This window comes from Eupeodes corollae, chromosome 1, assembly GCF_945859685.1.
Source record: "Eupeodes corollae chromosome 1, idEupCoro1.1, whole genome shotgun sequence".
Classification (NCBI taxonomy): domain Eukaryota; kingdom Metazoa; phylum Arthropoda; class Insecta; order Diptera; family Syrphidae; genus Eupeodes; species Eupeodes corollae.
Window position 1 is genome coordinate 14,744,078 of NC_079147.1, and position 72,089 is coordinate 14,816,166.

A 72,089-nucleotide genomic window follows, 5' to 3' on the forward strand; every position below is an offset into this window, starting at 1 on the left:
ACGGTAACGGTCCAAGAGAATTGTTAATTTTTGTACTTGACTCTCGTGTGACCCAAAATCATGATAATGATTTCCGTTTGACTAAAAAACTATATAATGACAACTTTATGAACTTGAGCTTACGTATTAAAAGGTAATAAAGATAATGCAACTATCAATTAAATTGTGTATATCTGCGTCTGGATTTAGAGGCTCGTACATAGTTGCAAAACAAAATATGTTCTGGATATTCGTTACATTTTTTTAAAAGCTTGCTACTATTGAGCAAAAGGATGACCTTTATACATTTAAAGGAGGTTGAGCTATACACTTGAAAATATACGGACAAAATTAAATAATTATATGTAACACGAGGTAGGTATCGAAATTGTGTTACTATCCATAACGATGTATGTACATTGTACACTGTACAGTGTACACGTGTATTACTTAGAACTTCTTGCACTAACGTCTTTTTTTTATGACTTTGAAAAATATCTGAGTTTTTTCTGTCTAAGTATTCAAGGTATTTTAAATACCAATTTAATAATATGAATTTTGTTTTTGAATCTGTGAATTTATCTAAAAGAAATAAATATATTTTTATTTAGTTATAACTTTTACTAAATTGCTTATCGAAAATTGTACATTGAAGGCTTTTGACCCAATGCATAACCTTAAACTTAAATATTATTTGATAAAGGATTAGATAAAGGCATGTTAGGGCGAAGTATGATATTTATTTATAATTTCTTAAAATTAATATAAGAACGAAATTAAGTACACCGATGCCTAGGATGTTCAAATGGTAGACATGTGCATTCAAGAGGACACAAGCGTCCACAGGTTTTTCTCAAAACCCACCTCTGTCTATCAACTCCTACTCTCACCTCCCCGCGGTGAACATCGGGTGCCTAGTACCTCAACTGGAGATTGGGTTCCAACCCCAGTGGAAAGTTGTTGGGGGCAGCAAACGAGAGAGGGGGGGAGAGGTGTTTCCACTAAGGCACCTCTCCTTATCCAGGCGGCAGCGGACGAATTCTCGAGATAGAATCAACGGTGGCGTCTACAGTTCCAGTAAGGTCGAACTACTTAGTGAACACCTTATAGGGCTTCTTCGACATATTCGGAGCCCAGGCCTGTAAGGAGCGGTTTATCCGGCTCCCCTTCCTTGGAGTTATACTAAGGATCTGGCCCTCCAGGTTGGGGGTTGTGCCGTCGGGGTGACTTCCTGGCCACGTAAAAATACCTTTAGTCTCGAAGCACCAACAAGCCTCGGATACGGACGGATTTACTGTTGACAACCCACGCAAACGAAATAAGGACAACGAACTTCGGATATGTACGTGGAATGTTAGGTCCCTTAACAGACCACGTGCAGCCGAACAATTAGCGGAAGCCCTAAACTGCTGCAAGGCAGATATTACAGCCATCCAAGAAGTGCGATGGGATGGACCGGGCAAACGCAAACTAAAAGACTGCGATATCTACTACGGCGACTGCTACCGAGAACAAAGACAGCGTCTATTTGGGTGTGGATTTGTTGTTGGAACTAGGCTCAGGCAAAAAGTCTTGAGTTTCAACTGTGTGAGCGAGCGCATCACGACAATCCGCATCAAGGCTAAATTCGCCAACATAAGCCTAATATGCGCGCATGCCCCAACAGAGGAGAAAGATGAAGACACCAAAGATATGTTCTTCGAGCTCTTGGACAAGACATATGAGCAGTGCCCTGGCTATGACATTAAAATTGTCTTAGGAGATTTTAATGCCAAGCTAGGAAGAGAAGACATCTTTGGTGGCATAATCGGGAGATACAGCCTGCACGACACCACCTCCGACAACGGATTCAGGCTGGTCGATTTCGCTGCGGGGCGAGACGTTCTGGTAGCTAGTACGCAGTTCACGCATCTTAATATCCACAAGGGGACATGGAAATCTCCTGATCAATCAACCGTCAACCAGATTGACCACATTGCGATCGACGCACGACACTTCTCCAGTATCCAGGATATCCGAACATTCCGAGAGGCCAACATTGACTCGGACCACTACCTCGTTGTAGCCAAGGTACGGCTACGAATATCCCGATCCAAGCCAAAACAAGGAGGTACTGTGAGAAGATTCGACGTTAGACGGCTACAATCGCAAGAGACTGCCATGTCCTTTTCCGATCGAGTCTCTAGTAACCTCCTAAGGAGTCCTATGCTTCCTGCATTAAGCATTGAAAACCAGTGGCAACATTGCCTTGCAGCCATCAGAGATGCCGCCTCTGAAGTGCTAGGTTTCACACGGCCACCACAGCGAAACCCCTGGTTTGACGACGAATGCCGGCAAGCGCACGCAGCGAAACAAGAGGCATACAAAACGGCGCTGCACAAAAGGACTAGAGCTGCTCGCGAGCTCTACGAGCAGAAGAGGAGAGAGGAACACCGGCTTCTTAGACGGAAAAAAAGAGAGCATGAGAAGCGCGCGATCGAGGAGATAGAGGGATGTCACAACAGGAATGAGGTTCGTAAATTTTACCAAAAGGTAAAAAAAACCTCCCAAGGGTACCAGCCACGAACCGAAGCCTGTAAAGACGATCAAGGGAACATCGTAGTAGAACCACAGTCGATGCTGAGAATATGGAAAGATCACTTCTCCAAATTATATAACGGCGATGACGAACCGAACTCCGCTGTAAGGGAGATAGAACCACTCAACCTCGGCGATGCAGATCAACAATTCCGCCTACCCGACCTTGACGAAGTGAAGATAGCTATATCTAAACTTAAGTCAAACAAAGCTGCTGGAGCTGACGGCATCACCGCCGAACTATTCAAAGCAGCAGGCGATGACTTGGTAGGGAGCATGCACCAACTCATCTGCAAAATTTGGTCGGAAGAAAGCATGCCCGATGAGTGGAACCTCAGCATAGTGTGCCCGATACATAAGAAAGGAGACCCTCTAAACTGCACCAACTACAGAGGCATCAGTCTCCTTAACATTGCGTATAAGATCCTCTCTGCCGTATTATGTGAACGTCTGAAGCCATTCGTCAACAACCTAATTGGTCCTTATCAGTGTGGCTTCAGACCAGGAAAGTCCACTATCGACCAAATATTCACACTACGGCAGATCTTGGAAAAAACCCAGGAGCTTCAAATCGATACCCACCATCTCTTTATCGATTTTAAAGCCGCGTATGACAGCATCTATAGGGAAGAGCTCTACCGAGCAATGTCTAGTTTTGGCATCCCTGTCAAACTTATCCGTTTGTGCAGAATGACGATGGAGAATGCACGCTGCTCTATCAAGGTCGGAAAAGATCTTACCGATGCATTTGATGTCAAAAAAGGTTTTAGACAAGGCGATGCACTGTCATGCGACTTCTTCAACATCGTTCTGGAAAGAATTGTGCAAAACTCAACCGTAAACACTAGAGGCACAATCTTCCAAAGATCCATCCAATTACTCGGATACGCAGATGATATTGACATAATTGGAAGATCAAAGCGTGATGTCAGTGGAGCGTTTTTGAGCATTGCGAAGGAAGCGAAGAAGATGGGTTTAGTGGTCAATGAGGGCAAGACCAAGTATATGCTGTCATCAAAAAAGGACACTGAACGACGACGTCTTGGACAAAACGTCACTATGGACAGCTATAACTTTGAGGTAGTTAAGGACTTTGTCTACCTAGGCACCGCTATTAATGCAGACAACGACACCAGCGCTGAAATCAAACGAAGAATAACTCTTGCAAATCGCTGCTTCTTTGGACTTAGAAGGCAATTGAGAAGTAAAGTCCTCTCTCGAGCATGTAAAATCACCATCTATAAGGCACTCATCATCCCGGTTCTCATTTATGGCGCTGAGGCCTGGACCCTGTCAAAGAAAGATGAGAGCGTCTTAGGATGCTTCGAGAGAAAAATTCTTCGGGCGATTTTTGGTCCCGTACGCATAGATGGAGAATGGAGAAGAAGATATAACGACGAGCTGTACGGGCTGTACAGCGACACTGACCTAGTTAGCAGAATCAAAGTCCAACGGCTTAGATGGCTAGGTCATGTAGAGCGGATGGACATCAACGCTCCAGCCTGGAAGGTCTTCGAATCCAATCCCGAGGGACGGCGCAGTAGAGGAAGACCGCGACTCAGGTGGCGCACCCAGGTGGGAGAGGACCTCAACCAACTTGGCGTGCGAAACTGGAGACAGCTAGCTAGGGACCGAGCTGGCTGGAGACGCTTGTTGGTTGAGGCCCAGGTCCGCCCCGGACTGTAGCGCCACCTTAAGTAAGATGCCTAGGACTATAATATATACACTACCTAGTCCCCTCTAATTCTCCTCAAAATCGAAAGATTTCTGGGTCTCGCTTTTTTCTTGTCAGTTCCATCGATAGTCTCGTCTTGTCCACGTCTATTTTTATGATTTGAATAATCAATGAGGTAAGTTAGAAGATGTATAGACGTTTGACAGTTTATGAGTTGACATTTTGTTACAAATGTAATCCCGATCACAGTCATCCTTTATGGAATTCGAGAGGTTTTGCCATCCTGAAATGTAATTCGAAAACTATATTTTATATTCCGTAACAAATAAGTGCTTAGATCATGGCACAGGCAGGAGTTGAACCCAAAATATCTGGCTTGACATTTCTACGGACTAACTATCTCGCAACGGGTACTACTATTTCTTTTTTTTTGGTACAAAATATGGGACACCGACATAGTTCAAAATTTTCAAAAACAAAATCCCCAGGATTTAAATCATCATTCACATAATCCACAAACAAAATCGCCAAACTTTAAAAGCCGCCGTAAATGATTGTTGGCATTTTCTTATGTTTGGCAGCAAACATAAGTTCTTAGATACGCTCGAAATATAGTGCATCGTTACCAAAAGATTTTGGTTTTGTAGATTCTAAATTTGGAGATTTTGGTTTTGGGGATTTTGGTTTTTGAGATTTCATATTTAAGAATTTTTGCTAGGGTACACAAACACAACCCACCAAATATAACGGGTTGTCCCTTTTGCGGGTTCAAAAGTATAGGTTTGGAATTCGACATCTGTCAAATTAAGTTGTTAAAACAATTTAGTTTTTCAGTTGAAAGTCTGACATTTACGAAAATGTATTGCTTAACTATAGCATAACGCATACAAATTGTTAAAACTTACTACAAAAATGGTGATATTGCCTTAGCCACATCTCGTCCAATTACGCAGTCTGTTGGCAAAATTGTGAAGAAATTTGAAAAGGCCGAAAATATCGGTGCTGTAAGTGAAAGTGTTGCCGGAGACCCGAGTGTCTCGATTCCTTATCGTTCTCAGGAATGAGGACTGTCTTACGGTACATTATGGCGTATTTTGAATTTGGATCTACACCTACATCCATATAAAGTCCAGCTTACACAATAACTGAAGCCAGCTGACCATTCACAACGTTGTATATATACGTCGAATGGGTACTTAAACCATAGGCGGTGGACGGTAATTTTTCGAACAAAATTTTCTTCAGAGACAAACAAAATTATCGTGTTTGGGGTTCTGAAAATCCTCAAGTAATTGAAAAGATGATATTACATTCACAAAAAGTCGATATTTGGTGCGCTTTTTGATCCGAAGGAGTGATTTGACCTTAAAAATTAGGTGACGCAACAGTACATGAAGAACGAAGGCCTTGTTGTCAGAGATGGAAGGGACCTATATTTTATATGCCGAATCCGAACGGCTAATTTGAGAAAGAACTTTTTCATGACAAGAATTAATCTTGGAGGATTTGTCAATTCCTCGAAAGAGGCATTACCCGTGAAAAAAAGTTAGGTGGCACAGTCTGTTATCGAACCAACAGTGATTTGACTTTACTTTTTCAAAAACAACGATGAAATAATTGTCACCGTCAATTTGGAACTTTATAGATTCTTAAAAAGAAACAATGTCTTATTATTCAATTTATATTTATTTATATCTGATTTATTGAAAGATGAATTAGAGGAGTTAAAAAAATATTTTCATGAAAAATTACTGCCGCAAAATTTAAGCAAAATGAAACTTTTGCTCAAAAATAAAAAGGCCCATAAGCAGCGTGAAGTAGAGTAAACCCAAGGATGTTTAGTAGAAAACAGGTGTCGACGTTTTAAAGACGACTCAAGAGACAACGATCGAGATACACGAACCTGCAAAGATAAGCAGGGAAATACTATAGTGGAGACGCAGTTGATGCTAGCAATTTGGAAGGTTAATTTTGACTAGCTGCTTAATGGCGATGAAGCCCTCGATCCCGCCAACGAGCAGCCCCTACGAATCCATTTGATTGATCTGGAAGTCCACTCACCAGACCTGAAAGAGATCAGAGTTGTCATCACCGGACTGAAGTTGAACAAAGCTTGCGGTGATAATGGTTTACAGGGGGAGCTTTTCAAGAACACGTGAGCTGATCTGCTAAGAAGCATGCACCAACTCATAACCTAAATCTGATGGGAAGAAAGCATGCCCGACGAGTGGAATTTAAGGACTTCTGAATTATCATCAGCATCTTAATTTTAAACATCGTCTACAAGATCTAGAGGAAAGTTCTACGTACTACATATGGACCAGTTTGTGTTAAAAGGCAAAATAATATCTGGCGGCTAAGATATACATTAACGAACTATACGATCCGTACAGCGATTTGCTACTGGTAAAAAAACTACGTTGTCAAGTATTAGGATGGCTTGAACATATAGAGCGAATGAACATCGAAGCTCCAGACCGTAGGGTATTAAGCGCTAAGCCTTAGCGAACCAGAAGCAAAGACAGACTTAACCTCCAGTGGAGGGATTAAGTTGAGGCCGACATACGCCACGCCGGCCGGCTGGCTTGGAATTCGAAACTGGAGATCAAATAAGCTGGAGAGATCTTTTACTTGAGGCTCAGGAGCAAGATGCACTGTAGCGTCAAATAAAGTAAAAAGTAAGTAAATACCGCAGTTGTTGACTACCGCAGTTGTCATATTGACTACCGCAATTGTCATATTGACTACCGCAGTTGCCGTATTGAATACCACAATAGTCACTACGACAACCGTAGTTTCAATTTCTTTCAACCAAAGTTGTAATATTGACTACTGCAGTTGTTATATTGACTACCGTAGTTTTCATATTGACTACTGCAGTTGTTGTATTGACTACCAAATTAGTCAATATGAAAACCGTAGTTTCAATTTCCTTCAACCAAAATTGTCGCATTAACTACTAAAGTTTGTAATTGTAAAAAAAATCGGATTCCAAAATTGACAACCGAAAATTGTTCTATTTACTATCGCGGTTATCGGCTGAAAATTGACTACCAAATAGTCATATTGACTACCAAATAGTCATATTGACCACCAAAATGGTCAATATAATGACTGTTTTCGTTCTGTGTAGTGGGTGCCGGGCGGTAATGATCACCACTGTTATCTTGCACGTTTTCAAGATGGGGATCAGCTAAGGTCAGGTTGAATTGCTGAAGTTTCCTACTCCTTAATAGTAGCAAGCCTTAGCAATCCAATTTGACCATAGATACGGGGTCCCTTATTTCAGTGGTGGTGTGAGCGACTTACATTATCCGTGCCGAAGAATGAAAGGCTGGGGGGCAAACCAGTCGCAAACGAGCTCATTCGGATGCCTTGGCAGGGTCCGTCTTATTTTCTGCCTTACCCCTCTGCCGGGGCTGACCTTTTTTTTTCCGACCTACTCGTGGGAGCAACACACAACAAACTTAAACAAAATGGACGAACTAGACATGACAAACAAAGAACCATCCACAGACTTGGAGGATGAACTCTTGGAATCCAGCCAGGAGACCCTGAAGTAGAAGCTCAGTAGAGCTGGTAGTTCCAGCACTTGTGAGCAACCCAAAACCGCAGGAAGTATAGGCAGTGTTCCTAAACCGTATACAAAACCGAAACCTCGAGTAGCAGTGCCACTCGATTAACCAAAAAACCATCGGAAGGCGCTCTTCTTAGGAACCGCTTTAAAACGGCCTCTCACATTCTTGCTAAGATGAATACAACAACCAGTTGATGAATACAACAACCTTCTGGACAGCCGAGTAAAGGCCGTTAAGCGAAACAGATCTCAGGTAGTGATCTGCCCGTCTCAGAAAAAGAGCAAGCTTGACGACCAGACAAAGCCAGGAAAAGCACCATCTTCTGGAGCAGCGCTACTGCGTACTCTTAGTAAGGTTGTCAGGGTTGACCTCCAAGTCGTAGTTGTGAAGACTCTCCACAAACAGCAAAGGTCTGCTGAACGTGTGGAAATCTATTGAGGGCAAGCTCTCTGAGATGGTGTTTTCATACACTATATCAAACAGAGAGGGCCCCTACCCTAGTTTGACTCTGGCGAGGATGCTCAGGGGGTATAGGGTAATTAAGTGTGTGGACAGGTATCTATTGATTTCCTTAGTGAAAGCATTGCTAAGGTTAGCAATGACTGGAAGGGCTTGAAGCTCAAGCTTATCCCAGCTAAGGACATCCCTAGACAACCGAAGGCTCGCATTTGGTTGCCGCTCATGAGCAGAAATCCAATCGGACAGGACCATTTCCACGGTCTTCAAAGGCAAAATCCACTGGTACCCATGCACGATTGGGCTTAAGTTAAGGCAGAAAAACCGCAGAAGACCAGCGCCTCGTACCTTCTGAGGATTAGTGATGAGAGTCTAGGGGCTCTCGAAAAGGCCGAGTAAAAACTCAGTTTTGGCATAAGGAATGCCAAATTTAAAATTCTGCAGAGTCAGGGAACAGACACCGACAAAGCTGATGACAACGTCAAAGTTGACGATGTTATAAGGGGAGTAGAGATCCCCAGTGAGTTGCCGGGCCCCAGCTCTGCAGCCAAAAATAATTAAAAAACGCGCTGAAGGTTATCCAGAAGCACTCTAAATGTGCTTCAGATAATCTGAGAGTTTTCCTTAGGGAAGAAAATTTCGACATTAGCGTTATCCAAGAACCGTTGATAAATGGCCTCAAGGTGCGAGGCCTCCAAGACAACCAATACGACCTCTTTTATTAAACCGCAGATCAAGACCAAGGTACTCCCAGAACTTGTATTTTAGCTAAGAAACATTTAAAAGGTATTTTATGTCCAAATTTTAGCACTCCCGATCTGACAGTTGTCAGATTTGGTGATAAGAATACACAGGGTTTGCTGTTGGCCTCTTTTTACTCTGCCCATAATACACCATCACCTCCCGAGGAGGTGTGCGAAATCATAACCGAAGCTAAAATCAAAAAGCAAACCTTCTGATCAGAGGCGACGCAAATGCTCGGTATACCCTTTGGGGATGTTCTTAGATCAACGAACGAGGTGAGTTACTTTTTGATTTTATTATTGAACATAATATGACCATTTGTAACAGAGGCAATACTCCCACTTTCGTCTTTCCCAGCTCGGAAAATTATGATGGATGGGAGAATGTGCTTGATGTTACTTTAGTAAACAACCGGAATTTATTAGCAGAGAATTGGAGAGTTTCCCCTTTGAATTCGTGTTCAGATCACAAGTGGATTCTTTTTCAAATTAATTTCGAGTCGAAAAACCCTCCGCCTTATAGAAATCCCAAAAGAACTGACTGGAAGAAATTCAGTCAAATTGCTTATTCCAAACTAAGCAACTTACCGAATCTCACTGAATCGATAGGAGACTCTGAATCAAAGGTGAAAACCTTTGAAACTTCTATATGTAAATCTTTAAGAGTCTCTTGCTCAGTTAAATATTGCCGTAAAACCCTTCCTTCTTGGTCGAATGAAGAACTATCAAGTCTTAGGAAAATGACGAGGACAATTTTCAATATCTGCCACAAACATAAGTTTTACCAACCGTATAAAGACTCTCTTAAAATTTACAAGCAATCCCTGTCAAAAGACAAGGCTGGATGGAATATTGTCAATCAATCGAAGACATAAAGGACTCCGCAAGGCTCAGCAAAGTTTTATCGAAGGAACATTGTAATCCTTCATTTCTAAAAAAGCCTAATGGAACCTGGACAGCCTCTCCAGCCGAATCTCTTGAGCCACTGATGAAGACGCACTTTCCGCGTTGCGAGAGTGATAACCTCGAACCGCTTGAAACCACAGAGCAACGTCGCTCATGTGGAGCAAGTCAATTCCGTTATAACAAGAGAAAATATTTTGTGGGCCATCAATACTTTTTCTCCATATAAATCCCCAGGCATGGATGGCATACTGCCAGTTATGCTTCAAAAGTTGCATGATGTGGCAGCTCCATGGCTTGAACAAATTTTCAAGGATGCCTCCTTCTCAAACATGTGCCCATGTCCTGGAGACAGGTCAAAGTAGTTTTTATCCCGAAAGTGGGTAGGCGAGGTCATGAATCCGCGAAGGATTTCAGACCAATAAGCTTAACATCTTTTGTGCTTAAAACCTTGGAACGCATTCTTGATTACCATATTAGAGAAATCCTAGTTGGACGACCTCTGCAAAGACTGCCCTCCATGAGGGGAAAAATATGACTTATGGCATCGTAATACCTAACCTCTGTTAAATTTGTTTGCTTTTCGAATGTGCATGTTCCAAAAAATAGCCGAGAAATTATGGTCAACCTAATGTTTGCTTAGCTTTAGCCCATAGTTAAGCTTAAAATATTGTACGAGTGCTGGCCTTAGTTACTTTACTAATTTTAACGACTTGTGATTTGCGAAAAGGAAGTTCCTCTTTAAGACACTTAATCGTTGCTTTGGATTACTCTGAAACTAAAAACCAATTTATTAAAGCAATGTTATATTTTACAGGTTTTGTTAAACGCTTTGTCCATCATTGATGATATCTTTAACAAAATGGCGGCTATCAACTGTAAATGTTTTCAACTCACTATATTATTAGGTTCTAAATTGCTAAGGATAATTGGATGACCCATTAGAGGGCCACAGGAATATATTTTATAGCAAATACTCTTACACATCTACTCGTATAAGCTAGTGCTATAAATTCATAGGAATATTTTTCTAATTTCGATGCTTTGATAGCAAAGTCCCTCTCTATGTTCTTTTTATCGATGTTATGATGAGGCTCATTAAGGCCTAATATATGACATTTCCAGCAATATAAAACGGATTAAGTTCAAATAATATAGTTTATTTATTGCAATTACCAAACACTGTTGTTGGTATATCGTAAAAATTTGATTAAAATCGTAAATTTGACTTGATCACCAAAATCTGGTCAATTTTCCCCAATTACCAGCTCCATAAAGTCTATTACATAAATCTACAGTGACTATCACGCTTTCTTTTTTTGATTGCCTTATGTAAGCAACAGCAGCAGGCACACTTTTATATCAACGGTCATATAAGAATATCCCTGTAGCCACATAAATACTCATCGTATCTATCATCGAACGTAACGCATATAAACATCAACCTCCTGGGGTGTGTTTGGGAAGCAATTAAGCTATATTTCCGCCTAATGGAGTGGTGATTGCGTCCATGTCCAATGTCCATCTCCATTTCCATGTGCTGTGTTGTTTTGATGCTTTTTGTTGTGGAACCGCGAATGTCTATAATGTGTATCGTGCGTCTCGGGCGATGTATAAAGACCCATCCTCGCTCAGCGGGAAGTCCTCGCCCCTGTGGGAAGGCACTTATAGCGTGGGTTGATATCCAAATGTATTTAGGTTTGATTATTGTTTTATATGAATAAAAATTGCTTTAGTCGATTCGATAATATTCCTTATTGTCAGTTGCTCTCTGCCACCGCGCCGCCGCCGCCAAAGCCTATTTAAGAGTTATTTAGTTTACCCTGCACTATTGGAACATATAAGCTTGGATTTGGTATTGCTCAGCGCTGTTTCCTGCTGCTTTATACCGTCTCAACAAATACAATTATTCCCTGTTTGAATTTAATGCTCCCCAACTATGAATAATTTGATTCCATTCCTCAAGGACCTTGAAGTGTTATTGAGTTAAATTCTGTCCACTGACATACCCCCGCGAAATGGGTATAGAAACACCTTTTGTTTGTTAGCAAAAAACTTTTGTTGGATTTATTGCTTAAAACCGATATAGGTTGTGTTAGCCATTCACTGAAATGACTCCATGCCATAGAGCTGGTTGACATATAGCAACTGTCATCGAAAGACAAGTTATACAAGTTTAACTGAAAATTAAACCGAATCCACAATTGAAATTGACACATTACAACGTCAAACTTCAGCGAGCGTTACTACACATAATTGAGTTCGAACTAAGAGAGAGAAGAGGTGCAGTGCAGTGCAGCCAGTATAGGCGATTTCTCAATGTGTCCCAGAAGATGTCCCAATATAATGGATTCAGTAATTTTTCCTCCATACCGACACCGACACCATCATCGTCATCATCGTCATCATCGCGAAAAGCGCAAAATTTATACACTCTAAGAAATTTTTGTTGAAAATTACTACAATTATTGTATGCAACTGGTCCGTTACAATAATTGTAGTAATTTTCAACACGAATTTTCGATGTTTTTTATTCAACATTTGGTTGGAAAAAGCAATGTTCAATTTTCAACACACTAAAAAGTAAACATTTTCTTAGGTCGTATATCGTAGATCATAAATCAAAGGTCGTAGGTTTTTTTAAGCAATAACTGCTGAATAGTAAACACATTTATATAAAATTTACTCCGGATTTAGTTGAAAAATCAACAAATAATGTCCAATTTTCTTCAAAAATAAGAAAATGTCGTACCTTTTTCAACAAATATGTTAAAAAATAAACAATATCTGTAGAAAATTAGGCTTTTATTTTTTAATATTCAACTCATGATGCTGACATTTCAACAAAAAAATCTTAATTTTTTAACAAATTAACTTAATTTTCAACATTATTGCGCTCAAATGCAGTTGGTTTTTCAAATTTTTAATTAATAAAAAATCAACATTATCTCTTTAATATTTAACATAAAACTTTAATATCAATCATAATTAAATGAGAAATCTACCTTAAAATGATTAGAATTCAACATAATTGTTGAAAGATAAGCATATTCTAAAATTGATTCCCAAAAGTTTGCATATATTTAATCATCTGTAGTTGATTTTTTAACACATTAACCCTATTTTTCAACACAAATGCCTAAAATTAAAATAAAAACCTGAATATTCAACATAAATAAGATGTTTTATTCAGCAAAAAAAAATGGAAATTCTGGAAAATTAAACAAATTTATTCAAAGCCACATTTAGTATTCAACATAAACGTTTAACACATGTGAAACAAAAATTGAATTTCTTATTGGATATTAAACAAAATTTATTGACAAAAAACTGCATTTAATATAGTAGTTCTGAACTAAAATGCTATTTTTTAAATAATATTTTGTCAAAATCCAAATAATTTTTTTGGAAATTCACAATTTTCTTTACATATTTAAATGATTATTTTGAATACTAAACATGTCTGTAAATTTCTGTAAAAGCAAGCTTATTTAATTGGAATATTCAGGTTTTCATTGTTTTTGAGCCTTTGTATTTGAAAATAGAGTTTGTAATAAAAAATCTATAGCTACAGTTATTTAAATATAAGCCTTTTTGGGAACACATTCTAGTAATTGCTAGTATCTTTCAAATTATATGTTGAGTTCTTACCATTTATACGGGTTGAGTTCCTATCAAAATCAAATTGTTCTCATATACGCAAACTTCTTGATAACCGTTTGGCATAATCCTTACATTGAAAAGAAAAAAGAACAAGTTAAAGCAATTGAACAACTTTTCTCCGCTGAATTTGAATACATACCATTAGAAATCCTGGAAAATTAAACTTCATTTTTAGAAACAATCATCCCACAAAATTAAATTTAATTCTTCACAACTATCAAAAAAAAAAAAGAAAGATTAAATATGTATATTTAAGTAATATATTTTTTATTTTGTTTTCAATATTTCCTTAATATCTTATAATAAATAACTTAATAATAATTAATCCATATCTGTAAATAAAAGAAAAAATAAATGAAATGGTTAATGTCAATGAAAATCAAAATAAAATTTACATTAGGATGGCTATACCTAAGGGTATTTAGTTAAAAAATCTTAATAAGAATAACGAAGATGCGACTTACACTTTAGTTTTGGTTTAGCTTTCGGATAAGGGTGTTGATTTTTGTCAAATTCGTCGCATTCTTTTTTGGTCCATGAGGCTTTTCGGATTAGTTGTTTAAGATAAACCGAACTAAAAAATCTAATCTTTGCGACACTTCGTTGGGTATTCTATATTAAAATCATAAAAATACCCAATGGTTTGGGCCAGGACATCACATACGAAATGTCTGGGAAGGAGAGTATAAAATAATAAAATTGTTAGCAACAATAATAAATAATAACAAAGAGAAAAAATGAAGATAAAAGGCTGATAACTTTCTAATAGAAAATGGAAAACTATTTTTACTTGTTTAAAAAGAGTTTAAACTTTTTTTAAGAACTTATAACTTGGTACTAGTAATACAATACTGTAGTAACTCAAAATAATTTCTTACAAATGAATGAATGAATGATTCAAAACTATCGAATAAATGAATACTACTATCTATAATTTGATAGTTTTATTCGATTGTTCTCAACACTACTCAGTAGGATATATTTCAAATAAGAATTAATTCAAATATGCATACCAACTACAGCAATTCATGGCGCAGATACTGGAGATTTTAAATCGTCTAACACTGTTCCAATGTGTAAAAGAAAATTTAAGAATTAGTAAAACAAATTAGGGTTTTGTATACTGGTTGCTTACCGGAAACGTTTGTATAAGAAAATCTAGATTTTCTTTAAAATGGTGGATAATACAATTTAGAATCTCCATTTCTTGATGGCCTTCTAAAGCTGCTTCTCCTCCTGTCATAAAACAGTATGCATACATATATTTTAAAGAGAAATGTCAATTATTGTAGAAAATTAAACAGAACTTAGAAATATTAAACTATTGTGCTGATAATTGGACATAAAATTATTATTTTTCATAAAAAAGGCTTAATTTTCAAATGCATAATAATTCCGAATAACTGTTTCAAAAACGAAGACTTAATTTTTTTTCAACGCAAATGTTTAGTTTTCAACGCAAATGTTTAATTTTCAACACAAATATTTGATAATTCCGAAAATTGTTTAAAAATTGAACCCTTCATATTTTCCCTCGCAAAAAAGAACAAAAATGTTTGATTTTCAACCAATGTTTAATTTTAATTCTCAACACAAATTTATAATAATTTGGAATAACAATTTGATAATGAAGGCAAAATGCACTTCATTTTGTTTTCAGCAGCAAAATTTTTTGTATGCATAATTGAGAAAAAAACTATTTATTTGATATTGAAAAAGAAATTCCATGGTAATAACAACAATACGAAATTATACAAAGTGGTTGTTGCGTTTATCGTGGAAATAAGTGATACTAGTAAATAAAAACTAAATAATATTTAAGAAATTTTACTTACCAGAGAGATTTTATAGTTTTTTTTATTATTTTGCACTTTGATTTTTATTTAACTTTGATTTTTTGATTTTAACAATAGAGAATAATTCAAGACGCGCACTGCACAAAATACACTTTATGACTGGTTTGTTTAAATGGTTTTGGTTACTTGTACACGAAAGAGAAAAAAGAACAAAAGAAAGAAATGCACACTGTTTTCGCACAAGTAATGATGAGAATTCAACAAGTAATATTGAAAGGGAAATCGTATCCCGTAGAGGAGTGTGATGAGTGCTGATGACTATTTGCCTCCTCGCTCTTTTTTCAACAAATGATTACGACATTATAAGAAAGAGAAAATTGTATTCAGCAAAAAATGTTTAATTATTGAAAATACGATGTACAGATATTTGTTTGGGATATAAATATTATATCGTATTTTCTATAATTAAACTATCGAATTGTTTTTGATATATTTTTTCGCTCTAAATAATATATTCTATTGAAAATTCAACATGATTACGAGATTATGAAAACGATCAAATTAAATTAAACAAAAACTGCTGAAAGAGAGAAAAACGTTATCTGAAAAATAAGATCTGGGTTGTTGAATTTTTGTATTCTCTCCTTTTTTTCAGATATTTGTTTAGTATTGAACAAACGTATAAGATATTTAAGCAGGAATGTTTTATTTTCAGACAAATCTGTTGAATAAGAGAAAAAAATGATTTCTCGTAAAAAAATACGGTGTTGCAAATTCATCACCGCTCTTAATTTTAAGCAATCTATTGATTTCCCAACAAAAAGATTTGAATTTTCAACAGCGATGCTTTATTTTCACCAAAAAATGTTTAAATATGTTGAAAATTAAACAAAAATTCAACATTTGATTAATTTTCAAAAGAAAAATGCTTATTTTTCAGCAAATGTTGAAAATTACTACAATTTCATTTGGTTACTACAATAATTGGAGCAAAATTCAACCGGTGTTGAAAAACTTTAAACACGTATTGTAGTAAAATTACTATTTTTTCTTAGAGTGTACGAATCATTTAGTTTCTTGAGCAAGCAGCAGCTTCAAGCAGCAAGCATCCAGCAGCAGCAACAAAGACTTGAGACTCAAGACATACATAATGCAATTGTTCGAATACGAGAAGCAAAATGAACAAAGAGAATGATTGACCTTAGCTTAAGCCAAAGGCTGCTGTCAGATTGATGTCTCAATCTGTACACATACACGGGGAGCCGCAGGAGTGCACCCCTGGACCAATATTGGTTTCCTTATCCAGCAGCTTCGCTGCGCCGCCAATTCCATGGACAAACTTTCAGTGCGGAAAATATTGTTAACGATTTTTCATTAAATTTATACAACACTGATGGTGAAGTCCGCTCGGGACGTTGTGTTCTGTTCATTCGACCCTGGCTCATATAGGTGAACAAAAGAACAACAACGATGGTGCGATGCGGTGCGATGGCGCAGCGGTTAGTGGCAGGAGACGTGATGTAGCACTCTTTGAGGTGTCATGAATTATTCCACCAAGTTGTTACTTTTTGTTTCGTATTTTATTTTTTCTTGTGATGGAAGCGCGATGCATCAGGGTTGCGCGTTGGGGCCATAAAAAGGCGAGAAAATTGAATTCCTTTAGACGCCAGCACTTAACTTAAGTTCGAGAAAAATTGCCACAAAAAACATAAAATAAAAAGCAAATCTATTATAAAAGAAAAGAAGAAAACCTCTCAGGAACAGAAAGACAATCCAAGCGATGACAGCTGATTACAAAGTGAAGCTGGAATGAGAAATGAAATAATCGAGATGCATCAAAACAAAAGATACATTTGTTTTCTTTTTGTTTGGATTTGATTTTTAATGAGATTGAAATGAATATTTTAATTTTAATTTTTTTTTTTGTTTCTTTTTTTTTTTCTTTTGCAATGAATTTACAAAACGGTATCAATGGGAAACATTTAAAGATATGTTACTCAGCTAATTATTATATTGTTACTATTTACTTAGCAAGAAAGTTGTGATATTTTAAATGGTGTGTCATGTAGTGACATTTTAACTTTAATTTTAAACGGATGTATCCGCCGAAATCAAAAATCAGAAATAGAATGTCAGTGATCAAAAAATAAACATCTACGGAATAAGCAGTTGAAGCAAAAATATGGATTTATTTTGAAATTACTACGTATACTTCTAGTTAAATTAGTTTGGAAAAACCACAAACATTTTATTTTATTTAAATATCAAATTTTAAATGGCTAAGCCTTGTTTAAATAAATTTACACAGAAAAATAAGTTTAAAGAAAACTTAAACAACTTCCTAGATTTTTCATACTTTTAATTTCTTTTAAGATTTTAATAAGCGGTTTAAGAACTTTGATATTTTTTTTCGAACTATAATATCTATGTTTCTCATATATATCAAATCAACACAATTTAGAGCCATTTAAACAGGGTAAGAAAAACTTTGTGTGTCATAGTCGTGCATCTTATTTTTATAATATTTATTTGCAATATTTCTGTAACACATAATAAAACAAATATGATACAAAGTTTGAGAAAGGAAAATTTTGTACGTAAGCATAGCTTCCAATTTATCTTTTTTTTTTAACAAAACTGTAGATTAGGCTTTTATAGAACTGTCCCCAGTATGAAATCTGACAGGACTTTTACTAGTCTTGTGGCGGAGTGCCTAAATTGCTCTCGGTTTCGTCTCGGTCTCAGTCTCGCTTTATTTATAGTCAGTTGTTTTTTCGGTAGTCTTGTCTCGTCTCGACTAAAAGTCAGTTTTAAGGATTTGAATAATTTTATTTGGCTGTCGCAAATAAAACAATAAATTGCACACGTTACAATAAAAAAATTAAGAATGGAAAATATCCTATCAGATGTTATTATTATCAAAAATATCCAAATTGATTTTATTGAACGTCAGGGCATTCAAATTCCAAAACTTATATATTTTCTATGGACCTTGATATTACACGAAAATAACTTTATGTCTAAATAAGTAATCAAATAAATATAAAATTATTGAAATAATATAATTTATGTACCTATGTCCAAAGTTATTTTTACAAAATGTTGGTTTGTCAATTCGGATCGTGGATTCTAAGAGGGTTTCTCCAGAGCATTTTATTCTATAAATAACAAAACTAGTAGCCGTGTTGCTTAATAAAACTTTTTAATTCAAACAAAATTACAACTTGTGCACGCTGCGTATTTCTTGAGAGCGTAAATGATTCTATGGGACAAATCTTCTTTCGCACTCGTGTAGTTGCAAGAGTAATGAGAGACCTTGACATACACAAATCCGCTGGCACGGATAGTATTCCCCCTATTGTTCTGAAGAGGTGTTCTTCAACGCTGGCAAAACCACTGCTTAAGCTTTTCCATCTGTCCTATTCTACAGGACTTTTCCCGAGTGCATTGAAAACTGCATTTTTCCAGCCTGTCCCTAAAAAAGGTGAATCATCCTCCCCATCTAACTTTCGTCCAATAGCACTCACATCTCTTCTTTGCAAGGTCATGGAAACGCTGATTAATTTTCAACTTAAGAAATATCTTGAAGAACGGAAGCTTCTTAATGATAGGCAGTATGGCTTTCGTAGCAATAGGTCCACTTGTGATCTCATAGTTTATCTCACCGAACAGTGGAACAAATCTTTACATCGTTTTGGAGAAAGTAAGATTATTGCACTTGATATTTCAAAAGCATTTGATAGAGTTTGGCACTAAGCTCTCTTACCAAAAATGTGTGCTTTTGGTATAGAAGAATCTCTTCTTCGTTGGGTTAGAAATTACCTTTCGGAAGGTTCAATTCAAGTAGTGTTGGACGGGTTCAAATCTGATATTCTCAAAATAAACGCTGGTGTGCCACAGGGATCCGTTTTGTCTCCGACGCTCTTCCTTATTTTCATAAATGATCTTTCGTCTGAAACTTCTTACCCCCTAAATTGTTTCGCTGATGACAGTACCATCAGCTTTTCATATTCGTTTTCAGATTCTCATCCTTGTCCTTCGGATGTGGCACTTCAACGGCAGCGTATGGTAAGCTCATTAAATTCTGATCTCGACAGCATTGTACAATGGGGAATCAAAAACCGTGTAGAATTTAATGCTTCGAAAACTCAATGCTGTCTCCTGTCGTTAAAGCGTTTCCCACCCCCGATGACGCTATCCATGAGCGGCACTTGCATCCGGGAAACTAATCAACTTTCAGTACTCGGTATAAATATCACAGATCACCTCTTATGGAATTATCAAATATTCTATATTGCAAAAAATGCTGGTAGGTGCTTAGGATTTCTCCGACGGTAATTCATTCATTTAAAATAGTTGATAAAATCTGTCAATATGACGGGAAGCTTATATTTTGTATTTAGAACGCCCACATCCACCGAAGGAGTTCTTGAGCGCAGAACCGGAGTCGTGTGATCACTGTGCACAAAGGAAACACTGTATTTACAAAACATTTATTTGTGTTGCGAATGTTTGGCATTTCTGGAAAAAATAATAAATAACTTACATAGCTTGCAAGTATTATTTTTACAATGGATAATTATATAGTATGCATAACATATAACATATAAAAACTATGTAATACCCAACCCAAGAAACGGGAAGAGACATTTATTAGAGTTTTCGCAATTTAACTTTTACCCTATAATCTAGCTATTGAAGTTATTCGAACAGAGCGTTTCACAAAGTTTAGTATTTGTTTTAAATTTTCTAATATAGATAAGATTAAATTTGTATTTTATTAGTTAAAGTCATCGTCGCTTTATTTTACTAAGTTCTGAGTAGTTACCCAAAACTTAAATTACTTACCCGTTGAAACTTTCTGTTATTAAATACTTCGTTACACATCTATCCTTTTTAAGATTTTTTGTGTTAGGTAACTACTTGTTAGTTATTCCTATTCTCCAGTGTTATAAGGGTTTTGACAAATGAAAATTAAGAAAAAACTGCACAATCGCTCATTGTGTAGCCATTGTCACGTTAATTTACATAATTTTAGTAATAATTGGTTAAAAATGTATTATGCATTATTTCTGTGGTGGTGAAAATTTCGACCGGAATAAAATATAATACGAAATGAGAATTAAAACAGGAATTCTTCCAAGAATTCCTTCAAGTTTTTTCTCATTTGAAATACACGATTTCTTCTTGGTTTCATATTGCTTAAAAAAAACATCGAATTCATCCATTTTGATTAAAAAAGGAAATATAGAAACATCGCTGCTTTAAGGATAGCTGTTACACTGTGAAGCCGTTGCAACAGATTTCACGTATTCGTAGATACTACGAAATGACATTTCGTTCGGACATAATATTTTATGGATGTAAATAGCAGAGCAAATCATTTGTTTGAAGCCAATTAATTTTTCAAATTTGTCATTTAATTCAATTCTTTCATCACTTTTTCAATTCATCTTCTACAATAACAAATTTTTTAATATATTTTAATATTACAAAGCATGGCAATTTGACGTCTGCCGTAGGGAAAATACAATTATAAAAATTCAATGAAAAAGCATGATTTAGAAATTCATCGAGGAAATTTATAATAAGCAACCTGTGATTTGAAGTTTGGTAAATCAATGTTTCAAAACATTTTGTATTTACAAATCAAAGAAAGTTTTATAAACTGGATTTTTCGTTCAGTCGAAACAAAACTATGAAATAGTAAAAAAGATCCTTTTTTTAAAGTGCAAAGGAGTAGTGTTAACTCCTTGCTTTAAAATATGTTCAAATTAATATATCGGTATTTCTTTTCGTGTGAAACTTATTAAATAAGAGGTTTCCAACCATCGACACCATACAAAATATTGATGAGTTTCTCTAAGCCAGACTCCGTATAAATGCAATAATTAGGGGTGTTCTTAGAAAGATTGAAAATTTGCTTATTTTCTTGATATTTTAAATGTTCATAAACGTATTTTTCACTATCATAGCAAAAGCAGCTATTCAAAGTCGCGTTGAAGACTTTAAGTTTGGAAACTGTACCACTGAAGTTCTTACTAAAAAAATTAAACAAATGCTGATTAAAGCAACTTTTGTCATCTTTCGTTTTTTCTTTAGCATGTGTATGAACATTTATGTTATATGTAAGTACATAAACAAGTTTTTTTAACTCACCCACAACTTGGATAATATCTTCACCAGAAGTCCAGTTGCGACGATAACCTATAGATCTGTTGCTTGATCCAAATTCCATAATTTTACACTTGGAGCTATTTATTTTGGAATCCCAATAATTAGCACAGTACTTTTGTAACATATTGATTTGAAGATGTAGAGCATTGTTTTTCAACCTTTTACATGAAACGTACCCTTTAGCACCAAGAAATATTTCGCGACTTCGATAGCTCGAACTTCGATAACTCGGATTTTGTTTAATTAAAATAATGTGTCTTAAGAGCTTTTCTTTCATACATTTTAACTTTGACAAACTCGAACTTTTTTTCTTGTTTATCTAGAATAAAAGTCTTCAAGGGAGAGATGAAAATGTCATCTGAAATTTATACCTGCTATGAAAATGGTGTTCGAAAAGTTTAAAGGAGAAATGTGTCATTACTTCTCAATGGAAGATATATCGAAGAATATTGGGCCAAGGTGGATCTTGAATCCGTTTTTAAATGCAGCTGTTAATGAGGCAAAATTGTCAATTAAGCTCAAGGAAAGTCTGCTGGATCTATCTGCCGATGGAATGCTGTAATTGGAATTTAAGTCTTTCAATTTGGATACCTTTTGGGTTGAAAGGAAATAAGAATATCCTGGATTAACATTACAGACTTGAAATTAATTTCTGAAAAACAAGCGCAACCCTCGCATTAAGAATCACTTTTTGGTAATTTGATACAAATGTTTAAGATGCATTATATCTCATAGGTTATTTTTATTTTTGTTTATTTCCTTTAATTATAATTTTTCTTAATAAATATTTTTTAGCTTTATTGGTTTATTTAATTGCAGTATTTTCTTAATCTTTTGGAATTCCTCGTAAGAATATTCACATCCCTCTAAAAAGGGGGTCGCGACCAACACGTTGTAAACCACAGCTGTAGAGTAAACAAGTTATCTGATATAATAACGATAACGATAATTCTTTCTGGGATGTGATTTTCAACATCATTAATACATAAGGAAAATAACAAAGGACTTAAAACACAGCCTTGCGGAACGCCTGTTTGACGTGATATCTTTCGATTTGTTTGAATCATCTTAGACAAATGCAATATTGTTCTCAAACATCTTCTCAATTTTATGAAGTTGGTTATATCTACAATAATTTTCTATTGACTGTGTGGACGCCAGCTTAGAAACTGATCACATTGTTTTTATTTGTTTAACCCAATTCGTTTGCCTTACTTAATTTAATTTTAAGAACTATTTTCTAAATAAGTTTGAAAAAGTAATATCATTAAAGAGTTTTGTCTGATCTTGATATGAATAACAAAATATATAAATATTGTTATTATAAATACATTTTCATGAAGTGTCCTAATATGTTCTTATTCTAAGGACACGTTAACTTCAATTATTAACAGTTTTTTCAGTGTAAACATTTTGTGTACGACTAAGGTATTAAGTAATTAAAACCTTAATATTTGCTTTATTTTTTGAATGTATGAAATGTCTTGACTATAAAAACATCCCATATAAGGCTGTTTCCGAACAATGAAATAAAAATGGCTACTTGTTGCAAAACATCAGTTATACCGTTAAAATGGTTCAGTTTCAATATATGACTTTAATAGACGAAATATTAGTAATTGCTCAACTGAAGTACCTACTATTTGCTACAATTCAGTAAATGTATCTGGCTATAATTAATGTACTATAAAACAATTCTATGAAAATCGAAATCTATCGAAATCCAAATCATTTTCTTAAAACCAATACCGTTGCCGTGGCCGTCGGCAAAACCAATCTTCCATTATCTTTTGTCATATTCAAATAAAACGATAGCTTTTTAATTTTTCTTTAAAAATGAATGTTTTATAATTTGCTTTTTTTTCTCAAGAATTTCCATTTTTTTGTTTTTTTAAATGTTTTTGTTTTGTTTTAAATATAATATAGTTTAAAATAATATTTACAATTAGTTTTAATATTTTTTGTTTATCTTTTTTTTGTCAAAGGTTACAATAATACAATAATAAATCTTATAACATTTACGTTTTATCTCTCCGTATACGTCTATAATATATAATATATATATTGATGTATGTATTTACATAAATTTATTAATTAAACTTTTCGCGCTTAAGTCAATATTAAGTACAAAAAATTCATATTTTTTTTTTAAATTTTCTTTTCAAGTTTGTTTTTGTTTTCCTTTAATTTAAATTTTATCAATTTATAGAAACAAAATTATATAAAAGACGAAATAAATAATTTTAATTTTGAATAGATTTCTTTAACTTTCTTTTATTTATTTTTATAAATGTTTGTTTTTTAATATTTATGTACAAAAAATAAAATACAATTGATATTTTTTACATTATTGCTGATAGAATTTTTAATTTTATTTTTTTTTTAAGGTTTTATTGTTTGAATTTTATTTAATTTTTAATACAACCACGTGGTGATAATAATACAAATTATATACTTTTTCATCTTTTTGCCTCTAAGATCCGATCAATATTTACAGTGTTCTTTTATTGCAGTTTTGTTTTTTTTTTTTTAATTTTTACTAGTTTTTGACTTTAATTGCTTTAAGGTTGTAGCAATCGAGGAGGAAATATATATTTGTTTAGTTATTTTCATTTAATAATACTACATACATTATTTTCTTTAGTTTTTCTCTTCTATATATAATTATTAATTTTAATTTTTTAATTTAACTGGACATTTGTGTGTAACTTAAAATTAATGTTTTCAATTGTTTTTTTTTTTTAATTTTAATCTTTTTTATTTACAAAATGCTCTAGCATCACAGCAATTTTGGGGTTGAGGGGTAATAATTTTGGATGATGATTATGATGATGTTGATGATAATTATTATTATTATTATTATTATTGCTCTATCCTAAATGCATCAAATTTGGATGAAAATAACCCATATAAAGTTGAGCTCCAGGTGCACCACGTCCCAATGCGGCCATTTTGATTTTTTCAATTTCAGCTTCTTGCAGACGTTTCGCCTTGGCACGTCGATTTTGGAACCAGATTTTCACTTGGGTTTCGGTCAGCCTTAATGATGAGGAGAATTCAGCACGTTCAGCAATGCTAAGATATTGTTTTTCACGGAACTTCTTTTCCAACGATAGCAATTGTTGGGTGGTGAATGGTGTTCGGGGTTTACGATTTGGTTTGTGCTTGCGTAGATTGCATTTAATTCTTGGTGGTTCATTGTTTTCTGAAAGAAATTAATGAAAAAAATGATTAGTATATTGTTTTTAATGATTGTTTTCAAAGAAAAGAGAAATAAAATATAATATTAAAAGTGCTATTGAGAGTGTATGAATACGATCCACAAGATTTTTAAAAGGCAAATTAGGCTTTTAGAACCCAACTAAGATACGAAAATGTAAGGTCATGTATTGATTCTTCAAAGAGAAGTCATATTTGGAATGCAATTTAATCCTTCACCCATTTCTGAGCTTAAAGATTCACAGTAGCTCTTAAAAGAGTTCAACCCTCTTGTAAACAAATTTTAATTGAATGAAATGAACAACGAATCAAACTCGATTTGAATGTAGGTTTATGGTCTTTAACAAATGACAGATGTGAAACCTCGCCCTAATAGCCTCATTAGAAGCACTTCTTATAGCTATATAAAAATAATTCCCCTAAAACTCTGATGATGATGAACTATAAATTGAAGTAGCATTCCAAATATTTTGTATTCTTCTTTTCATAAATCTCTCAAATATCTTTTTCCCGTCGGTGAAACACAAAAATTCTTTAAAATGTTTACACACAAAACATCACATCACTTTTCAATATAGATACATAGATACTCCATGAATTAAATGCCACAAATCGTGAATTAAAATTTATGTTGACTTTCCGCCTTTTTTCCTCCGAATGGCATTTATTTTGTTGTTGAACGGAACCGAACCCAAAAGACATCACATCAGGAAAACCCAGGCAGCAGGCACACACAATATTCACTCTCTGTCCCTTATTTTAGATGGAAAATCCAAGAAAAAAAAGTTATAGATACTTATTCAAAATACATTCCACTATTAATAGGGTCGTTCGTTTAATGTGATGCCCTAACCAAATGTGTATATATTTATATGAGTATCTACAAAATATACAGCTATGCGGTGGCATGGACTATTAACTCGACTAAATGAAGTGAAAAGTGTTAATTGAACGCGAAGCAACATAAATTAATGAAACGAATTCTAAATGACATCCACAAAGATGTTCTTCAAAAAGGAAGATATCCAAACTCGATTGAGGGTATATAAGAAACGATCCTCAGAAAAAGATTTAAATTGTAGAAATAACTATACGCCAATTGAGTGACAATATACAAGCTACAACTATGGTAAATTGCATTTTAAAGATTCGAAATTCAACATACAACCTATCAATACCACAACATGGCAGCAAATCAATCAACACCTTTTTTGCTTGAGATACAAAAACATCGCAAATGGCACATCGCACTGCAGACAAAAATTTGTTTAAGATACATTTTTGTTTTTGCTATAGAGACTTAAGATAAATGGTTTATAGAGTAAAGTTTTTTTGTTCTGCGCTCAAGATGATAAAGAAAATAAAAAAAAAACCTCAGACAGTAGAAACCACAAAGTGACAAAGAATTAAACCATTTCCAACAATAATTATCTAAGTGGCCAATAAATTCGCTGTCTAAACTATTTGTCAGACATTAAAGAAAAAGGCACAGCGAGCGCCGCGCACCGTCGCAAATCTTTCTTTTTTTTCTTTCAAAATAAAAAAGAACTCGCAAAAAAGTAATAGCTTTATCCATAAGATACATGTGACTATCTGAGAGTGTTCTCTCTCTTGTATCTGCGGGACCTGTTCAGCTCTAACCGCAACGCTAACAGAAAAAAAACTTCTACAAGTACAAACTCTTTAGCTTTTCCTTAAACAAAACGACTCAGATACTAGAGGAACACACAAAAAGATACATTTATAAGCAAAATGTATCTATTTCGAGATTTAAAATGTAATTTAAGGGATTTTTAGGTCTTTTGTTCGGAAATTTTTCGCATTTATCGTGATGCCAATGCTGATGCCGTAGCGCTACGAGCAAAATGAAAAGATACAAGATATCATGTCACACCAAAAGTGCGGTGGTATTTTAAGTGATTTTTAAATAGGGTCAGACGAGATCATCCACATTCAAACATTCTTTTCCTCTTTTAATTTTCTCTTATATAAAAATAAATAGCTCGCTATCAGAGGAAAAACAAACTGACGAGTGATTTATATTTTGTTTTTATTTACCAACAAAAAAAAAAACAATTAAATCAAGTACAAAGTACTCGTACTCGTAATGTTACTTGTTTTCTTATACATGTATCTATGGAGTAAAATTTAATTTCAAACTTGACGTAGTGTTGAGAAAATTTAATTAAATGCATCATTTCAAGTATTTTAAAATATATTCATGCTAAAGATACATTTTTCTCAACAACCCCTTAATCAACTGCAAATGAAAATTGTATATTTTTTTGTTAAAAAGGAACAATGACAATTTTCTTGGTAAAATATTGCATTTACCGCATTATTAACCCAACAATTAATGTGCCATCAAATTGACATTTTTAAAAAAATCTTCTCTCTCCTCTGTCTCGAGTAATCCAGGGACATATTTTCTCAAGATACAAGATATACAAGATCTTCTGGTAGATCATCATCATCATTATTATTATCATCTTCAGCAGCAGAAGCAGCAGCAGTGAGCTAAGCTATATCTTCTTCTTCTACCTATAGACTTATCTCAGGGTGGATTTAAGTTAAGGCCAAAACCGAACACAGAAACAAATATCGAAACAAATTAGCATACGAAATTCATTCATAAAGCGAAATGAAAATGTTCGACATGGTATTATGAGGTTGCTGGCTGCTGTGTTGTAGATGCAGCTGATTGCCATGATTTCTTGGAATCATTTACCACATCATCATCCGGCAATCTCTTCCTTCCAATTCGACTTCAATTCAATCTTTCTCTCTCTATCTGTATCTTGAAATCATCACTGGGGACTGATGTGGGGTATACATTCGTATCCGTATCTTTTTGGGCCCATTTTTGTAATTAGTACAACATGGCTCTGGAAGTTACGTTTGTATCTGCTTTTTTTCAATTTAATTTTATTTAAAACAATTTAAAATAACAACCGGTTTTTTTGTTTAAAGGTTTTTCTCAATTTTTATACCATACGGTTTTGAATTTCATTGTGGGTTATTCGATTAAAAAACAAAAACAAAAAAAAAAACAATAAAATTGGATGACAGTTTTTTGGGTTCGGGATGCCACACGATTTTTAGTTGTTGTCATTTTGATATTAAAGTTGACTTAAACGACATCATGTTAATAGTTGGGATTCAAGAGATAACGACGATAAGGTCGTTTGTAATCGATCCTGGTGTGATGAGAATTTCAGATAAGCAACCAAAGACACATATCTACCTGCTTCGCCGCTCCGGCAAAGAACGAAATTATACGTTTACCATATATTGAAATGTGGAAGGTGTTGGATGATATGGGTTAAATGAGTCTATTTATGAGACACATTATTATATTTAAACTTCCGATGCAAAAATCGATGAATTCAAATTGCTAATAATAAGAAGTTGTTCGTTTGTTTTATTTTTTATTATTTTTAAATGTTATCTGAAGAAAAAATATCGAATACCTCTTCTAAAATAATCTATCTTATTGACTTTTGCTTTGATTTTAAGGTTGAAAAAGAGAACAAGATACATTGTTTATAGATTCCATGGGAAACTATCGAAACCTTTAGATAGGGTGATCAATTTATATAGCAAAACCAAATTGATATAAATCTTTCTTGCGGGCCATAAAGTTTTTGTGAATATCGGATTTTATAGCCTTTTTTCTCTTATCAAATCAAAAAATAAAGATTTATAGAGATTGTTTATTCATTTTATGCATGTGGAACGTGATTTTACTATTGAATTTGACATTGATTTTAATATTGGGGAATCATTTGAGGTAAAACCGTGCAATAATATTTACTTAAGTGTTTTAGTGAAACAAATAGTTGTGTGTGGAACGCATTCATATTTTTACCTCCAATATGAAGGCAAGTACACAGCTTCATAACTTCATCTCAATTTTGAACATTCATAAAACGATTCAAACAAATCCGATGCAAAAAGCCGATAGCAATAATTAGGATTTTTAATTTTACAATCCACATGATCTAATATGAATAAAAGACTTGTGGATTGTTATTTATAAATCATGTTCAGGCAATTTCATCTCTCTCTCTTATTTTGTCATAATCTTGAAATAAAAATACTCTAGAGATATAGTTCCAAGAACGTGTGGAAGGTATTGGTACAAATTATTCTCGTTTTTTCTTCTATTCCATTTATTTCAATTGATTGTTTATTCAATTTACTTCCTGAGCATTAAATTCCACAGCGTATTCCCGATGACAAGTTCAATTCACCATAAAAAGTAAAAACCCATCTTCCACACCATCATCATCATCAGAGATACATTCCCACCTGTCAACTTATCTTACAAACGCGCAAATACAACAAAAAAATGCTCTTTCTGATGATCGGACGTCAGATTGACATTTAGTTTTCGATTTTTCATCACTCCAAATCCAAAAAAAAATCCTTTTTTATTTCTCTCTCGTCTCAAATCACACCATAAACTCTATGCCTTCCCATCATACTCGTACCTTGCCTTTGCCTCAGTCTTACGTTTTAAGATGAGATACTTTTTATCCATTTTAAGACTTTATTTTGTGCGAACTTTTTTTTTGTGTGTTTAGTATTTAGTTTGTTGATAGATACACTCCTTTTTGGTATATGTACTTATGTATGTCTGTGTGTATTTGTGAGGTTTTTGAATGCAGTCACACAAGGTGAATTCGTGTTTTAGTAATTTTTATTGCAAAATTAATTGATCATTTGTTACTAATTGCTTGGTATAGGTTTCGCATTTTACCATAATTGTCTTTTGCGGTCGTCGTTGTCGTCGGTCGGTTGGGTTTGCTTAGGTTGGTACATAGTCTCGTATATATATATCTATCTTCAAGATACACATTTTTATCTATTACTGCCCAACAGGGGATCACTCTGTGATGGTTGTGGCCAAAAGATATCTAAAACGCGTATAAGATTGGACTAAAGGCGACGACGAAAACGATGTCTACGACGCGACGACTATCGAACGCTCTGAAGACCCGACTTGGTTAATTCAAGTTCTACTTTAACAGGCCTTTAAATACATGTCCTTTTATTTTGTATTTCTTTACATTTATTTACCTTTTTTTTCGTACCTATATTGAATTTATCAAACTGCGCGTGTTGATTTCATTGATTTAACGAATTCCCTCGATCGTTGTTGGAAATTAAATGCGAAATGGAGAGTGGATTTTGTTGTTTTATATTTTGAGTTTATTTTATATTCGAATCATTTTAGCTTCTTTACCCCCCATGATCCAGCAATTAGTCTGAGCACGTACATTTTGTATAAAGTTAAAGGTGCCTCTTTGATACGTCGCTCGTCGTCGTTTACTCGTCGCTCGTAGGTTTAAGAGATACCTGGAGGCATGTAGCACCATCGATTAGTAATTATTCGCTTTGCTATCTACAACTATGGTTCGCACATTTAATACACCACTCTGGATATCTTTTGGATTTAGATTCAGCTCTCGATGGGGGATTTCACAATAAAAGAAAAACGAAGACAGCAAGTTTTCATTTTGTATAGAAATTTTAATTAGAGCCAAATTTGTCACTTATGGCAACAATCACAGCTGGACTTGCAGTTTTATGTGTGCGTAGATATGTAATTTAATTCGATTTCAAGTCATCGCATCGTTTAAATTAAGTCTCTATGTTGTTTAAGTTGTTGTTCGTTTTATTTTATATTGTATGTGAAAATTCCTGTTTTGTATTTTTTTTATTATACATCGTTTAATTAATTGAGTTATGTTAGCAGATCAAATGTATCTACATGTTTTGGAGTTTAAGCCAAAATAAGAAGTTAACAAAGAAGAGAAAATGAAAGAAGTAAATAAGTACTTAATGTCCTGGGAGTCCAAAGAAAATAACACAAAAGGTGCAATCAATTGCCATTGGGTAGTTTCAAATCTCAACGTATTTTTATTCACTGGTGGTAAGAATTTTTATAGAAAACATGTTTTGGGAGGTCTTTAAGCTTAGAATATTGTTTTTGTAAAAAAAATGTTAAAAAAGTTATTTTCAGTGGAGAAATATTAGTGTGGAACGTATGTGAAGAAATATCAATATTCTAGTTATTATTATTTCTGTGGTATTACTTTCTCTTTTAAAATTTAATACAAAAAAATGAAATTATTTGTTTATAGGAACAATAATTTAAATTCTAGAATATCTGTAAAATAAGCATCCACAATTAATGTGGAACATATTTATGAAGGCTTATAGTAGATATTTCTATAATAACATTTAATTTCTGTTAGTTGTTTTTATGAAGCCAACTTAACAATTTGTTTATAGAATAATAACATTAATTAAAAAATATTATTTCTATGAAAAAACAAGTGTTTAACGTATTCGTTTAAAACGCATTTTTGTTATTTGTTTGATTTAATTTGGAGTGATAATAGTGAAATCACATAGAACTATGTAAATTAACTTTAGAATCGTCAAATCAATTGTGGAACGTTACTTAATTTGTGAAACACACTGTCAAAAGAACCCCTTTTAGCTATTTGATTTACGAAAAGTATAAAGGCAAATCAAATAGTGGACAAATACTATTTGTCAACAATATACTAATCCATACTTCCTTAAGTCATTAAATCTCATCACAAAATTCTTCATCATCCATAGAGCCAGACAACCAAAAAAGAAGAAGGTAGATATAAAGCAGTAAAATATCAAATAATTTGTGGAACCTAATTAGGTTTTCGCACATTCAACGATTCCCACAGCGCAAATCGACCACACCTCAATAATGACGATGTTCATGGTAGATGCGGTTGGCAGTCCGCAATGTCCATATACATTTTTTTCTCACATTTCAATAATTTATATGATTTGATTTCTATGGAGATACTAATTAAATATATACAACTCCCGCCACCGCCGCCGGATATCTACACTACAAAAAAATATATAAATTGAATTTGATTATCATCGCAGCGTCATGTCACCGCGCATTTCACTTGTGGTGGTTCTTTTTATTAACTCGCCCATAACACTCTATAAAAAAGGAAAAAAGATACAGTGGAAAGTTGAAGAAGATAATAAAATGAATAAACTTAATTGATATATCAAAAGATATGGAAGTCACAATAAAATTCGAGTGACATATGGATTTCAAATTAGCATCTTTCTTTTTTTTTTGGTCAGTCCACCCGTTTTCATGTTCACGACGTTCAGTCATATAATATACCTAATTGTATAGTGGGACGGTATATACAGCAACGTACTGGAAGCTCTTAAAAAAGAAGATACAACGCGCAACTAAATTCAGGTAGAAATATAATAAAGTAAAAGATACAAACAACCAATTGGTTAACAAGAATGTCGAGATAAATTACAATTTAAATGTTCGATATATACTTTTTTTTTTAATGTGGACTTGTTTATAAGGAGCATCACCTTTTGGCTTTTTAAAAAAAAATAAGAAAATGTAGCACAAAGAGTTGTGGTATCTTTATTTTTTCTTGTTGGTGTTCATTCTAGAATAGTAAACAAAGATAAAAATGTATCTTGAGACAAAAACCGGTAGTTAATGAGCTCTCTATAGAGCATCAGGCAACCCTTTTGTCACATCTGTGTTTATATTTATTTATTTCTTTTTTTGTTGTTGTTGTTGGTTTGTTTTCTGATGGAAGTCGTTATTGTCCTCAACCAAATGTCACATCCAAATTAAAATTCCCTATAAAATTAAATCGGTAATCTAATAAATTTCAAAACTCACAATAAAGAAAACAAATATGGAAAGGAGGACCAACATATTCACAATATAATAATGATCAAGGATTAACGAACTATAATACAAAAGGATTGTGGAATGTATCTTCAAGAGGGATATGCGCTTCTGTTTGAAATATAAATTTTGAGTTGAAATATATTTTCCTGTGCGATTTGTAACTTAAGATAAGACAATTCAATAAATATAATATAACACAAGAGGGAAGAGGCGTTTTTGAGAGAAACTCTCTGGATATGGGATCTGATCATCTGATGATGTGGATCTTAATCGCACGAGGGTAATAAAAACGTTTTACTTAATTAATTTTGATATGTATCTTTTGACAGTGATTTTTTTGTTGTCGTATTCTTTTGTTTGTTATCTTAGTTGTTGGCATCATCGTGGGTCGTCTACACTTCCTACTATCTTATGCCTATATATGCCTACAACAAAGAAAACAGGAGTCTGAAGCCATCAACACTTCTTGACTATTGCACTCCATGGGAACTGCTGTGTTTTATTTCTTGATCTATAGGTAATCAATATCTTTATATGGTTGTTGTAGTTACAGAGATACTTCTGACTTTGGACATTTAAGTCAGGATTTTATTGATTTTTAATTAGGAACACATTCTTCGAAGCCTTTATTGGGTTTTGACAAAAAGATATGAGGTTACAGTCACAAAAAGTAACTTGTGTGAGCAAATCACTGTGAACAAATCATTGACTTATGAAATTTCATAAAATTAGCAAATAATTGTGTTCAATGAACAACTTCATTAAGCCAAAAAAGTAGATGGATATCAGTTAAATTTGAATGAACAAAAGTAATGTAATTTTCATAAGATCAGCGAATCATGTTGTTACTTTAATGAACAACTTCATTGACAAAAAAATAAGTTCATCAACAAAATTTTAATCAACATAAATTTGATATGATTTTCGACATTTTGGTGCGCATTAGATGCTGACATTTATTTATGTGTGCACTGAATAAATTATACATAAGATCCCTCGAATTTAATTTAAAAAATGATTCTTTAACCCAATAAATTGATGTAAATGTCATCGAAAATGGTATTTATGTGCATTTCGTTAGATGATTTCACTTTTGTTTGTCTCTCACACCTGGGTTAACGCATCTTTCTTTAAAATGGTATACAAATCTTTTATTTATGCGCATAATATTTTAAAATTTAATTTAATTTAATTTCTATGTGAACAAGAAAAAACAAAATAAACATCCCACACACGCCATTCATTCAAAAGGGGAAAAATATTATTCAGGCCTCATTAGGAATTATGATATATGAGTTCTCATTCATCAAAAATGTTAAATACCTTTTTATATATAATACTGTTGTTGCTTTGGTAGATTTTTGTCGTTTAATGGAGACACAGATGTTGGGTTTTTTGTTGAATTTTTAATCTCAAAAATTGATAATGAAGAAAGAGAGAAATTGGGATTTCCTATAAGATGCTTTAATCAAAAGCTTGATTCTAGAAGTCATGTGTTTAAAATGTAGGTAACTAAACCAGCTTTGTAAACAAAAAATAATAATCAAATAAATTTGTATCGTAGGTACCTATAAAAATTTAAATGCAAACAATGCTTAATCATTCAATAGGAGCAAAATTTAAAAATTAGATACACATATTTTTATTCGACACCTATTTTCCACATCAGTGATTTAAGAACTATTACTAATCAATTATTACAACAAAGAAGGTCGCTATTGTGTCAAAGAAATTGTATTAAATAAATATTATCATGCGAACAAGTGTTTTATTAAAGAAAAAATAATTTAATTAATTTACACTTCAATTTGATTTTATAAAGAAAGATTTGAAAAGGAAACAGCTGACCAAATTGTGATTGCTCTCATTGGAAAACCCATTACAATGACAAGATTGTGCAATGTGTATATAAGTTCAAGAAATTCATAGACAATTTTACCATAAACTTCGAAGAATCACAACAAATTTAGAAGGTTACAGTTGACTTTGTATTTTAAAGGAGAAACGAGACTTTCTGATAAATTTACGATCCACACGCTAAATGCATATTTAATTACTAACCAATGTCAATTATACAAACATTAAACAATGACAAGATGTTGAATGTTAAGTTAAGTCAAAAGAAAAATTAATTAACACTTACAGAGTTTTAAAAAAAAACCTATACAAGACGCAGATGTCATAATCATGCAGCAGAAACTCAAATAAATAACCAACTTTAAATTAGGAAATTAATGTTTGAATACGAAAATCGAATGAAGCTTACAAAATATCCTTCTTTATAAAAAAAGAATTAAAGTATGGATTTTTAAAAACAAATTAAATGCATGCTTTGTACAAATAAATACTCATTTTCTATTATCCACACACCTTCCTAAACTTTCCTCGGACGATTTTTGCGTGAATCACTCTTTCCATTTGAAAACAGAAAGAAACAAAGTCTGATGACTACAATCAATTAACAAATCGACAAATTGACGTCCATACTTAATAATTCCACAAAAAAAAAAAAAACTAAAATTAGCATGTCATGATGTTTCCTGGGTACAACAGAGAAAAAAATAAACTTACGATCCACACGCTAATGCTTGCACTTAACAATGTCAATTCTTCAAAATTATTGATACATTGACAACATGTTGACTACTTATTTAAGATAAAACTAAAAAATACTAATTAGTATCGTTTCTAATGATAAATATAACCTCGCTTAGCAAGGGCATATAATTAAAATAACAAAGACAACAAAGAACATCAATTTATCTACATCACCACAGTATCTCAAAAATATCGTACCCCTAAGGTATGAATTTAAAATTCGTGGATTAAAATATAAAATCTTTATTAATTGCTAATCAATAGAATATAAAATGAATTTAGGTCTCTGCCTTTGACAAGAAAAAAATTAGTCAAAAATGCCAATTTAAATAAATTTCACACACACCTACAATTATACAGAATATAAATCGCAATGTCTCTACCTTACCTATTAAAACCTTTAAAACAGGTAAAGTTAATTTTTATTTTTGTTTAAGAATATATGTTAATTTAATGCAAATAAATTACTGCTGTTGAACATTAATCATTCGCTTGAACAAATAAACGAACAAATGTGTGGAATAAATAATTCAACCTAAAAATAATAAAACAAAACCAGCAAAAATAAGGTGCGAATGTATCAAAAACAAAGCATCTAGCAGATAAGCCACGATATACTTAGACACCTCTAACGTATACCGTACCATAGGTAAAATTAACTCCCGCTCTGTGCGTTCCACAAAACCTTAAACGAGCCCATTAGTTGGTCGGTCGGTTTGAAAATAGCGTGCAAAATGCATATTATGAGGTTAATAGCAAAGCAAGTACCTATAACTATATAAAAATATTGCACGCTATAACTTTAACTACCATCGACACACCTAAAAATTTTTCGCAAAACCGCAACCGCAAACATTCTCTCCGTATAAATATATATATAATAGACTAATTCATATAATGTATGTTTGTATACATTAAGTTAAACAATTCGTAATTAATTTCTCTTTTATTTTTTGTGTATAACTTTTTATACCTTTGCACCTCATAAAGGTTCAATGTTATTTGTGTGAGTGATGTTTGTTTGTAAGTCTGTGTAAATTTATAATTCAGGGAGGTTAACAAATTAGCGATTAGAATTAAATAAAAATATACAACAAAAACACAGTGTAAAATCATTAGTTGTTGTGATTATCTGCTGTTGATTGTTGTTTTTTAGAACGCTGAATAACAATTGAAGTGCGGCGCTAACTAATAAACTTTCCGAGATGTTGAATTATTATCTCTTAACACTGTTAAAGTGCGATATGTGATTATACACTTAAGTTTTCATCAAAAGAGTTATAAGAGATACATTCCTATTGGATAGATTTTACAGTAATAGTAATTTTAACAAGCACTTTTAGTATACTTACATATGTATATGTATAGGTATGGGGTGCAATTTTAATAAAATAACAATAAATTTTAACAATTTAACATTTTTTCAATGTGTCCAACCTGAGAGAAGGGTTGCCAGGGACTGAATTCGTTTAAAGAAAGAAAACTTTCATATATTTCCTTTTTTTTTTAAGAAAATCAGGGATACGTTCCACAAACATTTGTATGATTTTTCATTCACTCTACGTTATTGAAACTTGGGAATAATTTGTTAAAATTAAAGCTTAAAAGAAATTTGACAAAGATAGTTTGTTCGATTAACAAATTGTGTAAAATAATGGCTGTGGATTGTATTAATTTTATATTTCATGTTCTTTTCTAAGTTTCTTTTCAAAATGACATGGTAACCCTTTCAGTTTTGTTGTCGATTCTCTTTGGACTCTAAGAACAGAGCAATAGATAACTTCGCGGCAGTAATGTTGATTAAAACTACGAAATTGTTCTCATTTTAAACATCAGTAAACATCATATAGATACTCCATTCGTATAAATCCCTTGCTTCATGCCGGGCGAACATCCATCGCTACGATCGCGTCGTGCGTTGAAATCGTCGTTCTGTATGACTTGATTTTAGAGCAATTTGTATCATAAAATTGTATATTTATATTATTTATGTAGTAGCTACAGCTCGTCATATTTTATACAACAATGAATTAAGTGTGTGTTTGGGTTTATGTTATTATAGTAGAGGCTTGTGGGCAGTGAGCCTTTGCATCAGATTATTATTAATAATTTATTTTGTTTTTATTCTATTACTATCTTTTTCTTTTTTGTTACAAAGAGAACATAAACACGCATTAGAAACGCCGATTAAATGGTTGAGATTAAAATGAATAATGTTCACTTAGTGAGAGTGAATAAATTGACTTTATCCATAAGATACGATCCACAAGCCAGATAAACAGTATAAAGAGACTGTTTTTACTTTATTTTGATCTAATATATTACATGTACTGTTGTTCATATTAAATGTAAGCTTTAAAGGGTGATTCATAGGTACATATATTTATATGTTAAGGTTGATAGAAAAGAGGAAGTAATATTTTATTAGACAAGTAAATTGTTGTTAGTTCATGACTTTACTTTTTTTTATTGAGTTATTGTTTCATTAATATTTTTTTTTGAATTGAAATTTTACAACATTCATTTAGTTGCTGATTTATTTTCAACTAGAGCGTGTTTTCAAATTAATCAACAAGGTATATGACTTAACATTCATAGGAGGGTTCGAGTTTTTCTTATCTGTGATGTTCAAAATCCAATTTGTTGCCATAAAATTGTTTGAATTTTATAATCTTTGTGTTTCTAGTTTGATTTAGATTTTTCTGAAAAATAATATCATCCTAAAGGTGAATTAAGTCAATAGAAAAACAAATTTTACGAAATTGTCAACAAGATACTTTATAAACTAAAAACCCCTTAAAATAATGAAAAAAACAATGATATGACAGAAAAATATGTTGTATGAAATGACAAAATCAAGATGATGATGCGTAGAGCTATGATGACTTTTGATTTGTTGTTAAATAGATATTTGTTTAAAGTCTAAGACCCTTCTCAAAACTAACACAATCGTTTCCCTCTAAAACAGTTTAAATATAGAATGACATTTATTAGATCCTTGTTCCACAGAACCTGAAATTCTTCTTCATTTAGCTTTCAAGCTTCCAAATTTCTATAGATACCTAATGACATTTTGTTCTTCATTAATTTTCAATTATAAAACATTCAATTCATATCTTTAAAAGTGTAATGTACCATTAATCCACTTAATTTATCCTTCAACCACACATATATCTACAAAATATCAGTTAAGGTACATCATTAATCATGTCAAATTCGTCTGACATTTTATATCCCCTTTTTTACAGGGAGAGAGAGAGTCTATCAATTCTGTATAAATAAGTATATAAAAAGGTTACCACCTTAACGATTATTTATCCATTCATCCCTTCGATATTTAAAGACCACAAAAAAGAGATAATTACCATCAATTCAATAAACGAGAGTAAAGATAGGAACAGGGATTTTTTCAAATGAAAAAAAAAGGTAAAGAATGAGGAGAGAGCAAAACAACTGCCGGCAGCAACCCTTGAGATAATTTCAACAAAAAGAAAAAAAAAAACAGCCACTGGTTGTTGTTTAAAAGATATTTATTTATTGTCAAACGACCCTATGCCGATTCTTCTTTTTGATCAAGGACCTAACCTACATCTATAGCTACATCACGCATTTAATTAGGTATACACTTCTGTATATTTTGAGTGGCGATTGTGTGTCGCAAAACATTTAAATGATTATTATCACAAGTAGGTAGTTATTTAGAATAAGATACGATCCACAAAAGAAATTAGATATGAGATTTTTTGTATTTGTCAATTTTTTAACTTAATTAAGCGAAACAACGTTTGACCTATTCATATCATCAGCTACTGTCTACCTTCTGTAGTCCAAAGTATCTTAAAGTGGCTTCTATCTTAAAGACATCCGCATACAAAAAGTGTAATCTATGACATCGATCTGGACGTGTGGTCTGAACCTTTCTGAATTCGGTTTTATATGGCTTGAGTAAATAGCTTCTAACACCTGATGATGAAATGGACGACCTTGTTTTGCATTAAGGTACATTATACTCCTTGACAAGGCGCACCTGTTTTTGTGTGCTGTGTCTTGCCGCCACCGCTGCCGTTCTCGTCGTCGTCGCTGTCGATGTCAATGTCGATAAAAAATGTTCAGAAAAGTCTTCAATTATTTTACATATCTCGCACTAAGCTTAGATTAATGTCAATTGTTAATTGTTAAAAATCCTTTTCTTGTTTGGTAAGAACTTTTAGAAAATCTTAAATATTTCACCATTCATTAAATTTGTCAACTCCCAACACAAGATACAAGAAAAAATCAACCAAACAAATTTAATGTGAATCCGTTTTTAGTTCGTCGCATCGTGTCGTTAGCGCGGTTCCCATGGATTCCACCAATTCATTTAGCTACAACATATCAATCCGCCAAGCTTATAACCAAGACCAAACCCATACGATCCACACCGACCGACGACAACCGCGCTATAGGAATAAGAACAAGTGTGGCATGTCATCCGTCGCATCCATCGCATCCGCGTCGCGGTCGTTGGATCGTTGGATCGTTTTCGTTGGCGTTCGTGTAGTTTGTAGTTTCTTTTATTAGGTAGAAGATAAAAATTTCAATTTTATTATAATGTCAATGTATCTGGTGGTGTTAATGTTATTTAGCTGCTCTGGAGAGCCTGCAGTGTTATAGATTATGGGAAATCGCCGTCCGTTCGCCCAATCCCCCTCACAATGAAACTAAAATGTTAAATGTGATGAAATTTGAGAACACAATATGTTATTGCTTCTGATGTTGGTTCTTTGACTTGACTTGACTTTGACTGTGATGTCAGCACAAAAAGAACAATAAAACGAAACACAAAAAAAAAAACAATGAAACACGAAACAAATTGTTTATCTAACATTCTTCTAAAGGTCGTCTAATTAGTTGTGGAAATGTATCTCATGATGATCAAGAGTATCTTTGGGTCTATTAGCTTTCAAAACATATAAAAGGTGGGTGTAATATGGTTATCAGCTATAGAGCTATGAACTATAAAGAAAAGTTAACTCTTGACTGACTTAAGGTACACAATCGAATTAATCAAATGCAAATATTTATATAAGAAAAAGGTTTATTGTTGGTAGTTGAACAGGCCTTCTGTTTCCTGTTTGTGCTACTACTGCTGCTCTGGCCCTTTCTCTAGCTAAGGTTCTGTGTTTTGTAGGGTATATGGTGTGTTTTTTTTGTTTCTCCATATTATAGAAAATACTTCAACACTTTGGTGACAAATTTCCAACTGCGGGAAACCTTAACGAATTCTGTTTTTGAGTCTTAAGTTGTCAGTCAAATTCCTGAAAAATATCCCACCCTAACTGGAGTCGGATGGACAAACAAAAAGCACAAAATGGTGAAAATTCGATAATATCCTTTAAGATACAAGAACAAATCCTTTTCAACAAGAGAATAGGAATACATTTTCACAAAACCCCTTCTTTCTTTTGCTCCTCGTGGTCGTAGTCGTGGTCGTCGACGTCGTTATGGTCGGTCTTATGGTTAAGTATATGGCGAAGCCTTTGATGAAAGGCACAAAACCACGAGCTAGGAGGTTTGTGGACTCTTTAAATGCCAAAGACCGTGACAAAGTGTTTATGCTAACAAAAACTAGTGCGAAATGGCTGATGATATTTTATGCTAAAATAATGAAGACCAAGACCAAGAGGTTATACGGGCTTATATAGGTTCATATGGAGTTTAAAGTGAGTTAAGAATAAAAACTAAGTGGTGACTTTTAGTAAGTGCGATTGTGTCGTAATAAATTGTTGATATGGAGATTCTTGAAGGTTGGAAGTTACTAAATAATTGTCAAGAATGTTTACTAATAAGAGAGAAAATTGTTAGAATTTCTTCATTGTTAGATTTCGTGTGGATCGTATTTTGTTTATTTTTTGGTTTTTTAGTTTATGTTCTATAGTTTGACGACAGAATTCTAATAGGAATGATTTTTGAGAAAGATGGTAACCTGAACAATTATCTTTCAACTAATATAAATGTGGATCGTAGTTTTCTAGACCATATTAACTCACATGAAACTGATTTCAAACACAAAAAAGAATTTAAATACGAATAGACTCTTGATTTTAAGACTTTGGTTCTTATTTTAAATGTCTATCTTTTCTTAAACTCTTGTGGAATGTATTTTAAAATGTTTCTACGATATAATTTAATTTATGTTTTTTGATTTCACTCAAATTATTTCATTCAGAAGAACAAAAACCCATGTATACAAAATTATACTTCCCATCATAACTCAAATTTCTTTGCAAAGATGGGTGTCATAAAAATGATTAATTAAATGAAACACTTAATAATTTATTGTTATCGTGTGATAAATTTCAAAATAAAAAGCTGGTCATAATAATTAAGCAGTTATATATTTTTGTTTACGTTGATATGTCAAAGCAATAATAATTCAACAGTTAATCTTGATGACAATAGAAGTTTACAAAAGTCTGATTTGTTATTTTATACGGTATCACATATTTGTAAAAGTTTAACTTTATTATTTTCTACTTTATTTAATCACTTTAAATTCATTTAAAAGAAGTTTTAATTCATAAAATCCAAATTGATGAGAATAAATTAATTAATAAAAGAGATTATGAGAAGATTAAATTGTTAAAAAAAAAGGATTTAATTCGAAAAGAATTTAATTCTTTTATTGGTTTGAGAATTATTAGAAACGTGTATTTTGTTAATAGATGACGTTTTGATTCAAATTCATGTTTTTGATACTGAAGAAAATAAAAACCTGACCATTAAAAGATAGTATCGACTTTTTATTTCAATGTAGCATTTTTGTATATTGTCTAAAGTCCTTAAGATTCCACATTTTGGACAAAAAAAACCACTACTTAAAAATATTGAAACTAAGAATATTAAAACACATGGCTGCGACTAATTAGCCGGCGTTTCAAAGCAAATAATTGAATCAATTTGTTATGATTTCTTATCGAAAAAAATCTCATTAAGATATTCAAGTATTTTCCATAAAAAACTACGTGTGGAACATATGTCTATTTAAAATAGCATTTGTGTAAACTAACTAAAATTAATTATTAACCTATATTTTTTGAAAACAATTTTAAGTGTTTATATTGAAACAAAGCTCGCTATTAACACACAAAAATGTACTTAACAAAAACTAATTAATTAATGGCCTTAAGAGTAAAGAAAAACAACTTTTTCATATACAACTTGAAAAAATATATATTGTGTTTTATTGGAAGCTTAAGTGTAGACATAACGGTAAACATGAAAAAAATTATGTTCATTTTTAGAAATCTTATTTCAACATCTACCGGTTGACATATATATTGTTACAAAATTCGTCCTCTAACATAAAAAAGATACTTGTGGAACCTATTCGAATTCATATGAAAAAAATCACAATTCGACTATGATTTATGAAAATTCTAGCTGTGAAAACAATCCACATACATTATGGCTGAAACCATCATAAACTTCACCGCACTCTGAATATCTTTACTTATTAAACCGAAAAAATATTTAAATTGAAAACTTGATTGGTTTAGCAGGCGGACAAGCAATGTCGGTCGTCTACCCGTCGGGGTTTTCATTAATTTTTGTTCATGATTATGGTTGCTGCTGGTCTGGTCTGGTTTGATGATGGCTGGGGTATAGAGGTATCTCTTTAGACTTAATAAGTCTTGACAACAAAAAAAAATTAAGCCATCACCATCAACACAGACAACGCGTTGATTGTTTTTAATAAATTGGATCCAATAGAAGACAATTACGTTATAGGTTGGTTAGTTTTTCTTTTATTTCGGATACATTTTTTTTAAGTGAGGGTGCGAGAGATATGACAACATAAATAATCCAAATCAACACTAATTGAATGTAGGCGGTTAATTGGGCCAAAATGAGACAAATAACAATGACCGACCATAATTTAAAACGATTTATATCGTTTGTGGAAGCTAAGTTTCCGCACAAAAACACACTCTACAAAGCACTTTGAATTTTGTTTAAGTTTTTTAAAGACAAATTAAAAATATCAAATAAATAATGATGCTTACCTCCACCAGGTCCAAAACTTTGTCCCGGAAATAATCCAGGCGGTCCAAATGGTGGCATTTGTCTCGCACCCGGCCATGGAACTCCACCAACAATACCACCCCAAGCTGCCGCCAGCGCACTGAATGTCGGTGTCGGCCGAATTGGAACATGTCCCGCCGCTAATGCCGCCGCCGATGGTGACAGAATATGCGGGGACGATTGCATAGAATTGGGCATTTCGGGGGATTTACTGCTGTCGAGGCCCGGCGTTGATCGGCTGTCGTTATTCATGTCCTCGATATCAATGTCTTCTTCCTCCTGATTCGAATCATAGTCCACTTCCGATTCGGCGGAACTGTGGGGCGTATGACGTTCGTTTTTCGTCATTATCGTCGTCGTCGTCGTCAGACTGCTGTGATTGCTCTCCTGATGGTGATGCAACGATGACACGGGCGATGAGGCTGAATTATTGTTGTGGTTATGATGATTGTGGTTGATATTGATGTTGATGTTGGGCAGGTGATTTGATGATGAGTTATTGTTGTTGTTGTTATTGCAATTTTGGAGGTGCTGTTGGTGCATGGCGGCAATGTGTTGCAAGTGATGCGGATGCAGCAGCATTGGCGGATGATGTGACGCAGGCGGTGATATTGACGTCGTCGAGGCGGCCGAATGTGGCGAGGTTGTTGTTGCAGTGGTAACAGCGGTTGAGGAGGAAAGATTTGTAGGCAGCATCATGTCAATGGGTTCTGTGGGACTCCGTGGCCTGGTGTCGGCCAGCAGAGATGCCACGCTAAAGTTACTCAATCTCGAGCTAGACTTGTGCATTTGCTGATGGTGCGATGTTGGGGGAACCGTCGGGCTCGTCATTGTTGTACGTACACCAGTCACAGTCATTCCTGATAATTTTATCATATAGGGTTGAATTTTTCAATTAAATAAAAATAACCAAAACAAAAATCACAATAATTTTAACACACACACACACACGAAATGGTCAAGGAATTTTTTGAAGGATTTTTATGTGAGTTTAAATCGGAATATTCATTTGGAACAAATGATATGTTGGAAGAATCTCTGATTGTGTCACTTCACTGTATCTTTTATCTATAAAGGATTATCCTTGTATCCTTGGTGCATCTAGGAGGAGGTTTGTTTCACTGGCACATTTTTTCACACTCGGCTCTTGATCGTATCTCAAGACGTGTAAGCAGTTGAAAATCTTTCTTAATTTTTTTGTTTTTTCTTTGTGGAACATAAACACGACAAGAGTTTTGTTTTTATTTTTCTCAAATTAGGCTTTTTTTGTATCTTGAATTCTCTGTCCACAAAAGACGCAAAAATTTTTAACAAGGAACACACGTCCAAATGAGATCACGACTGGTCTACAACTGAAGCACATGAGTTAAGATCGACGTTGATTCACTGGTGCGATGGTGTCATGTAGTGGGTATGTTCACATAGATACTCACATCTACATTCACATTCACCCTCAAGTCAGCTCAGCTTAGCTCGCAGTTCAGTGTTACGTTCAAACAATGCGGTGGAACCTGTTTTTTTCTTCATTGCTTTGAATTTGAGTTGAAAAATCCACACCCTTTCCAACCGGCTTGTGCGACTTGTGCTACCCCAATAGCTCGGCAATAAGGACCAATAAAATGCGGTCCGACTTTTTTCTCTCTTTTATCTTGCTCTAACTGTTCTCATCTTTTCTGTTAACGGTGTGTTGTTGTTGTTTTTTGTTTTTCTTTTGCTGGGTACGCCTATTGGATTTCAGTTGTGTATCTTTTAGATACTTACATTTGAGGGGAAACCTGGAGTGGCGTTGTTTTTGGTTCGTTGGTGAAAAATCGGCGTTGGTGAGATTCGAAGTATATAGATTGGGTGTCTCTTTTTGGCCAAGGGGAATTTTGGAGACAGTAGAAAGAGGTTTTTCGATATGGCAGACTTTAGATACTTTTTGTTTTTTTTTTTTTTTTAAGCAGTTGCAGTGTGATAGCTGATGGTAGAGTTATTATCTCTTTCCCACTTGAACGGATCTGAGAACTGTAGGCGAGGTGGTGAAGCCAGTCACACATTCAGAATTGGTTTTGTATTTATTTTTGAAAATATGAAGATAATTGGCAATCGAATAATAAGCAATGGGGACGTCCTGTCTAGGCAGAGTCTTCTTTCTCCCTTCAGATACTTTTTTTCAGTTTCAGCTTCTGTTTCTTTTTTGTGTTGTTTTGTTGTTGTTGTTGTTTTTGGATTTTTATTTTTAGTTCTCAATTGAGTTTTTATTCGAGAGTGTTGTACTTTTTATTGTGTGTTGTTGGTGTTTTTGGGTGCTTAATCGTTTGCTCGTTTACTCGTTTTACCCCTTTTTTATTTTTAATTTGGTTTTGTAGATACTTTGTGTTGTTGTTGTTGTTGCTGCTGTTGCAGAAAAGTATCTATGATAGATAAATACCTACCTACACCGACCCACCAAAAGCGAGTGCTGGCTGGATGGAGGAGCTAATAGAAATGTTTATTGTGTTTTTGTAATGGCTGTTCATTTTGTATCTATCTAGCCACCTATAGCTATGTATCTTCTCATAGACAGATAGATACTTTTTATTTTGTTAATTCCTTATGAAGGGGTAAATTTTGGCTGAATTTTATAAAATAATTATTATATTGTTGGAGTAATTTTGCAGTGATGAGATGGTGTTTCGGGGGATTTCTGCTGCCTTTTCGTGTTTGTTTTTCCTGCCTGTGAAAATGTGTGGTCATACTGAAAAGCGACTAAGGAAAAAAAGAAGATGGAGAAAATTAATTCATTTTGTTGTTTGAAAGAGATTTTAATCGCAGAGGAAATTATGTTTTTCGTTATTATTATTATTATTTTTTGTTTGTTTGTTAATTTTCGTTGGGAAAAAGAAAGGGGAGGGTTTTTTTTGTTGTATTTGCACCTGAACTGAAATGTATGTAAGTCGGTGGGTAGGTGGAATGGAAGGTGGGTGCAAAGATAGGATACCCGCAAAAAGGGGTGGTGAAGCTTGAATTTCTGTTATTATTTTTGGGTGTGTTAGTTGATTCAGCGTAGGTATATTTTTGTATTTAATTGGTATAGGTATAGGTAAGTAGACAAGGGTGACTCAAGTTAAATATCTAAATGCAAATAAGTAGGTATAAATTGAAGCCAATTTGTAAAATTGAAACGTGATTGTAATCCGCATGCTAATTGCTTATTTTTCTAGCGAGTTTATATATGTTTGTGTATTTACATACTACAACTGCAAAGAAAAAGATATTTCAAGTGTTTTTAGACAAAAAATCTTGTATTTTGAGATAGTTTTGTAAATAATTTCGTGTAAGTTCTTAAACATACAATTACCTACACATATTGATATTTCATTGGGAAGTTCCCGACAAATGTTGTAAAATATGGTTTTTGATCTGTACCGCATTTGTTTATTTTTTTTTTAAGATAGACTTCAAGGTGAAAAGAAATAAGGCAATAAAGTAGAGCTTCTGTTTTTTTTGCTTTTTGCTGTATATTTTGAAATATCTATTAATTCTAATAATTCTAATTTAGGTACCTACCTTTATGGTTTATAATATAACGAAGTAATGTTTTATTTTTAAAATGTTTTTGTTTGTTGAAATGTGAAATGTATAGGTAAATACAAATCAATAAACGTGAACAAATTCAAGTTGTTGGGAAATAGAACTAAGCTAATATGCACATATGCATGTTTTTAAATTCCAAAAAAATAGGTATATTAACATCAAATTAGCTTTGATACTATAGACTAATAAATATAAATGTACGCGTGTAATTGTTCTTATGGAAAACAATTTGTTTATCTACCGTCTACGAATTTATTTTATATTTTTAGGTTAAAACAAACTTAAAATGTCTTATATATGACTTAGTCTTTAGTCAAACTAAAAGTTTAAATTTCGACTTATTCTACCTAAAAAAAATTAAGTTAAAACAATCATATACGGTTTACGTACTTTTGTTGCATTCAAATTCTGGTCTCCTAATTTGTAATTGGTATATTACATTAGTTCCATCTCCTTATATGAAAATATACATATCTAAGTGGATGTTTGAAATGGCCGACTACGAGCTACCGACTAGTTACGTGAGAAAGAGACTTACGCCGGATTTGTATGTGTGTAAGTTTTAGTTATTAGTTTTTTGATATCTGTTGTCCAGCAAGGCATGTTATTAACTAATTTCCCTGCACAATGTTGGATCCAGGGTTGGTCGTAGGGGTTATGACCCCCCCTTGGAAGATAATTTGTTTGCTTTTTCCTATTAATTCCCTTCAATTCAAAACTAATCGTTTTGCCTTAATGAATATGACCTCCATTTTACTCGACTAAGAACGTAATAAGAATCGTCATTTCAGCCTTTTCCAAAAACGCAGCACAAATTCATCAACATTTGACCTACTTTCGATCCAGGGGGGGTCATATGAGCCATAAAGCTTATACAGTTAAGTTCCATAAGTAAAGATTTCATCTATAGATTTATTAATAGTTAAACGACATTCACCAAAAAGTGGTTTGCTGTCAAAAACAACTAAAATTTTTGTTTCCACACAATTTAGAATTTGAAAAAAAAACTTTAGTAATGCTTCAAATTATTTTCATGAAAACTGTTTCTAAGAAAAACAGCAAATATTCATGTTCTTAAGCAGAAACCTTGAATAAGAGATCATCAATTTTATATTAAGCTAGCCTTCAATTTTATTATTAAATTTGTTTGACACACGTTAATAGTGAACATGGAAGTGATTTTTTCTTGCGACGTATAAAAACTATATGGTATGTTTTGCATTAGTTAACAATTTCGAACCAGAGCTTTAAACCAAATATGACATTATGACGGTGAAGAAGTCGAAAAACGTGAGTACCCCCGATTCCGTCCGCCTGTCTTTCCTGGCTCCTACAGTGCAAACAGTTGTGTTGATTGAAATTAAGGTTTTCAGCCGATTAGCGTAAGGCGTTTTTTTTCATTTTATTAATTCAAAAATAACAGCTGTCCTCATACAAATTTTTCGGTTAAAACATGTGATTTTTCTAAAACTTTCAATAAATTTTGTTTTCTTAATTTGGCTTCTTTCTACAAGAAAAACATATTTTGGTATTACTCCAGAAGGTAGCCCTCAAAAACCTTTATTTTGTTTTTAAATTTTCTCAAGAACTAATGGACCGATTTCTGTGCGAGCTCTTTTTGGTGATCAAATGATCAAATTGATGATGTTTTTTTATGATTTACATTTTTTTTTATTTTTAAAAAAATATTAATTTTGTTTGACGAAATTTAGATGTAATGTACATTACATGTATTTATAAGCTCTTTATTTAGTGCTTACCAAAACTATTTTTAAGACAAAATTTAAAATTTAAAATGATTTTCGAAAAAAAATAAGTAAATCTAGATATTTTAAAAATAAAATCGCATTAAAATTTTTGAGAAAAACTTATTTTGCAGGTTCATTTTTAAATCTAGGAAATATTTTTAAACAGACTTTTTGGAAGAAATTATCAAGTTCTAGCGACCCAGTCCTGCATTTTATTTATTGAAAAATTATTTTTCTGTTGAATACAAAGGATCTTAAAAGATTTTGAACAATTAAATAAATCTACTTTTGAAGTTAATTTGCTTTGGATGCTATAAAACTAATATTTAAACACGAATTTCAATAATATAAATTTCAACAATTTTCTTAATGTGCCTTCTTTTAGAACTAAAATACAATAGTTCAAAAGTGTTTTGGTGCGTTAGAAATCGTGCTAGACAAGAGTAAAAGAAAACAATTGGGTCAAAAACCAAAAAATCTTGCACCTACAACAATCCTTAAGTGTGCCTAATCAGGGAATATTTTATTAATATGACTGTCTACCCGTCGTCGCCGCCTTAGCGCAAAATTTTTGGAACAAAATGTGCCACGTAAAAAGCTTAAGTGGTTCCTATACCCTCAATGTTATTGTTCAGTATTTGATATTGCATAATATTATTGAGCGTCTAGGGTTAGTATTGAAAGGTTGTGCAATATTATTGAAGGAAATCAGAACCCTTTTCATATTTATGAACAATATAAAATATTGAATCGCCTTCAATTTTTGTTTATTTAATTTTGAAATTTTAAGGGTTGAATGAATATTTTTGTGGAATGTATCGAAGCGTTTGCGGCTCTGCCGACCTAACAGTTTGGGTTTGGGTTGTAGGTAGCGATGACAGACGTATGGGCAGAATCGGGGAACCTCAGCTGCTCTACGATCGTAATGTCATGTTTGATTAAAATGCCGAGTACGAAAGCTTTTACGAATGCAATACTTGCCATATAGTTCCATAAATTAGCTTTCAACTAAATTATTGGATACAATCATGAATCTTCTGGTTCGCCTAGCTAATAACGCTGAGCAATATTTTGCACAATAAAATTGAGCGTCTGGGCCACACCACCACATTTTTACTGCTTTTTAGTTTGACAAGTAAGATAATACTAAAAACAGTCCATTATATTTACATATATATATATTTTAAAGAACGTGTCGTTGGACTGTAATAGTTGGAAGGAATCATTTTTCCAAAAATAAAATATTGTTTTTTTGTTGCAATTTATTTCAAAAGCCAGAAAATTTTCAAGATTACCTGAAAAATTTAATATTTTTTCCTAGGAAAATGAAACAAAATTTAATATGAAGAATTTTTTGTGTTTTTTGACGTATTTTCTTCTGATATAATTTTCATTAGGTTTTTGTTACTATTATTTATATTCTGATTATGAACAGATTGGAGGAGATGATAAAATACAAATTCTAAAAAAATTACACAAATATTTTAATCAAAAAGAAGTCAACAAAATTTACAAATTAAAGAGAGACAAATTTGTACTTCTTGAATTTCAGGAAAAAGGTGTATTAAAAACAAAACTAATACAACTTAAGTTGGAAAGAAACTTTAGTGTGACACTCACAAATTTTACGTTTCACTCAAGTTTGCGAGAGATATAAAGTTTTTATATCAAATTAATTGATACCAAACGTTCATATTACCATGTTTTACTTCTGATGTTTTTGGAACGTTTATATTTTTGAAATTAATGCTTAAGCAACATCCAAGGCACATTCACTTCAAAAAGTAAATGTATTTAATTTATAAATATCTTGAAAGTGTTTGTATTTAAAAGATAATTAATTTAATTTATGTGCGCCAAAAAAAAAGATTGAATTAAAGACGTGTTTCAGGAATTTAAAGGCAACTTAATTTCAAATTGGTCATCTCTTATTTAAGATTTCTTCTTGAAAACTTGAATAAAGTAATTTTAATCATTACTTAATTTTTGTTTAATTTTAATTGTGAATTATTACAAAGATCTTTGTTGTTTTTGACAGACAAACCCCTTTTTTGGTGAAAATATTTAAAATATCTGTAAATTAAATCTTTGCTTATACAACAAAACCGTATGAGCTTTATGGCTTATATGATGACCTTAGTGGATCGTGGTGAGACTGGAATAGAAATTTTGTCTTTAAATATTTAAACTTCAAACCGGTTCTTTCAAGGGTTTTTTACCTTTGAGAATACCATAAAAAATGTTATAATATAATTCTTTACTTTGAACATTTAACTAAAAGATTGAAAATGTTTCTAATATGCACGTCTTATGAGGTTCCTTAATTCAGAACGTGCACATTTATTATTTAATTGTGGAAAGATTCCAATACAATGTGTAATTTAACTTTGAGGACAAAATTTCATCGCATATTAATTTTAAGCATAAAATGTAAAAACATAACAAAACTCTTACAATTCTTACAAAACTGATATTCATATGAAAAATTCGAATTTGTGGCCGTAATTTTTATAGTAATAATAATTATAATAAATTAGTTTTATTTAAATTTAAAACAAATGGTCTCTTTTAACTGTTTATGACATTTTAGATAAAGAAATGACTTATATTGAGCACTTTTTTAAATTGACTTTTAATTTAAGGATCGGCCAAAAAAGTCTTAATCTAACAAAAGAGATCTTAAAAGTATACAAACTTTCTTGGCTGAAAATTAAAGTCAGGAATGTAAAATAAAAATTACGATTTCTTAATCGAATTTCTTGAAAACGAAAATAAATATAATTCAGAAGCTCATTTGTGGTGAATTTCTGAAGAATCTCAAAGAATCAATAATAATTCCAATCCCAAATGAGGCGAGTTCTAATTTATGTGAAAAACTTAGGCCTATCAATATGATGCCAATGCTGTGAACAAATTGTGGAAAAGTGCACTTATGATCAATTTTATACATTTTTTGAGAGAAACAATCTGCTTGTAGAAAACAAATCCGGCTTTCTTCCGAGACATTCATATGAAGCATCGTTAAACTGGGTGATTATGACTTTTAAACAGCTTGTTTATGATGGATATTTTATAGTTGCGCTATTTTAAGATTTTCAAAGAGCGTTCGAAACAATCGACAGAATTATAATAGTTGCAAAATTGGAGAAATATGGTGTGCATGTCAAAAAACCTGAGTGTTTCAAAACAAATTTAAAAAATAGATCCCAGAAAACTTGTGTCAATGGTGAACTATACAGTGCAAAATTAACAATCTTTGGGGTACTACAAAGAACAACTTTGGGTCCTTTATTATTTATTAAATTATTGTAAAATTCCATTTTTTGCTGATGAAGCTTTATTGTATGAGAGTGATAAATATATAAAGATTTAAACGAAGAAATGATAAAGACTGATTTGGCTTATCTATGCAAATGGTTAAGTGCTAACAAGTTAAACACTAGTGTGACCAAAACTAAGTGTATGGTCATTGACAGTGATTATTGAATTAACCTTGAAATTGGTAACTCCAAACTTGAACACGTTGATAAAATAAAATACTTGTTAATGAAATTGGACAGTAAATTAAACTTTTAAAGTCATAGTCAATATGCGATAGGTAAAATATCAAAGAAAAAAATTGGCTTTCTTAAAAGAATTAGGTGAAATTTAACAACAATATGTCCTGTCAATATTTACAATACGATAGTTAAACCTCATTTTGACTTCTGTTCAACTATTTTGTCCCTAGGAACCAATGATGAAATCAAACGTCTTCAGATTCTGCTGAATAAAGCGATGTGAACTATTATAAGAATCGGTTTTCGAACATCTACAGTCCGGATGCTGTCCTGCCTAAAATGGCTATCTGTGAAGCAGTGCATTATACAGAATTTTTGGTGTTTTTTTTTTAAATGAAATATAAAGTATCTTACATCTAACGTGCAATATGTACAAGATGCCCAGCTTAAATTTTTGAGAAATTATTGTAACTTTAGATTCAAAATGTATAGAGATTTCAGAATACAAAATATGATGATTCATAAAGGTTTAAAAATGTTTAATAAACTTTCAAGTAACATCAAAATTGACACAAATTTAAAAAGATACAAAAATTAATTACTTAAACGCATTCGAAGAACTGTAACTTTATAGTGTACATATTTAAACAGGCAATATATTTTAATTATTTATTCTTAAAACTAAGTTATAATGCAATTGTTAGTACAAAAAACATACTAAATAAATGTATACCACTACTACTACTACTACATATTTATCACAGTTTTTTATTATAAAAATCAACATAGTATACTTAAAACTGAAATTCTTATGATATTTTTTTTTATAAGTGATGTTTTTTTATATTTTTAATAACATAACTGCATCTTTACAACCCTATAAAACGTCGTTAGCTCAAAATACAACATTTCTTCTAGTCCCCAAAAACCAAAATCATTTCGAACAATGTACTTATAAAAATATTTAAAAGCTCAGACAATTTCGAATAGAATTTCAAACAATGCAAATGACATGACGTAGACATTCAATCTCGTAAAATAATAGCAACAATATATCGTCTGATAATTAGCAGTTAAATATAAAATCTAATTAACACACATAATCTAATTAAAACATCCGTCATCTAACATCAGACGTCATTATAATTATAATATTTCTTTCAGCATCCTTGGGAAAGTTTTACTGGTGAGAGTTTATAAGGGTTGCTAAATTTCAACTTTAGCCAAGCTATAGCAACGTTTCTATACACTTTATTTTTATCTTGAACTTTGTTTCTGTTTTTCATCATCAAAGCAGAACAATCAAACAAAGAGAATTTAGGTTTTTAATATATTCTGGCAGGTTGAGTTGTTTATCTTTGGAATATGAAATGCAAAAATTAAACAATTTCTCACACTCAAGAACCAATAATCAAAAGTTTATTGATTGGCCACTTACAATGTAGAAATTTAATTATGACAGTTTAATTATATTTTTATGATGTTTTTCTTGAATTATTCGTTTCAGTTTTCATAGTTAACAATATAAATGAATAATATACAAACGTTAATACACAATTAGATCTTATATTACAGCAGGTACTTCATTTTCATGTTTCAAGTTTGAATCGTTGACACTTGTCAAATTAAGATGTTTAATCGAACAACGCGTTAAAAGGTATTAAGATTAACTTTAAAAGTGGTGATCCAAATAAAGATGACGAGGACGGTAAAATTAAACAGATTTTTAAGAGAGTGAAAGTTTTTCTGATGTCGAAAGCGATGTACATCATTGTAATGCATGTTCATTCAAAAATATTGCTGATAAAAGCGCCAGAATTACTAATGATCCGATATTATAAATTAACTTGTTTTAAGTATTACTGCTTTTTGTGTTCCGATTTACGAAACCTGTATTTTAATTTGTAATTTGTTTTTATTTTAACTTAGATGCATTTAAAACATTTACTTTCATGTCAATAATTCGAACTTACAACAGTGACCAATTAATTTTTAACTTCCATTCCATTCAGATTATTGAGATTGCATTTTGCCTTGAAAATCCATGTCGCTTTGCCAATATCAAAATCGCGTTTGAAATATCTTACATTGATCTATTTATATGGCATTGATGAACTTCATGTCTAAGACAATTGAAGAGGTTAAAATATTTAAAGGTGAATTTTTTTAAACAAACTCTTTTTTGTAAGGTAGACCATGTCTGAACCTCAACCTTTTTTGGAAATATCTCAGGTGTAACAATAGGGTTTAGAAATGACCATCTTCGGGAAAGCTTTCTAGATGCAAAGTATATTAAACGTAGTTGCTGGGAGTCTTTAAAATTTTCTCTATGTATAAGACATAGCTGAAGCTTATGTCAGGTTTATGTGTTTTTTGTTAAGTGGCATCTATGCTTTTCCTCTTCGCATTGTTCCTAATTTCCAGATGTTGCCTGAAGATCAGCAACAGACGAACGGGTCAAACAGTGAACCGCGGAACCACGAAAGGTCAAACTTAGCCATACTACCGATTCAATTTAATAACAAATGTAGTGATTATTTACATATGTAAATTTAAGCAAAATTAAAAAGTGCTGCACTAACACACAAGCAAGTGCGTTTGCAACATATTTACGCAATTTTAAATATGACGGCTAAGCACGTATTTATTGTCAAATAAATTTAATTTACATTCAAAATGTAAACGATATCGATTTTTGTAAAATTGTTTGTGTTTAGAAACGTTTCCACAAAAAAAAAGTTTTTTTCTGAATGTGAAAACGCGTATTCAGACTTACTACAACACAAAAATATTCGTTGTCTAAGTAAAGGTCATGTTTTTGAAAGTTTCTGGGTGATTAAAGAGCAAATTATCTCCTTCCTGGAAAACTTAGATACGACGGAAGCAAGGAAGCACTTAGGGTTCATGTCAAAAGTGCGCAATATACTAGCTTTGGCTTTTCTAAAAGAGGTTCTAAAGTTTGAATCAGCTTAACATCCAGTTACAACGAAATGGGAAATATATATGTTGCTAAAAAAGAATTTATTCATTACCCAACAATTCTTGAATATAAAAAGAAGAAGTCGGAAAAAGAAGACATTGCAGTGTTTTAAACCTTTCTATCGAATTTGCTGTAAGATTCCAAGATTTTGCAGAGATTGAGAGGCTATGTATATCAATTCCTTAAATTGCCTTGAAGTCACTGTAGAAGATATTTCACTGCAAATAATTAAAGCTGCATCAACTGAAGAACTTTGGGGCAAGCATGTTCCAGAAAAATATCAAAATTGCAAAAAAAAATAGCTTCAACTTCGCTACTATGTTTTGCTCGACATAAAGGGTAAATTCACAAACGTCAAATTTGTTGGTAGTGATTAGGCATCAATGATTTTTTCGATGCTGATCGTTGCTCAGCTGATTACTAAAAGTTTAACCTTTAAAAACAACTTTTGCTTTATGATGGATGTGATACTAATAAAAACTCTCATTGTAATTCTGGATCCACACATTTTATCTCTTCTAGAACTTTTCTCCTCAATACTGATTTTGATTTTCTGCCGGAAATGGATTCACTTTCATATAATAATATTGTTTATATTAATAGTTTGATTTGTGCGCTGGTAAAATATTCCCGGAAATTCATCAAATTAATTAATTTATAAACCATTTACAATTTGATTAAATACTTTTCATTGTCTTTTTCCGCCATTTTTTCTCCAAATTGCGTCGGCATCAACTGATCAACACGTTATCAAGAAAATTCTTTATGCTTTTTTTGTTTATATTTGCGCATCAGTTTATCGAACTTTGCAATAATGAAGAATTAACATTTTAATTAATGCCAATTATTACCATCTATTTTTTTTCAAACTTAGCGGCAAAGTCCAATTAACATTCAGAAAAATGATGGACCTTGTACTTGCAACAATAATCCTCAGACTGTATAAATAATGTGGTTTGAAATACTATTTCATTGGATCACTAGAAATACCTTCATACATATATATTTTGACGTTTTTATTCTAAATGAAACGTCCAACTAAACCATCAAGCTTCTTCAATATTCATCAAAAGACTCAAATTAATTCGTCGTCAAACATAAAAATGGCTGCCATACTACCAATTTCTTTTTTAAATTAATTCCAATCGTAAATATTCAAAATCATAATCAAAATAATCAGCAAAATGGTTAATTGCAAACTGACTGGCGAATTAAAAAGCAAAATTTTAAAATTAATTATACAAATTTATAGAACGCTATATTACACCAACATCGCAGACGGAAAAAAAATAAATACAACAACAAAAAAAGCTCATTAATTTGTATTCCAGCCGTTGTTGGCGGACGTTAGACGGTTCATTTGTTCCGCTGTGTGGCAACAAAATTAGCTTGGGTGGCTGATTTGTCCACCTTTAGAGTATGATTATTATGATGATGGTGACTGAGACTGTAACGGGCGGCACGGCAGCAGAAGCAGCATCAGCAGTAGCACAGCAGAAGCGGATGTTGCCATAGTGGAGGCCATTGATGATGTAAATGGGGGCGGGAAGTCTCTTTTTTTTCTTTTCAATTTTGTGTCGAGCTCAATTATGAATGTTTTTATTTGTTTTTGGTTTTTTTTTCCGCAGCAGAACAGAAACAACGGGAGAGTGTTTAATTAATCAACGTTATCAAAGGGGACATATTAAGTATAAAATACCTTGTTCGAATTTAAATTTTCGTAGGCGATCATCATTTAAAAGGCGCACTGTATACAATACATGTATTTATATATTGAAAAAGCACGTAGGTTGTAAACTCACTCTGGACAAATATTTACTTAATTAGTTTGCGGTAAACAAAGTTGATGGATGTGATTTATATATCACTTAATAAACTATACATAAAACCACGGAAAGAGTTTATTTTTCAATATAACAAAAATTAATTAAATATGTCGACTTTTCCGCCGGCCGCCGCCTGCGCTCTGAAGCTCTTAAAGAGTATATTATATTTTGTATCCTCATTTATAATGTACAAATATTTAATATTATTTCTGCCAAATAACCCTCCAGACTTCCAATCCAAGAGCCCTCAATGTCAAATTAATAATCCATTTATCAATATAATATTATATTGGCAACAATACATTCTCTTGTTCAACAAGAAAATAAAATTACATTTTGAACAATAGCACGTACCTATAGTACCTCATACCGTCTTATTGAATAGCAACACCGCTCCGAAACTCTCCTCTTCATCCCTGATGCCACTCTGCAGGACAACAAAAGGATTTCAATGGGTTTTCATTTCACCGAGCTTAGTATACAAACATACATACATACAAATATATTTATATGAATGTCACACACAGGAAAGCCAACAAAATAAAAGAAACAAACTCCAATTCAACTGTTCTATTGTATTTGCTCAGTTATGAAACGCTTATCGATGTCAATTTAATTCAAAACGTATTTTCTAATATTTGTGTCCTATCGATGTTCCACATATACACATACATATATGTAGGAACACCATTATTATGAATCGCTATTTTTATGGATGAGAATGAGTCCTTTTTAAGGATTTGTCTATATGGTGTGCATCACGATATGGTGGCTGTGTGGCTGATGATATAGGCTAGATGGCGATGGCGGGTGGTTAATGTTGTTTAACCGGGTGGAAATTCCAAACATTTTCAAATCACAAATTTCTCAATTTCCGGTTTGTAATATACTTCCATTATGTTGCTTTGCGATTGAATAAATTTGATTTCATAAAATGGTTTCAATTGTTGGATACTTTTTCTGTGGGGTTCAAGAAGTACATAAAGCCAAAATATAAAACATGCATGCTGAAAGAATCGTTAACAAAACTGCTCGAATTCGTTCAAATTTAATTTTTTTAAACTATTAAGACAATTTTAAATATTAATCAGGAGTCTATTCCTATATAAGTGCAAATTATCTTAAGCTAGGACTAGAAGGGTAAAAATGTAAAAATAGTTTTGAAATTCTAATTCAATGTATCTTTAATCTGTGTATCTGAATATGATCTATAAGACCTAAGCGTTTACTGAAATAACATTAAGAAAATGCATACGGGCTTTTAGACATCAGTAGATAAAATTCATAGGTCTCATCTGGTGAAACTAAGACAAGATTATCTCGTAGACGTGATGGTATCGAGGAGAGACAGTATGTTTCGGCCCGAATTTAAGCAAGGCTCTAGTTGGCTTTCTTGGGTTTTATAGTTAAAGGGAACAAACTAAAAAAAGAGTACGATAAACGTTTTTTTATTTTTTTAAATTCATTTTTAAAATAATGTAGTAAAAATGGATGAAGAGACGACTTCCGACCGATATTTCAGTGAAATCTAAAAAAAGAGCTTCATTAACAGGTAACCGACAGCAGTTTAAGGGGTCCAGACATAAAAAGGAATACCACAAACAACATCAAGAAGAAAAGTTTTAGAACAGAAGCAAAAATGGTTCGCCAGTGAATGTTTAAGAGCTAGAAATGCCTCTTTTTCCTTTTTGAAACTAGTGAGAACGACCAACAACTGTCACTTCAAATTGCAATAAGCACAGTCAATTAAATATTACAAAATGTAAAAAAAAAAACGAGAAACGGATTGGAGAAATATTGAGATAATAAACAAAACAAAATCTTCAGCGGAGTTTTGGAAAGCAGTTAGGCAGTTATGAACATAGAAGACTTAAAAATGCATTTCATGAATCTTCTCAACACACCACAAATATCACCATCGCTTCAGTATGCGCCACCTTACATATTTGATGAATTCTTAGATGCTCCTACCACGCTCTCTGAGGTAGAATTGGTTATAGAGAAATCTAAAAATGGGAAAGCTCCAGGAGAGGAAACACCCACATTTTTAAACTTTCTAACCGTAGGGTACAACAGAATTTTTGAGACAGATGATGTTCCGGTTTTCGAAGAGCAATCATTTTCCCACTACACAAGAAAGGAGACCCTGTAGATCCGACTTATTTCAGACCAAATTTTTCTCTTTGGTAAATATTGGCGACAACTATAAAAAGAGAGGGAAAAAGCTGTATGCTTTTTTTGTAGATTTCCGGGCAGCTTTCGACTCAATTCCCAGAGAAGCACTTTTTTACAAACTCTACATATACGTAATCTCTACAAAAATGATATCTGTCATCAGAGCAATCTACAAAGAAAATGTTACAAGGGTATGGGATGGTAAATTCCTATCAGACGATTGTGTTTTTAGTACTCTATTTTTTGTTTTGTACATAAAAGACATTATCGATAGTGTAAAAGTGGGAATTGTTTTGAGTGGAAAAAACTTCCCTGGCTTGATGTTTGCAGATGATTTAGTCTTCTTATCGGAGACTATAAACGGTATGCAGCTTATGATAAACCAACTCGAACGCTACTGCAAAACGTGGAATTTATGGGTTAATCTTGCCAAGTGACAGGTTTTCGAAGAGTAAAAAGTGGACTTTTGATTAGGAACAAATAGAGATTGTGAAAGAGTACAAGTACCTAGGAGTCTTAACTGCTTCTAATCTAAACCTAAATAAGCATCTTCAATACAAACTATCTGAAGCTATCTGTGTGGAGAAGTTGTATTGAAAGGAAAAACATATCACATGGAGCAAAGTATCAAATCTTTCGTACAGCTGTATTATCAATTCTATTCTACGGAGCCCAAGTTTGGGGATATATTTCCTTTGATGTGTGGAAAAATGTCTTCGTTTTTTTATACGAAATACTTTCAAGCTGCCTGGTTGTTCACCAAATTATATGTTATACTTAGAAACAGGTATAGCACCACTATTTTTGGATACGCTAAAAATACATTTCGATTATGTGACAAGAGTAATGACGATGGAAGAAGAAAGGATTTCAAGACTGGTTCTTATGCAGCTGATACATTCTGGGGGAACTAGCGTTATTGAGTGGAATGAATTGGCCAACGAATCTTCAGCAGATTTACAGTATCAACCACCGATAATAATGAAGCCATGAAGTTAAAATTCAAAGATTTGATAAGAAAAGTTGAAAATACAATTTACGATACGAGTAAGTTCACTACGGAAGCAGAATCGTCGCAATTAGAACCTACTAAATACAAACACTTTACTCTTGGCACAAAACACAACAGAACTTATCGGTACGCTATTTAAAATAAGAGGTGAAGTCATAAGTTTGAATTATATTGCGCATCGACCACAACTACCATTATTGTATGTATGTAGATGTATTCAAAAAAAAAATATAATAATAATAATTTAATGTTTTAAGCTTTTTATTTTTGAAAATGTACAAACTAAATTAAAATGTCACTCTGGTAGACGGCCTTCGGCCAAACCTTTTCAAAACACTGAAATGTTAATTTGTATATATTTATGAAGTCAATAAAACTTAAACTAAACTAAACTATACAAGAATTATATAGGAAACGAAATAAGGTTAGCAGACAGTAAAAGAAAAACAAGTTTCATTTTACTCTCGCCGTTTCGTTGAAATTCCCATCCTCAACATCTTAAACTTCAGGCAAAATTAATCTTTAATCATACACCTGCACACGCTGTCAACATTATTGTAAGAATGTCTGCTTTTGTTATACTCTACAGTTCTGTACACATGTTGGCTTTTCAACTCACTTAATAAACAAACACAAAGTTGTCTCATGTTCTTAAAATTTATACCTATTCAAGAGCAAAAGTCTAAATATTTAGCTGACATAATCTTGACATTTCTGGAAAATCATGATATTTCAATATTGGATTGTAGAGGAAAAGCTATGATAATACGTCTAATATGTCGAAAAAATATTCTGGTTTGCAAGCAAGATTAAAGGAGAAGTGCGAATTTTTTACATTTGTACCGAGTGTAGAACTTTCTCTTAGCATTAGGCCTTCATGCGGCATATTGTGTGCAGGACACAATAACAAGGCAACAAGTTTATTTCAAGTGGTTGAAAAAATATACAACTTTTTTTCTGCTTCTACCCATCGCTGCAATAAATTGAATGAATGTTTAGGTTCACATAGAGTTCTAAAAGCCTTTCTGAAACAAGATGGTCTGGACGAGCTGATGCAGTTAACGTGCTTTATCATGGTTATAAGAAAATTACTGAAGCCTTGACAACTATCTCTAGAGATCCAAATCAAACTCCAGGCACAACCTGTCTAAGAAAATGTCAAAACTGGAGTTCCTCACTTTAACAGAAATTTGGAGCACAATATTAGTAAGAATTCATAAAACCTTCAAAGAGAAACAATAACGATTGAGGGAGAAATTTGATAAATTTGAAGCGTTTGCCCAAAATTCAGAATCCGGAAGCTAATTATAAAGACTTGATGCAACGAAAAATAGAACGAAGTTCGCTTGCCACATTTTTTAATGGCCCTGCACAATCCGTCCAGCTAATTGGAAAAAAAAATATCTGTATTATTTTTTTCCAATTATAGACACTATTACTTTGCAATTAAAAATACGATCCAACTGCTATCAAGAAATTAATCCTTTGTTTGGCTTTTTTGTCGATTGCAATATTTGACTTCATTGGAGCTGCAAAATTCTAGCGAACAGTTTTCGAAAAAATGTCATAAAGATGTTAATGCAGAAAACCTTGCCAGCCCTCGTACAGTATTTAAAAGAATTCAATACAAATGTAAATGAAGATCTTATTACAATATCAAAATTGTAGAGTCTAATTACAGTGGATGAAATTGGGAACTCATTTCCATATAAATAATACACAAATTATATATAATTTCTCGTTCTGGTGCGGTTGCTTCATGGTACATATTCATCAGTGTGGGATATTTTTTGGGCTGCTTCATCTTATTTATTAAAATCATTTCGTTTGGATTCCCCGAATGATTTCAATTATTCTAGTGCACGAATTTCCGATTCAAGAATCATTTTCGGGACTTGCAACATCTTGTTTGTAGCGTTGAATCGCTCCAAGATATCGTTCCAAAATGTTACAAACAAAGCGATTTCGAAACCACTCATCTTCTGTAGAAGGTGCGTTGCTTCATTCGTCACGATGTCTTTTTGCTCTTTATTGAAACATATGCTGATTAGAGCTTCTTCGATTACCGAATAGCAGTTGAGTAAGGCTTTCGTAGCTTCAGCTCCACAAGGCCAACGAGTGTCGCTGAGCTTTTTTAAGACTAATAATCTCTTTTCTTCAGAATTCGGTGCCACTCTGTACTGGCTGTGAAAAACGTGTACAGATTCTGCACGAAATCAAAGAATTGAACAGCCGATGGACAAATTACCAATAAGTCAATAATAATTGATTTTTCCACGAATTGAAGAACACCGCATACAGCGATTAATTTATGTTTACATATGTATAAGAAAAAAAATATCGAGACACGGAATCGAATTCCCAACTTCCAAGGTTGCGCTCAGGTACCACCCCACTCATCCAATAACCGATTGGGGTACTCCCTCAAGATGGGTAGTGAATGAGAAGTGCTTCTTCTCAGGGTCATTTGATATTTTGATATTTATTAAATTAATTATTGTTCTGTTAAGAACAAATTGTAACAGCTAAAACGTAATTTGGTACAATAACATAATAATAAAAAAATAATTTTTGAAATGTTTCGTCTACGCAACGTTGGGGACAAATGGGTTTTAAAAAGAAGCAGCTTCAAACTAATTTTATCACACAGAAAATATTGTTTTCGATATTATTTTTATAAAAATCCAACAGTAAATTCTTCCATAAAAAATTAAAACCTACAAAAAATAGTACGAAAATTAGTAAAAATTGATATTCGGTTCTCGATATCTCGGGAACAATAGAAGATATTGACTTTAAATTAATTTCATTCATCCAATTTGTATTTGTTTATTAGAAATACAAATTTTTAAGAAATTCTATTAAAATTTAAAAAAATAGTTTTTCGACTAAAAATCTCGTTTACAAAAAAAAAATTAAATCAAACTATATTCTGTCAAATGATTTATTTTTAATTTTAATTGGCATTTTAACATAAATACAATGACGCCTTAACAACGCTTACAACTTGTGCAAACTTGTTTTGAAAATCATGGTCCTATTCTTATAAGCGAATTTTGTTAAGCGATGATGGTTAAATTGATACGTCAATAAACATACCTGCCACACTTTAAGTGATGATAATCCTCAAGTGTGTATTAAAACACCATTACCTAATATAGAAACTGACTTTTTCGTTTGGCCTATGTTAGTGGAGTAATTGGTATCTGTAGGTACTCCTTTAAAAACGATGCTAGCTATAATTACATAAAGCCATGATTGCTGACTTTTTCGTTTAATAATTAAACAACCATGAGGTGCATAAGTCGTAGTTGCAACAGTTTCAACAAGACCGACGGAACATGTATGACAGAAAACGTTTGGTATCAGCATAGTTTCATGTTAAATTCGTCTCCAAGATCGTACGATTTAACGATTGTACGGTTTTTCTTCAGGGATATGTAGGGTCACTAGTCTGCACTAAAACTATTGACCACTTGAAACACAACAATCGCTTTTATGATTTTTTACGTAGAACTGAAATTCTGTAACTATACCTATCTTAATTTTGTTTTTGTAATGATTCAAGTTTTATACGAAAAACTGAAAAAATTGAAATTGCAATAAGCCCAATCTTCTATGTTTTTAATTTAATATTAGAAAACTTTCCAGTTAAGGGGATGTTCTCCTAAGTTTGAACAAAAACTTAGGATAATGAACAGATTATAAGAACTTAAAGTATTGATGGTTAAATTTATTTGATTTTTAAAGAATTTCGATTTCATTTGGATGTAATTCAACATGGGAAACTGAAATTGGTGGTTTCCTTCTGTATCTGCTTTTTCTGATAATTAAGAGCTTGAAGTCATTGTAGTGAACTAATAAAAAAAATATTATTACTTTTATGAAGATTCTAAAGACTTTTAAGCTAAATTTTGTATTGCATAAATGACATTTGAAATGAAAAATTGTAGACTATCGAAAAACAAGGTTTCGTATAAACTATGAATTGGTATAACTTTAATTTTTTCCAAAATAAATTTGATTTTCAATTTACTTTTCCATTGTTAAAAAATGTTTGAGTTTGGTAATTTTATTAGCTTCCAAAGGCAATTTTATATGAACACAATAACTTATACACTTTTTGGATCTATAATCAATCTTAACTTTCATTATATTAATATAAACTCAAAAAGAATATAATTTCATCGATATAAAATATGTCCCATTAATTTATGTGTACTACAGGCCTCGTGGGAGAGTTTTCATCTGCACAAAGGTGCTTGCTGCGTACTAAACTTAACTCTCTAAATTTCAAATTCATATTCCAATCGATTTACTTGTGCTTTGCTTTGAAAGTTAGTCTCTGTTCAAATGAACCGCGTTATTAATTTTAGCAACTCTCCTTTCATAACGATTAAAATAAAAAAAATCTTATTAAAGAAGTTTAAATAAGTTGATAATGCCGTCGTCGGCTGACAGTTACTATTTTATGAGCGATTCAATATTTGATGCGTGCTTATCTTTATTTTTTTGTATAAATTTTATATATAAATGCACATATTCAATGTTCATATGGCGTGATAGTTAGTGAGTAAGACGGTCATTCCAGAGGTTTGGGGTTCAAACCCATCTAAAGTGTTTTTTACAAGTAATGCCTCTTGCGAGGAATTGACAAATTTTCCAAGGGTAATTCCTTGCATGTAAAGGGTTCTCTCAAATTAGCTATTCGGATTTTAAATACTAACTGTAGGTGCCCTCTATCCCTGAAATGACAAGCACACATGAATGGTCTAGAGTTTTAGGTCACTAGGCTCTGGGCCTCTATTTACTGTTGCACCAAGTTTATTTTATTTATTCAATCTTCATATGTCAAGAGACAAGCTCCAAAAGAATATCATTTGAATTATCTTTAGTATCTTCAATAACCAAATAAATAATTTTATTTTCAAAAATATTATTCAGTATTAGAAAAATGCCTAAAAATTATTTAGTAAAAATCGCTAAAACTTTAATATATTTACATCTTTTGAGCAGATAGTAAGTATACACCACATTGTGCAATTAGTTCTCTGTTTATAATTCACCCTCAATTAATCGAAAAATGTATACGTTATGGTTTTAGTAATAAACGTATGTTCAAATATAAATTGCAATAGACTTTGTCCAGAAAATCTAGAAAATGCCGAACAATAGAACGTGAAAGTAATTTGCTTTCTATCATTCACCATTTTTATGTAACCGGAAATTTGTAAAACACATCCAGCATCCCCTCTCTAAACATTCAAGAAAGTAATACCTAATGTTTCTTTATATCACAATAGTAAGGTATATTAGCACCTTACCTCTTAGGTGCTAACACCTTACCGCATATGCCGTCGGAACTCCAACTTTTCATTACAATATAAGAATATTTTTCGAATTCCAAATTTTAAAGTAAATAAAAGACTTCTATACAGATTTAATTTGCATTACGAATTTCCTTATTTCGATACTTTTAGTTTGTATGTAAGTATTCCGGGTATTCCATATTTTATGAAAAAACCATAAGTCCACAAAGTAGTCAACATTTTCTAATTGTTCCAAAACCTGTATTAAACTTTTAACTTTTATTTTTACCCCACAACTTGAACCTACCCTTTTCATATTAGAAATAAAAATTACTTGATATTCGATAGACCTTATAGTCTTAATAATCATATTTATTGGATACCTTTTATAGTATTTTGTCCTTCATTATCAAAAAACATCTTTTTTGTCCCTCTTTACACATACGTAGGTATAAACCAAAATTAATTAATAAAATAATCAAGAATATTAGGTAGTTCTTCTTGTTCAATTAACCTTTCCTATATTTAATATGTATGAATGTATAGTTTAGATACAATGTACATCTTTTTATCCTTTCAAAACGTGACGTCTATAACATTATTTCATCAACTCAACTGATCTGCCATCCATATTATGTAGGTACACCCAGCCCAATCCTTAAATGTCAAAAGAAGTCAATTTCTATGTCCTTGGCCAAAGGGACATCATCTATAACGTACCCAACACACACGTGTAGATACAAACATACATGTACTGTACATATGTATAAGAATATGGTTGGTTATAGAGGTATCACATTACAAAAGGATACTATTTTCCTGACAACAGCTACCATTTAAATTGCTACTAATATACCAAACAAGCAGCATCACAAACTTTCCCATTATTATCCTTGGCAAAGTAACAGTATAATTGATTGCTTCAAATGAGCATCGTTATAATGTTGTTTTCTTCTCTGTCTAACAACAAGCAACAACAATTTCCAATGTATTATAACGAATGAAACTGTTTTGTGCGCTGCCTAGTTTCTATAGAATCCTTACATCAGGAAGATGTCCCATCTTGTTGATTCAATTTTCGTCGCACTAGTAGAACACACAGTCAGCTATACAACAGTGTATTAACGGACGTTTAAGCAATTTCAGCCCCATGTCATTTCATACCAACCCAACCCAACCCATCACATCCCTTAGCCCTAAGTTGAGTTTTGTTCAATGTGTCACACAAATCGTTTTATCATATAGTTAGTTGAACAACTAAACTACCCTCCTGGCTATACCCTGTAAACAATATGTGCATATGTGTTAATAAGTATTAAAGGTCCTTAAACGATTATACGCGTGTGTATATGTAGATTAGGGTGGAGCGTCAAGGTATGGAGAAAACAAAACAAAATTTAAATGTATCCAATGTTTAAGGAAGATGATATAAATGAGCTATCTAATTATAGAGTAACTGGTTTGCAAAGACAATGATATCATTGCTAAAGGAAACACAATACTCTTGTATATATGTGTTCAGAGGAACCATTTCCTGGTAGAGTAACTTTCTGAAAAGAGAAGTGTATGCGATCTTCGTGGATCTTTAGTCTACGTTCAAGAAAATTTCACGGAGCTTTCTGATTTATAAATTTTATTCTCTAGATCTAGATGTTTCAACACATTTTAACTTGATTCAACCCATCTATGCTAAGATTTTTCCGATTTGTGAACATTGAAACATGGTGTCAAGCAAGGTAGACTTCTTTGACCTTTACTTTTTGTACTTGATGTTTTTTTTTTTATAATAAGCGCACACTCAAAGGGATAACTACCCTTATTATGTAGACACAGTGTGAGCACTAGGAAGGGGAGAAAGGGGTTGAAAGGAGATGTCGGTGCACATTGGTTTTGAATTCCTGAATATTGTAATAGCTGGGAAAGACAGAGTGTGGCAAGGCATTCCACATTCGCATAGTACGGCTTAGGAACTAATCTCTGTACTTGACAGTACAACCGAAGTTGGACTCGAGAGATATTGATAAGCATTCCTAGAAGCGCGAGTATTACGGTTGAACTGTTTAAGGGAATGCAGCTGTCTATTTCTCTAGAGCATAAACCATTAAAATAACGGTAAAACAGGGTGAGACAAGAAACATTTCGACGATGTTCAAGTGACGTAAATGATCTTATGATGGTAATATCACCAATCAATCTAAATGCTCTACGTTCAATAGTATCCAATAGGCTCAAGTAAGTTGCAGGAGCACCAGCCCAGATATGGGAGTTATACTCAAGCTTTGGACGTATATAAGTCTTGTAAATAACAGCCAGATCAGAGGGGGAGAAAAACTTCTTGTATCGCCTTAGAAAACCCAAACTTCTGCGGCATTTTTGGCGATGAGGTTATCTAATTTTGTCGTTGCAGTTCCATATCAGAAGAAGAGGGGTGTGAATCTGAAAACGAATATGAAAGGCTGAGAGTACTATCGTCAGCGAAACAATGTATTGGATTAGTTGTTGCAGACAGGAGATCATTAATAAAAATGAGAAAGAGTGTTGGAGATAAAACAGAGCCCTGTGGCACACCAGCATTTATTTTGTGGTTTTCAGACTTGAATCCATCCTATACAACTTGTATTGAACGATTCAAAAGGTAATTACTAATCCAATGAAGCAGGGATTCATGAAAACCGAAAGCACGCATTTTGGATAAGAGAGCCTGATGCCAAACCCTATCAAATGCTTTTGAAATATCAAGTGCAATAATCTTACTTTCTCCAAAACTATGTAAAGATTTGTTCCATTAGTCGGTGAGATGAACCATGATATCACCAGTGGACCTATTGCTACGAAAGCCGTTTTATCGGTCATTAAGAAGCTTTCGATCTTCGAGATATTTCTTGAGCTGATAATTATTCAGCGTTTCCATGGCCTTGGAAAGGAGGGACGTAAGTGCAATCGGTCGGTAATTAGGTGAGGAAGATTCGCCTTTCTTGGTAATAGGCTGGACAAATGCAGTTTTCCATCCGCTCGGAACGAGACCTGAGGAGTAGACAGATGAAAAAGCTTACGCAGTGGTTTTGCCAGCAATGAAGAACACCTCTTCAGAACAATAGCGGGGATACCATCCGGACCAGCAGATTTATGTATGTTAAGATCTTATAGGACTCTCGTACAGTACGAGTGCGAAAAAAGATTTTACCCATAGAATCATTAACTCTCTCAAGTACAGGCGGAGTCATAACACTCACTGGCAGCGTTGAATTTGCTGCGAACTGCCTAGCAAATAGATTTGCTTTCTCTAAAGAGCTAACAAATGGAGTGTCATTCACAACGAGCGTAGAAACCGAGGAAGAGGAAGAATTCCTCATATTTTTTTTTACAAATGAAAATTTGGTCCGTCGAATATGGGCGTTGCAGGCCTTCCTGGCTTGCTTGAATTTATTCCGGTTTTCCTCAGTTGAATTGCCTTCAAAACAACGGAAACTTACCTTCTTGACCCTCCTTACAGCTCGCATCGAACCATGCGTTTTCTTTAGGTCTGATGCTTTTAACCCTATTCGTTATAAAAGTTCGCATTCCCAAGAGAATAAAACTTGTGATCATATCAGCGCTGGCGTCAACGTCACCATCGAGGAAGCATAGTGACCAGTTAAAGATCCTAAAATAATTATTGAGACCGTCCCAGTTGGCTTTCTCGTATTGCCCAACGGTTCTCTTAGGAGCTCTTTCTTTAACTGAAGAGTTTTTACACGAGAAATTTTCTGATATTACACAATGGTCAGATGTAAATTATATACAAGAATGCTTGAGAGAAGTTCGGTAAATTAAAAACATTGATGTGAGAAATTCTTTTAAAATAAGCTGGATCTTCAAAGTGAGATAGCGGCAGGGAACTTTCTCTTAAATGTTTGTCAACCAAAGAGAAGCATTAAAAGATATCTCCTGGAGCTTCGGTCATCATCTTTTCAAAGCGCGACAGTGTTTTTCATTTTAATTGAACCTTCTTCTTTGCAAAAGTTCTTCCAAAACCAGATTATAACCCCAAGTGAAAAGTTTGCTTCGAAACTCTGTTTCGGCGGTATAAAATTTCTTACTGAACCTTCAACTCTCATTTTGACTGAGACTATGCTTTATAAGAATAATTGAATAATTGTTATTTACAAAATATTATATTTGTTATTGTTAAGTCTAGAATTTTCAAAACGAATCTCATTTTTCCCGTAAAATGTGTGCTTTCCTGAGTTCTAAACTTTCCAACTACCAAAATTTCATTCTTTCAACGGCACAATCCTGAATTTGTTGACGCTGAAAAATGGATTCGATCATCTCTTAAGCACCTTCAATAGACAATTTTTAAAAGTATTTTTTCTTTTAAAAAGATCGCTACAAAAGTTTTTCTAAATAAAACAAAAACGGTCTTAGATACCAATGAAATTCCTTATTCCTATGAAAGTACATTGATGCCATTATGCATAAAACTCGATTTCTTTTGCATGGCCACCATGGACACTATTGCAGAAGTTCAGATGCTGAACCCAATTTTCGACGGTTTTCAATCATAAATCGGTCGATACTGCTGCAATATTACGTTCGATACTCGTATACGAAGTTCGTCAATAGTCGCTATCTTGTTGGCACAGACCATAGACTTGACGTAGCCCAACAGGAAGTAATCTAACGGCGTCAAATCACACGAACGAGGCAGGCTGTGACTGGACCATTTCGTGATATAACACGTTCTCCAAACTTGGTTTCCATCAAATTGATTGCGACATTCGCTGTGTGGTTCTGGGCGCTGTCTTGTTGGAACCACATGTCCTCCAAGTCCATATTATTCAATTGGGGCCAAAATATTCGGTTACTAACGTGCTGGTCTTTACTCATGAAGTACGTGTGGATTGCTGCGTGACCAATTACGCATATTTTGTTTATTGGAAAAACCATTCAGTCAGAAATGAGCCTAATCACTGAAGATAATTTTTGGATGACAATCCGAATCATTTTCAAGTTGGTGCTCATCCCAATTCACGAACATACGACCGACATTTGGTAACTATTCTCTGTTGGAGAGATATACGAGTATAAACCATTAGAATCCTTTACTTATATCGCTTGAAACAAATATTTTTGGTCCATGCTTAGGGAGTCGAGGGCATTTTTGAATAAAAGATTGTTAGTTACCTGCAACTTGTAACAGTTCAGCAACAGGAAGGTCAGCACAATTGTACATCTCTTTCATAAAGTTTATCGAAAAAAAACTGAGCTCTTAATGTAGCTTGGTCCAATTTGATTAATTACATACGTTACGTATTTCTCGAGTTCAATTAACAAGACTGAGGTTTTTGGGCGATCCAATCCTTCTCTCTTTTATTAACGAAGTTTTTCCTGAAACTATTACTCCTACTTTCTATATCTTTCTGGGAGAATAAGGCAATCCTGGTAGACGTATCAATTCACTTGGTGGAGGAGGGTACTCTGACCGGGCTAAGACTAAGACTTTCATTCCGCCTTGTCAATCTTTGTTGCTTGACTTTGACTTTTAGCTATAAAAGAAGTCTTGTCCTGGCTTAAAGTAAACGTTATAACAACATCTGATATTACTCGTACTATATTCTCAGATAGTCAGGCCGCTATCAAATCTCTTGACTCTATCACTACAGACTATAACAATTCATTACTGCTGATCTTCTCTAATGGAGTTAAACGTTCACTTTCAATGTGTACCGGACCATAGAGACATTCCGAGAAATTGTAAGGCAGCTAAACTCTTTAGAAATGGTATTGGGAAACCCATTGTACCAAGTTTGGCTAATGCTGGCATGCCAATCGCTACATAAAGACTGTTGGTAATGCAAGACGATAAAAGGAAGGCAAAAATCAGGTGAAATAACGTCATTACTTGTCAGGGCACCAAAAACATCTGGTTTACACTAGATTTAAAGCACTCAAGGTGTTTGCTATCTCTAAGCAGATGGCATATTAGCCAAATAATCGGAGTCATAACCGGGCACTGTCTAATAGGAAATGAAGCCACAAGGCTAAACGTATTCTTAAATGACATTTGTAGTACATGTGGCATGGTGGTTAGTGCGATGGACTTTCATGCGAGAGGTCTTGGGTTCAATCCCTGCCTATGCCACCTAAAGTTTTTTTTTACGGGTACTGCCTCTTGCGAGGAATTGACAAATTCTCCAAGAGTAATTGACAAATTCTCCAAGAGTAGTTCTTGTCATCAAAAGTGCTTTCTCAAATTTGTCGTTCGAATTCGGCTTAAAACTGTAGGTCCCTTCCATCCCTGACAACAGTACTCGCAAACAGGAATGGTTGAGAGTTGTCAGTCACTAGGCCCTAGTTCTCAAACGAACTGTTGCGCCACCCAATTTATTTTTTAAATTACATTTGCAGAAGCTATATGGATGAAGAAGAGAAGGAAACAGTTCTTCCCCTCCTCTGTACATGCAGTGCTCTACTTCAAAAATGCAAGATCTATGTACTTAATAATATTTAGTCTTTAACGTTTCGTAAGGGAATCAATGAAAAAGAGCTTAGAAAAAATCCATCCTTTAATATAACCTAACATGGTTTTTTCATATTCGCTTCTAGATGCAGAAAACTGCTTCTAGGTTATGGAATTTTAACGGCTAAGCTAAAAGTCTTACTTAGATGCTTTTTATTAGATTTGTAGATAATCGTTAAAAATTTAAGTAAGAATCTCATTTTTGGACTGCAACTTATCTTAGTACGCATGTGACCGTATTGAAGCAAGAGCACTCAAACTTTTATGGTGGTAATATCATCACTGAATTATTAATGTGCATCGATTG

General features: G+C 33.1%; 1 protein-coding gene across 1 annotated transcript; it reads right to left on the bottom strand.

The window, feature by feature from the left end:
* Positions 1-24,060: 24,060 nt before the first annotated feature.
* LOC129943085 (muscle segmentation homeobox) lies at positions 24,061-44,534 on the bottom strand. The gene is made up of 2 exons (XM_056052304.1): positions 43,154-44,534; positions 24,061-24,752 (listed from the first exon to the last, which is right to left on the bottom strand). The coding sequence occupies exons 1-2, from the start codon at positions 44,046-44,048 to the stop codon at positions 24,418-24,420; spliced, it is 1,230 nt and encodes a 409-aa protein (XP_055908279.1). The 5' UTR covers positions 44,049-44,534; the 3' UTR covers positions 24,061-24,417.
* Positions 44,535-72,089: the final 27,555 nt, after the last annotated feature.

Coding starts and splice junctions, on each gene's coding strand:
- LOC129943085 (XM_056052304.1), bottom strand. CDS start 44,048: ATGATAAAATTATCAGGAATGACTGTGACTGGTGTACGTACAACAATG. Junction 24,753..43,153: donor AAGTTTTGGACCTGGTGGAG/GTAAGCATCATT, acceptor AATTTCTTTCAG/AAAACAATGAACCACCAAGA.